Below are 72,089 nucleotides of genomic sequence, written 5' to 3'. Positions count from 1 at the left end.
TCTTCCACAATCCCCTCAGGGGTCATGGTGGAGCAGTTTGCTAACTGTACCATGGTTGTGGTCTTCCTCAAGGAACCTTGAAGGTTGAGTTTGAGTATTCTGTGATTTTTCATCACATTAATGGCCGCTCCCAGATCAATCAAAGTGTGTGGGATCGTAGTGCCATTGATGTGGACATCAACTACTGGGCTTCCAGGGTCTAGACACTTTTGACAGATTACCTGCCCAAACATCAGGTCAGACAGTTGTCCTATGACATTAATGGTTGGGGCATCACTCTTGCACCTTCCTAGATGCCCAAAGCACTTCTCTTTGATCAAACTATTGTAGGTAGGCACATCCTCTATGGCTTGGAGAAGTGGTATCTTCACACATAACTATTTCAATTCTCCCAGAAGCTCAGTTTATTTTGGGCTAGGTTGGACTGTCATGGATAGTCTCTCAGGAAACAATGGAATTGCTTTCGGTTCACTTACCTCTTTATCTTCCTCAACCTCCCTAGGTGGAGGCTAACTATTTGGGAGAACCTTCCTAGATCGTAGGTTAATCTCTTGAATCTCCACAACATAGTTTGGGCATGATGGTTCCCCACTATACATTTGCTGAGCTTGTCTCTTGTTCGGGTTTGGGTTCAACTGGGTAGCCATTTGGGGTTGCCTTGGTGGAGCAAAAGGTAATGGTTGATGTTGAGCAGGTGGTGGAGGCAAAAGAGTGGGAGGAGAGTTGTACTGTGGCCTCCACCGCTAATGAGATGCATTCCACTGAGGTTGTGGCTGAGCATGGGATTGAAATAAATGAGTGGATGGTTGGGAATGATATTGAGATGGAAAGGACAAAGGAGGAGGCGTGGACCAGGAAGGAGGAGCAAGAGGGCCCCAAGAAGGTATGGAAGTGACTTGGTTGGGGTGGTAGTATGCCTAAGATTTCCCTTGCATCCCTTGCTAGTATGGTCTAGGTCCATGCAGTCTCCTTTGGTTCATGAAATAGAGTGGTTCAGTGGCTCCTTCTGCCCCTTGGTGTACCACTTTAAGTCTAGGCAAGGAAGGACACTTATCTGTAGAATGAAATTCTTCATAGACTAAGCAAACCTCTATAGATTTCAATGGACATTCATTCTTGGGATGCCTCCTGGTACATCTAGGAAAAAAAATGGCCAAAGCCCTCTCTACTTCTTCTTGTTTCCTTTTGATATGTAAGATATGCACTTGCATGGAAAGAGTCTGCAGCATCTCATTCTTGAAGTCTTCCAACATGTTTCCAATTTCTCCTTTAATGGATGAGCTAGAGGAAGAGGTACTAGCTATGGGTTGACCCCCCCTATCTTTCTTTATGGCTACTCTAGTATGGTTTCTAAAAATAGTCTTTATTTCCTCATAGGATAGTTGGTAAATGTCTCCCCTAGCTAGCAGATGGAGGGTGTCTAGAATGTCTTCCGGAATTCCCCTAAGCATGACTAAATTTAAAGATTCAAGGTCAAGTGTACACCTATCCCTTTTGTAACTGAGCTGGAACCTATCTTCATAATCTTCCAAGGATTCATCACTTCCCATGGTCATTCAGAAGATTACTTCTTTGGTATCTTTTGACCTACAGTAGTCTCAATGCTTTTCATTAAATGCTTGATACATCTGAGCCCAAGTTGTGATGCTATTTCCAGGTAACCCCATGAACTAGCATAATGCTGCATCCTTGAGAGTAGAAGGGAATAGTTTCAAATTTTTCTTGTCTTTTGCATAGTCATAGGTTCGATAGATGAAAACAAACTCAAACAAGAAGGTTTCAGGATCTTCTGTAGTCAAACCATGGAAGAGAGGTAGGGCTGAAGGACTTATATTCTTCATTTTGGTGTCCCCATTAGTCTCCCAAATGGGAAAGGTTCCCTCTATTCTCTCTCCATTTCCACTGGCATTTATGTTTTCAGCCATTGGCTCAGGAGGTATGTTTTCTTCTTCTTCTTCCCCTGTAGGTTCTTCAAATATCTAAAATTTCTCAGCTAAAGGTTCTTCTTGATCACTGCCACTGAAGAAGAAGGAAGGTTGGTTGTGTGAGGTAGTGGGGGTATTGGGAAAATTATTTCCTAATTATCTATGTTCCTACGACACATAAAAGGAAATATTTTCGGCTGGTTTTTGTTTCTTTTTTCCCACACTGATACTACATGCACAAATGAAATTGATTGAACAAAAAAATTTGCAACTAACTAAAATGAACTTGCTGAAATGAAATTTGTAGAATTGAAGAGGAAAGCAAGGAAATGCAAATTTGAATGAAAGGAAGTGACTAATCTACTTTTGCTGAAATGGAAATTGTAGAATTGAAAAGGAAAGCAAAAGAAATGCAGAAATGAAAGAAAGGAAACTGACTAATCTACTTTTGCTGAAATAAACTATTAGCAGAATGTTGCAAGGAGAAAATAGAAGAAAGAAGTAATCACAGAATACTCTGACGCTTCTCCAGCAGTGGCCCCAGAAATATTGTGAGCACTAGTATTGCAACAATAATGATGTAACTCTTGGGCTACCTACTTTACTCTTATCAACCTGGTAGTTCGTAACAAACTTGGAAGCGATGGTGTTGTATGCACAAGTACTAGTTCTTACTGCAGGTTGTCACTTGGTCAGCTGGCGCAAGATCACTAGGAGCTCAAGCCAACTTCTATGGATTCTAGAAGAAGCTTTATATGTGAAGGAAGGAAAAAGATATTACTCTACTGATGCTATTCTACTTGCAGAGAGGAAGACTGAAATGTAAAGCAAACTAAGGAAATCCTAGTTAACCACTAATCCTACTTTTGCATAAAACACTATGAAAACCATGAAAAGAATGCCATTATCTACTCAAGGAAGTAAAAAACATCTACCTGAGCTATTTTTGAATGTAAATGAGCAAAGAGCATATTTTTGGATTTTTATGTATTTTTATGTGAATTTGTCATGCACGTAATTTATTTGTTTGTGGATATGGCAGGGAATAGATGGAGATGGAGGGCGGTTTTGGGACTTGAGAGGAGGTAAGATGTTTTGGATGGGTCCTAGGAGGTCTCATGTGGCCTTTTGGAGGCTTTTCCCAATTTCGGCCGTCAAAAGAAACCCTACAGAAAAATCTACAAGAGGACACAGTAAATCTACAAGAGGAAAAACAACGTTCTACAGGAGGCCTATAGGACGAGGCTGAGAGCATTTTTCACTATTTTGAAGGTGTGAGAGTGGATGGAGAAGGTCTATGAAGGTTGGAATGAAGTGTTATGGAACCTAGGGTCTACCAAGAATCATTAGGAGAGAGAAAGATGATTGTATTTGTTGAAGGAGAGAGAGGAAATTCTATGGAAAATGCAGGAATCTAAGGTAGAACTGAGGTAGACTTGGGTGACCTGTAGGGTATGGATTAGATGGAGGATGGAGTGGCTGATAGGTGGCACTACTTCTAGAAGATATTTGCTACATAAACAACTAACAGTCAACTAATCAGATTAAGCAAGCAAGGAAATAAGTGCATCTAAAAAGCAGAGTTTTTGCATCAAAGTAAACTATGATCTATGGAAGAAAATGTTGATAACCATTGCATGAAATAAAAGCATCAAAGAAGACTATTGCAAATAAGGAAATGAGCATGATGAAGAAGTTCTGAAGTAAAGAAAACTAAACGATGAACCAATTAGAAAGCTGCAAGCACTAGAAGTCCTATGAAGGAGGAAAATCTGTGTTTTTGGGGCAGCAAGAGGGTCTTTGCCTCAGATCATTGTCCCAAAGGGAGGAAGAGAGGCCAAGGCACTACTGCTAACCTTTTGGATCTTTTCTTTATCACTGCTTAGCCTACTACTGAAAACACAAATGGAAGCAAACTACTGAATCATCAAAAACAACCTATTCTTAACCATAATAACAACAACCTAATCTACAAACTGAAATGAAACATAAAAATACAAAAAGAGAAGAGCTTGGTTGCTTGGATTGGTCCCTAAACCAAGAGATTCAAACCTCTAAGGTAACTTAGTGCTAACCCAAAAAGGATTCCATCTTTATTCTAAAAAAAATAACAAGATTACATGAACTGTCAAGATAATTAGCTCGAAGTTGAGCAGAGTTACATAAGCAATATTGCAGAAAAAGTTCAACAAAAATTCAACCCTATTCAAGCCCTAGGCCTCTCTACATATACAAATGAAGCTCCCAACAGCTTCCTCAAAATCAGGGAGGCTTGGCTCCAAAAACTCGAGATAAACATCAGTTATCCTCCAGTTGCTCGGCTGCGTGCTAATGCATGACTTGGCTTCTTGTACTCCGAGCTGAATGAAGGGGAATACAAAGTGGGGAGTAATAAATGACGGGGGTCCCCTCCTGTAAGTCCTCTCCTTTGTCCACTTCGAGTTATTGCTACCATTTGTCCACTGTATTCTTGACTTTGACCACAAAAATCATCAATAATCTGCATTAAACACATATTAGACCTCATGGCATCATAACTAACTCAACTCACTCTATAAGCATAAATATAACCATAAAATCATGTAATAAGCTAAGAGAGTGGTTGATTTGACTAGGTTAGGAGGTAAAATGAGCCCATATAATTACCCATTTATGAGGCTCATCATTTATTATACCACAAATTCACGTGATATGTCAGAGGTTCATTGAGTGATGCCCCCGTGGATTTTTGTTTATAGGAAGTCCCACTAAGAAAAAGCAATAATGTTTGATTGATAATCATAAGCCTTATAGCTGAAAAAATATTAAATTTTACTTTCAATAACTTAGCAATAATTAAATTTCATAGAATGAAGACAAATTCTTTATACCCACTTACTATTAATTACCAATTACCCTTGAAAATAATTGTCGTTTTTACGAAATAATTTTAACTATATGTGGTTTCTCAATTTTTGCAAGCACTCTAACAGTGGTTTTAAAACCCAATAGTGAACATATAGGGTGGTTTCATATGCTTCATGGTAAGCATCTTTCAATGTATAATCAATAAATTCAACATAATCGCATTAATCACAACATTTCCAATCAAATGAAATACTCTTAACTACCATTTCTTCATGCAATTTCAGGTGATATTTTAACCATAATACTTCCATAAGTACTCAAAGAGCACCAATCTTCTAATCATCAAAACGATAAATCATTGCAGCACATGCACATTGTCTTATCTCCCGCTAAAGGCATCCACATAATACTTCTAAAAGTACTCAGAGAGTACCTAGCTCTCTAATCATCGAAATAATCAATAACCACATCAAGTGCAATATGTTTGCTAAATAAATTCACAAGATTGGTGATACAATAAAGGAACTACACTTAAAGTAATTCCTTTATAAACACTAGGAACCTTTCCTATCAAGATGTACATAAATTTACACAATCATATAGAAAATTGTTTTTAAAAGAAAACATAACTAATTATTTAACCTGATCTACTATGAGAACCATAGTGTTAAAAGAATGCTCCTCTCAACCAATGGAAGCTACTTTCCATGACTAGATTGAGTAATTTTCACATCTAGATAGTTCTCCAAAAGATCTCATACGAGGTCAAGTATGGAATTCCATTGGCCATTAAAATTAAGTCGACAGGAAATCATAACCGACATCACATGTCATATAGGTAATATTCATTTCAAAATAACCATCATGCAATTTAGAAAAACATTACCATATTTTGTATATCATAAGATTATACCTTCTAATTTGCAATTGCAATTACATTGCAACGTTTTATCTTTCACAGGTTCTTATGTTGCCACTAAGCTGCTCATGTTTAACCACATCAACAACATTAGCTACATTTTTTTTTTTTTTTTTAATTATACCTTCTATAAAACTCTATTATGCACAAAATATATGTCAAATGTATTCAAGATGCATTTATCTTTCATATGCATCAATGTTTTCAATTTTTCAACATAGTAGAAAGGTATTAATCTTGTTACTTTTCATTAACCACTTTGATGCATTACAGTAAGCATAACAAGCAAGGATATATCTTCCAAATCTTACATCCAAGAAACTTTAAATCAAATTTTTCCATATCTTTTTTTCCAAAATAGTAGTTAACGGAAAAATACTTTAATCATTAATATTCCCATAGTTTCTAGCTCATGTAACATGTCATTTCATTTATGCATATGAATCTAATCAACAATAATTAATGCATAGTAACTAACATCAAAATCTAATCATATGTTATTATAGTTTTGAAGTTTAGACAAACAAGGTAATCAACATCATTCGATTACTACTATCATTAATCTAGTAGAACCATCAAATCAACCACTTTGATGACACTACTGTATCACGATCCAAGGTCTTCGTAAATTTCAAGAACTTGTAGTCATAAATATGCATTGCTAACAAGTACCCAGTTCCGGGATCTTTTTATTTTCTTGCATATGCAAATATTATTCATATAAAATACCGATTTATCATTAATGTGTAAGTGTTGATAACCATTGTGCTAAGAATCCCAAAAAACTCAATTTCAAGAGTGTATTGTTACCAATAGACAAACTCATGGAGTAACTACCATAATCACTTGTTTACAACTTGCAATAAGCTTTAATCAAAATCATTTCATGCATATAAAATTTTAAGAGTTAATCATGCAATACTAACTAATCAATGCTAACAACCATCTTATATTAAATCATGATGACACTCAATTAGTTATTAGCTATTATAGTTAAGTTTTACTAATTGAATCATTGTTCTTTTTTAACATCTAAATGGGTTCTTTCAATGTCTTTATAAACATCCTATTGTCCTTCTTCAAGGACATTCCCCATTTTTTACATTCACACATTCATTCAATATAAGAAGTGTGTTGTAACTTTAGACATATATATTGAATGTATCATTAATATTTTCATATTTGCAAAAGTTGGTAGTCAACTATCACATTCCCTAGTGAGTGTTTAGGATTGTTCATAGGTGCAATAAATGTTTTATTTCCTTTTATCCTCATGGACATTAAAATTTCATGAGTACAATTTTGCAACAGACTTTATTACTTAATAATCTTTGATGCGGTTATAAACATGCATCATCCATCTCATGTCAAAAGTATTCTACTACATATATCGATATGTAGATTATTAGAATCATAACTGCGTTGATGCCCACTTCTATCATACCTCAATTCATTTTCCGCTTGCCAATTCTCAAAAGGCACTAGTGCCGAAACCTTCAGCTGCGATAACACTTGTAACATCCCCTGGAAACCCTCATGTAAAAAAATATAGGATTAGAAAATTTTACAACATTACCAACATGTAACTTTCCAAATTACTAATCCGTAATCTTTATTGTATATCAAGTCCAACATTTATCACCACATAGAGTGGATTTAGTAAAATAATAGTAACTTACATTAACATTAACAACCACTATTGTAGAACACCATCATAAACTTTCCATGTAACATTGCATCATATATGTGATTCTTTAACCATGTTAGTTAATCACATACTTGATAATATAAAGGTCACATCATACAAGGACTTAACATCGTAGAAATGGCACAATAAGAAACTACATCATTAGACACTAATATACCTTGGGTGAAAACCAACAAATGTTTAATTTCATTAATAAATTATCATGAGGGTGTTAACCCATCACTCAATGACTTGTAAGGGAGTTCATCCCTTAGCCATTTAAATGCAATATTACAAAGAAATATCATTTAAATATATCACATATAGCTAAATCTTTTTACAATCATCATGATTCCATTTCACCACAATTCCTAGATCATTGTGTCTTTGGGGCCTTGTTCTTCCCATAAGTGGACTATCCTACTAGTGACATTCCTTCAACCTACATAGACCACTAGTCTATTGCTTGCCATAATGTTAAACATGTGTCACAACCTTTGATATCATGACTAGACCAATTATTAATCAAAGTAGCAACAAACCTATACTAGCACTGCTTCAATATCTATTCATGTGCATACATGAAATATAACCAAAATATTGCAACATGCCTCCTCTAACAACATTTTTCATGCATTAATTATAAGCATATAAATATCAAAGCATGTCAAGATAAATACTGCATTAGTATGATTCTTCTCGCACAAGCAAGCATTCTTTTCCAAAGGAAAACAAGTGTAACCATCCATTTTAGTTTAAAGGATCCTACCATCTTAGCTTTTATTTCCATGCATGTAATTAAATAAACCTATTCACTGAAAGTTAGCCCCTTAGTTATTTCTTTCTGCATGCAACTAAGTAATCTTTTCAATACAATAGATATTATTATTATTCTAAAAATATGTCTCTTTCCAAGAGAAAGCTAAGATAAGAGATACTACTATCATGCATGAAAATGTAGATCCCTTTTCCAAAAACATCTTTTCCAAGAGAGAATTATTTACAATGTCTATTTTACATGCAAATACATCCTCTGTTTTGAAAGAAAACTATCATCATAGCTATTAATTATTGCGTGTGGATATATGTATTTTTTCAAAGAAAAACTAACGCATTTATTTCATGCAATTACTTGTTTCTTTACCAAGGTATAACATAATAATTATTTTTTCTACATGCAAATTCATGTTTCTCTTCAAAATGTCTAACACAATAATTATATTCTCCTCTGCACGCACGGACGCGCGCGCGCGCGCACACACACACACACATATATATATTCCTTCCCAAGAAATCTATCATAACGGCTCATGCTTTCATGCAAAACCAACATAAATAATTTATGACAAAACAACATGTTCCTTTCCAGGAACACTAACACATTAGCTATCTTTTCATATACATAACTGCATACTCTTTAAAAAATAACTGACATCGTGGCTATTGTTTCATGCACATGTTATTTTCCAAAATAAATTGTAAGAGTGATTATTTCTTGCATGCAAATACATATTTGTTTTTCCCAAATTTTAAACTAACATAGTAGGTATGTATGCAAAAGCATGATTTGTTCCAAGAATTCCAATGCATAGTATCTATTTTTCTTACATGTGAACTTATCTTTTCTCTTTCAAGAAATTTGACACAATATTAATCTATGGTTATTGTTTTTCCTTGTGAATGCAAATAACATATTTCTTTTCAAGAAATAACAAACCTAATAGCTCTATTTTTTTCATACAATTAACTTATTCCCTTTCAAGAAATATCAAAATTAATAGTTCAATTTCATTTGCAAGAAAGTTATATTTTGGTGTATACAAATAATTTATCTCCTTTCAAGAAATATCAAACTTAATGGTTATAATTTGTGCATGAAAGTAATTTATTTCTTTTCAATAAATATTAAACTTAATAGTTACTTTTTTTTCCATACATGCAATCAACATTTCCTTTCATGAAATTAAAAGTATATTAGATAAAATTTTCAAACACGCACACAAATGTTTCATTTCCAAGAAACTAAAGGCATCTCTTTTCAAGAAAGTCCAACAAAATAGTGGTATTTTTTTGTGCATGCAAAGGACATATTTATTTTAAAGAAAAATATAACTTAACCACTATTTCTATTGTATGCCTTCTCTTTTCAATAAATGCAATAAATGTTGTTTGAATATGTCTTGTTTTCAAGAAAAATAGTTATTTCCATGTAAAAAATAAACATATATGGTTTCAAGTACCAACACATAAACACCTACCTTTTCCAAGAAGTCATTCAAGAATTCTATCAAAAAATAAAAAGTAGAATATTTGTAGAGAATGATAAAGTTATTTATCTCTCTTGCACACAAAATTGACATGTAAAATTTTAAGAAAATGACAGGTTTACTTAGATTTTATGCAAAATAATCCCCTTTTTTTTTCCTCCACCTTGCATCCTTCGTATTGGAAATTTTATTCTTTTTCTTATTCAAACTGCGTATGTCCTCTACCTAGCCTTAGAGGACCATAAATAGTGGCAGTGAAAAAAAATCATTATACCATATCATGAGCATCTACAGCTATCAGAGAACTATCTAAAGAGAATATCCATTTGTATGTATCGAGAACTATCTACGAAGCTCTACAACTAAGAAAGTTTGGAAGCAACAATTGCTAGCATACGATTTACCCAAAATAAAAAGAAAGTGTTGTTAACTAAATGCTTACAAAATGTAGGTGGGCTGATAGCCAGCTATGAACATCAGACTCCAGAAGAACAAGTTTTCATTTGTAGTCCAAAATGGTAGCCAAAATTTGTCGGTGCCATGAAATCACTCTTCACATAGAACTAGACCTTTGATTGATAACCAAACAATTGACAAATGATGTCTGTGTCGAGGATTGAACACTTCGCTCCACCATTGAAATGAAAGTAGAAGTAGGCATAGGAATGTTGATTGCATTTTTCATAATTTTAAAAATGCTCAACCACCTAATCCCTCCACGATCTATCCTTAAGAATTTCATTTCCATCAAATAAAGAGTGAGAAGGGGGGTGGTCATCAGGGATCCATTTTACTTTAACTGATTCTTCATTATTGATTCTTGTTACACATAATATTTTTATCCTTTTATATATATATGAGCTTACAAATTTTTTATGGTAGGGATTCTAAAATTTATATATTCCATGGCAGTTTCTTCTTTGATTCTCTGTCAAAATCCTTAAATGGAACTTGTTATCTCTATATAATCAATGTACAAATTTTTATATTAATAGAAATCTTTTATGTCATAATGCATGAGTTTATGTCATACTGATAGGAGTCCTTTTGAATGAGAGTTCCTGCAGCAAAACATCTCTTGGAGCCACTTCTGCGTGAGGGCATTTTCCTTGTATGATAGTGACTTCACCTCTTATGAACATCATCACTATTGACAACACTTAATGCATCGCCCTACACCATATTGACATCGGGGCTCGAAGACGTAGCCTCTCATGGATGAGCTCCATTATCAATGGCTTATGTTTTCATGTGTTGATGAATGTCATGTTCCTCCTCTTTACAACATGTAGATGTATTCATTTATGTTCTTTTAAAAATGCAATTTAACATACCACGGAAGTAAAAGGTCTTCCAAGGGTCCTTTGTCACACCTAGACCCGAATCAAGTGGTACCAGAGTGGTCTTTGCGTGGATGTGAATTGCAAGCGAGAACAATGGAACGTGCAGCGACAGACAATGAAAAGGAGATGTACGAGACCATGCTCAAAATTTCCAAAAGGGTGGAAATAATGTATGAAGTTCTATGAAAAGAGACAGAGGAAAAGGAGTGATTGCAGCTTCAGTTGTGAACCATAGAAGAGGCCCTAGAAGAACTAAAGCACAATAACCAAAATCTTCAAACAAATAATGTTGAATTGAAGATGTGTCTACATGAAGAGAAAGAGGAGAAACATAGTTTGCTACAACGTTGCAAGCAAAGGACGACGCCTTGTAAAATCTGCAGTGTGACCTCTGTGAGGTAAAAAGTAATTCTCTAAATTCATGTATGTATCCTGATGATGATTTCACTATTTTTGAAAATCATACCATGGGAATTGGCTCCAAACTGTTGAAGAAAATGGGGTATGAAGGAAAAGGCTTGGGAATTAATGGACAAGGCATTGTTAACCCCATCAAAGTAGAAGAATTACCCTCGTCAAGCAGGACTTGGGTATGTCGGAAAGGAAGTTGGGGAATGTGCCAAGATAGCTAGTGAACCACCAACAACAGATGATGAGAAGCCCTCATCAGTTCTTTCCAAATCGACGGAGGAGGGAAAAGATGTTGATTTCATTTTGGTTTCATCTTCACATAGTATGATTTGTGTTCGAGATTTGGAGATCCCAATTACAGGGCAAACATGAGGCTTCTTACCAAGACCAGATACAAGGAAGGAGAAGAACTTGGTGTTAATAACCAAGGCATAACTCAACCATTGGAGGTTGTGCAGAGACCTTAATTTGCAAGCTTGAGATACACCAAGGGAGAATGCTTGAAGGTGTCAGATGCTTCTGAGACATTGTCGAAATCGTCGAGGAAAGAGAATGATGGGAACACATCCCCATCATCCCATGGAAGCACCCATGGCTACGAAAGAGCTGAGGAAATCTCTCATTGCCATACTTACACCAGAGACGAGAAGGAAAGGTATAACCACTCTCGAAATTCGAATGTTTATTTTTATTATAATCATGTTGTTAATGATGAAGGTAAATCATGGAATCGAAAAACATGTACATTTTGTTAATTACATGAACATATATTTTATAAGTGTCGGAAAGGAATGGAAACACAAAAAAGGATGAGGCATGAAACACCCTCTCAACAGCAAGTAAAGAAACATGTTAAGAAGATCTGGAGGAAGAAGACCTATTGCAGTCATTGCAACCGAAGTGGCCATCAAAGAGGCACTTGTTGGAGGCTCCATCAGGAGAAGCACCTTAAAGACAAAGTGTCAGTGCATGAACCAGGTGAAACAATTGTTCGAGAAGAAAAACCACCACAAGAGGGTGACCCATTCACATTGATAAGTGAAAAATGGTTTCTAGATATGTTAGCTTCTCATGGTCATGCTTTTGTAAATCATTTGTTTCATTTTAAAATGTAAAAGTGATGATGTGTTTTCCATCACTTTTTCAGCAACAATGATGTCTGGTCTTATTTTGAGTTGCATGATAAACTGTGAAAGTCATATCATGTTTCCATCACTTGTCAAAGAAAAAAATAGTGTTTGGCCTTATTGTTGTAAATCATGTGTTGCAGTGATGATGTGTTTTCCATCACTTGTTGAAGCAACAATGATATGTTTGCCTTGTTTTCGTAGCTGGGGCATCATGTCCATCTTAATGTAAAATTGACCACCGAGTATGTGTTATAAACTTGTGGCAAGTGTGGGATGCTTGGGTCATTATTTGGTCATGAAATTCAAGCATGTAATTTTCAAAACAATGTATTAGAGGTTGCAGGTTTCGGCTCGTCGCTTAAGGCTCTGAAGAACAAAGGTGAAGGAGATGTAAACGAGACCTTTCAAGATGCTTGTGATATAGGCAAGGTATAGAGAAATTGCAAAATATTTCTCATGCTTTTGGAGGACCAAAAGCTCCTCACTGGGGAGGATTGATCCAGGTGGCTCCAGAAACACACACAGGACAAAGAGGGCTGATGGAAGCTTGAAAATCAAAGTGATCTGAATGCTTTCAAACTAGGACCAAAGCATAGATCTTGTCATCCTAATCATGGCAGTGCAAACAGTTCGTCAATCCAAGCTCGTATGAGGGAGAACGAACCAGTAAAAGTTTTGGTCAAAGTTGGACTGTGGGCCAAGTTTAAGTGTCCTACAATTTGACCGATCCCAAATGCGGGCAGAATTGTTGCCTCTTTAATTTGTCTAATAACCTTTACATTAGACAAAACTGAAAAAATAACCCTATTGTAATAAAAAATAATATATATATATATATATACATATATGAGGTGGCGGGCCACCACCCCTACCACCCCCAAAATATATTACATAACAAAATTTTATTAAAGGGCCGATGGGCCATGACCTCCACCAACCCAACTGCAACCATAAACCAAAAATTTAATATTAAAATCGAGGTCAGTGACCATCACCCGACTGAACCCTCCAACCTCCATCGCATATGTTATAAATATAAACATGTATTTGGGAGGTGGGTGGGCCACCTCCATTGCACCGAGTGCACTCCCCCGTCCTTTAAAAAAACCATAATCATTGTAATGGGAGGCCAGTGGGTATCGAGCCTGCGCCAGCCACGTGGGCTGGCCTGCCACCATGCGGAGGCCCCATGTCACCCCATGTAACAAATGCAACGGGCCAATGAAGATTAATGTGTGCCAATTAAAACAACGACCCAATCTAGCATTAATACATGCGTTATGGAGGGTAAGGGGCGAGACTCCTAATCGGGAGTCGACCCGAAAATGACTACATCTACGGTTTTTCAAAATGAAAAAGGTTTTAACATGGAGGGGTCATGGTTTGACCACACGACCTCCTCCTTATTACCTGGGGATTTAAACCAATCCTCCTAAACCAATATTTTTGAAAAATCCGCTCACGAAAGTTTATATAAACCTTCATTTCATCAGTGCGCCTAGGGATGGAAGAGGCAGGAGCGCGCATGGAAATTGAGATGACAATTTTTAATTAATTTATTTGCAAGTGGAACCATGAGGCCAGAGAAAACGCAGGGGGAACCATGATTGGGCGAAATTTGTGCAATGTCCAAATTGGACAAATTTTATGTCGATCTTACACTTATCAGTGACACGAACCTAAGGGCGCAGTCAGAATTTCGATCTGAGCAGCAGATTTGTAGAAGACCCGGAGGAGGGAATATTTGAGGAATCTAGGGGGGATCTAAAAGGTTCCTTAAGCACTAGATTTCCACTTTCTCAAAATTAATAAATTTGACAGTCGATTTTGTACTATTCGACACCACAAATCTGATGGTGTGTTCAATTTTTCCATTTGATGATTTCATTTTTTGGCCACTTTTCAAAGTGGAGTGCAGGTGTCAGGATTCGACGTGCAAGATGTCGTTCCATGAGATTCGACACCGCAAGATTGATGGTATGACTAGCTTCAGCAGTGTAACATCCTTTTCTTCAGATGGCCCCTGGATGTGAGGTATATGCAGTGTGTTCATGTACTTCTTTTGCTATGCATTGTGCTGCACAGATCCCTATTTGATGTTTGATCAGGGATCTTGTTTCTTACTTATTTTCATGATTCCTGCTTGATGTGATGCAGAATCATTTGTGGGATGTACTTGTTGTCATGATTCATCATGTTTTGTTTGAGATCCCTTTCTCGTCATGTTTACGGGATACTCATGTTGTCGACATGTATGTTTTCATTGAGATTGCTTTTATGCCATGCTGGCGGGATGCTAATTCTCGGCATGCATGAGTTTATGTCATACTAATAGGAGTCCTTTTGAATGAGAGTTCCTGCAGCAGAACATCTCTTGGAGCCACTCCCGCGTGAGGGAATTTTCCTTGTATGATATCTACATCACCTCTTATGTACATCATCACTATTGATAGCACTTAATGCATCGGCCTACACCATCTTGACATTGGGGCTCAGAGACGTAGTCCCTCCTGGACGAACTTCATTATCAATGGCTTATGTTTTCATGTGTTGATGAATGTCATGTTCCTCTTCTTTATAGCATGCAGATGTATTCATTTATGTTCTTTTAAAAAAAAAATTAACACATCACAGAAGTAAAAGGTCTTGGAAGGGTTCTTTGATACACCTGGACTCGGATCAAGTGGTATTAGAGCGGTCTTTGTGTGGATGTGAATTGCAAGCATGAACAATGGAATGTGCAGTGACAGAGGATGAAAAAGTGATGTATGAGACCATGCTCAAAATTTCCAAAAGGGTGGAAATAATGTACGAAGCTCTACAAAAAGAGACAGAGGAAAAGGAGCAATTACAACTTCAGTTGCAAGCCACAGAAGAGGCCTTGGAAGAAATGAAGCACAATAACCAAAATATTCAAACAGATAATGCTGAATTGAAGATGCATCTACATGAAGAGAAAGAGGAGAAACATAGTTTGCTATGAGAACTGCAAGCAAAGGGCGAGGCCTTGGAAAAGTTGCAACATGACCTATGTGAGGTAAAAATTAATTCTCTGAATTCATGTATGTGTCTTGATGATGATTTTGTTGTGTTTAAAAATCATACCACGGGAATTGGCTCCAAACTGTTGAAGAAAATGGGGTATGAAGGAAAATGCTTGGGAATTAATGGCAAAGGCATTGTCAACCCCATAAAAGTAAAAGAACTACCTCGTCAGGAAGGACTTGGGTATGTCAGAAAGGAGGTTGCGGAATGCGCGGAGACAACTAGCAAACCACCAACAACAGATGATGAGAAGCCCTCATTAGTTCTTTCCAAATCAACAGAGGAGGTAAAATATGTTGATTTCCTTTTGGTTTCGTGTTAACATAGTATGATTTCTGTTGGAGATTTGGAGATCCCAATTACAGGGACAAACATGAGGCTCCTTGCCAGGATGAGATACAAGGAAGGAGAAGAACTTGGTGTTAATAACCAAGGCATAACTCAACCATTGGAGGTTGTGCAGAGACCTCAATTTGCATGCTTGAGATACAACAAGGGAGAATTCTCAAGGAAAGAGAATGATGGGAACACATCCCCATCATCCCATGGCAGGGAAAAAGCTGAGGCAAGCTCTCATCGCCATACTTACACCAGATATGAAAACGAAAGGCATAACCACTCTCAACATTTGAATGTTCATTTCGATTATAATCATGCCGTTAATGACGAACGTAAATCATGGAATAGAAAGACATGTGACTTTTGTGGATTACATAACCATACATTTTCTAAGTGGCAGAAAAGAATGGCAACACACAAAAGGATGAGGTGTGAAAGGACCTCTCAACAGCAAGTAAAGAAACATGTTAAGCAGATCTGGAGGAATAATACCTATTGCAGTCATTGCAACAGAAGTGGCCATCAAAGAGGCACTTGTTGGAGGCTCCATCTAGAGAAGCGCCTTAAAGACAAAGCATCAGTGCATGGTGAAACAATTGTTCAACAAGAAAAACCACCACAAGAGGGTGACCCATTCACATTGATAAGTGAAAAATGGTTTCTAGATATGTTAGCTTGTCATGGTTGTGCTTTTGTAAATCATTTTTTTCATTTTAAAATGTAAAAGTGATGATGTGTTTTCCATCACTTTTTTAACAACAATGATGTCTGGTCTTATTTTGAGTTGCATGATAAACTGTGAAAGTCATATCGTGTTTCCATCACTTGTCAAAGAAAAAAATAGTGTTTGGCCTTATTGTTGTAAATCATGTGTTGCAGTGATGATGTGTTTTCCATCACTTGTTGAAGCAACAATGATATGTTGGCCTTGTTTTCGTAGCTGGGGCATCATGTCCATATTAATGTAAACTTGTCCACCGAGTATGTGTTATAAACTTGTGGCACGTGTGGGATGCTTGGGTCACTAGTTGGTCATGAAAGTCAAGCATGTAAATTGGAAAACAATGTGTTAGAGGTCGCAGGTGTCGGCTCATCGCTTAAGGCTCTGAAGAACAAAGGTGAAGGAGATGGAAGTGAGACCTTTTAGGACTCTTGTGATACAAACAAGGTAAAAAGAAGTTGCAGATTATTTCTCATGCTTTTGGAAGACCAAAAGCTCCTCAATGGGGAGGATTGATCCAGGTGGCTCCACAGACCCACACAGGACAAAGAGGGCTTATGGAAGCTCAAAAATCAATGCGATTAGAATTCTTTCGAATTAGGACTAGAGCAAAGATCTTGTTGTCATGATCGTGGCAGTGTGAATGGTTCGTCAATCCGAGCTCGTATGAGGGAGAACGAGCTAGCCAAACTTTTGGTCATAGTTGGACTATGGGCCAAGTTTAAGTGTCCCACAATTTGACCGACCCTAGGGCATGAAACCTAGCTCTCGAAAGTGGGAAAAATTGTTGCCTCTTTAATTTGTCTAATAACCCTTATGTTAGACAAAATCGAAAAAATAATCCTATTGTAATAAAAAATAAGAAAAAATATATATGGGGTGGCGAGCCACCACCCCCGCCACCCCCAAAATATATTACATAACAAAATTTTATTAAAGGGTCGACAGGCCATGACCCTTCCAAACCCTCCAACCTCCACCACATATGTTATAAATATAAACATGTATTTGGATGGTGGGCGGGCCACCTTTGGTGGACCCAGCCATGCCCCCATCCTTTAAAAAAACCACAACCATTGTAATGGGAGGCCAGTGGGTATCGAGCCGATGCCAGCCACATGGGGTTTCCCACCACTGTGTGGTGGCCCCATGTCTCCCCATGTAACAAATTCAATCCATCAACGAATATTAACGTGCGCCAGTTAAAGCAACGACCCAATCTAGCATTAATACATACACTACAGAGGGTATGGGGCGGGATGCCCAATGTGGACCTGACCCCCAAAATGAATACATTTGTAGATTTTCAAAAAGAAAAAGGTTTTAACATGGAGGGGTTAGGGTTTGACAACCCAACCTCCCCCTTATTACTTGGGGATTTAAACAAATCCACCTAAACCAACCTTTTTGAAAAATATACCTACAAAAGTTTATATAAACCTTCATTTCATCAGTTTGCCTAGGAATGGAGGAGACAGGAGTGCGCACAGAGATTAAGATAGAAATTTTTAATCAATTTATTTGTAGGAGGAACCATGAGCCCAAACAAAAGGCAAGGGGAACCATGATTGGGCAAAAATTCCTAGGAGGGTGAAATTTTTGCAGTGTCCAAATTGGACAAATTTTACAGCGACACAAACCTGAGGGCACTATCATAATTTTGATCTGAGCAGTAGATTTATGGAGGACCCAGAGGAGGAAATCTTTGAGGAATCTAGGGGGGATCTAAAAGGTTCCTTAAGCCACAGATTTCCACTTTCTTAGAATTCATAACTTTGACAATCAATTTTGCACGATTCGACACAACAAATCTGATGATGCATTCAGATTTTCCATTTGATCATTTCATTTTTCGGCCACTTTTCAAAGTGGACTGCAGGTGTCAGCATTCGACATGCAAGCAGACACTCCATGAGTTTCAACGTTACGAGATTGATGGTATGAGTAACTTCAGCAATGTAACATCCTTTTCTTCAGATGGCCCCTGGATGTGAGGTATATGCAGTGTGTTCATGTACTTCTTTTGCTATGCATTGTGCTGCACAAATCCTTGTTTGATGTTTGATGAGGGATCTTTCTTCTTACTTATTTTGATGATTCATGCTTGATGTGATGCGGAATCATTTGTAGGATGTACTTGTTGTCATGATTCATCATGTTTTGTTTGAGATCCCTTTCTCATCATGTTGACGGGATACTCATGTTGTCACCATGTATGTTTGCATTGGATCCTTTTTATGCCATGTTGGCGGGATGCTCATTGTCATTATGCATGAGTTTATGTCATACAGATAGGAGTCATTTTGAATGAGAGTTCTTGCAGAGAAACATCTCTTGGAGCCACTCCTACGTGAGGGAATTTTCCTTGTATGATAGCAAAATACCTCTTATGTACATCATCACTATTTACAACACTTAATGCAGCGACCTACACCATATTGACATCGAGGTTCGGAGATGTAGTCCCTTGTGGACAAACTCCATTATCAATGGCTTATGTTTTCATGTGTTGATGAATGTCATGTTCATCTTCTTTAAAAATGCAGATGTATTCATTTATGTTCTTTTAAAAATGCAATTTGACACATCACGGAAGTAAAAGGTCTTGGAAGGGTCCTTCGTCACACCGAGACCTAGATCAATTATTTTTTTGTAGGGTCTGTGTCGATACTTATCTGGTAACTTGATGTCATTATGTTCTATTTGGTAGTTGTTTTTAAATTTTTCATTATAATGAGTTGAGTCCGCCCCACAATGTGTTAATTTCATTGTTGGTCTTTAATTTTTCATTACAATGGGTTGAGCTCACCTACACTGCGTGTCAATTTGATAGTTGATTTATTAAATTTCTTTTGCAATGTATCAGGTTCTCTTAGGCTAAGATTTTAAAATCGCTATACATTTAACATTTAAAAAAAAATTACTTTTGGTATAATAACTCTTTTATTCAGGTGTTCATTTTTAAAGTCTTTTTTGTCATAAAATTTTTCCATAATGTCATGCTTGAAATATTTTGAAAACTTAAGATTATTTTGTAATCATAATCTTTGGTTTTAATTCCATGTTTGAAAAATTGTCAACATATCAATTTTTTTCTAAGTCATAAAATTTTATCTTCAATGTTATGGTTGAAAATAGTTATAAGTGTTTCTTCTTAGCACCATGCTTGAAAATTGTTGGGATTTTAAGGTTTTTCAAAAAAGTGATATTTTAAATTTAGTGTCATGCTTAAAAATCATTGAAATTTTAAGGTTTTTTAAAGACGTGATATTTTATCTTTAATGTCATGATTGAAAATCGTTGGAAATTTAAAGTTTTTAGAGTCATGCTATTTTATTTTTAACATATTTATTAAAAAAAGTTGAAAATGTACCCTAAGAGAAAAAGATGTTATTTTCGCATCAACACTTTTGATTTCAAGGTGTTTTTTGCACAAAAAAAAAGAGTTTTATTGTTTTTTACTGTTATTTTTAAAAAATATTGAAAATTTACTCGGAAAAAAAATGGTAATGCAGAATTAACACTTTTTATTTTTGGCTTGTTTTTTCATGGTTTTTGTAGTTTTTGGGCTCAAGTACCTGTTTTGAGGTAACAGTTACCATTTGATCGATAACTATGTTATTAGTGAATATAATATTTTGACAAATTTTCAGGTAAAATAATGGTGTACTACAAAATTTAGGAAAATCATTTTAGAAAAGATAGAAATTGACGAATCTTTTTTCGAAAAAGCATCGAAAGTTAGCCCACCTGCGAATATTAGCCCCTAAAATTTTCCCTCCCTAGGGTGCCACGTGGTAATCCCTAGGCTTCCACGTGGAAGAAAAGTTAGCAGGCTTGGTGGGACCTACAAAGATGATGTGGCAGCCCAATTAGCAAACTAGGTGGACTCACAAGTAGGTGACATGTCAACACTACAAGTTGACACGTGGCAAGTATGTGGCATATGAGGTTGACCAATAAGAGCATATCAATTGGCCCAAACACATGGTGCTGCATGGCACCTCAAATTAGGCTTAAGTGGCCTTGGCATGGTCCAACCTCAATTTTTGTCTTATTCTCACAGTTTTGGGAGTCGTTACAATATCGACATACGATTTTGGTATCTTATATGGTTTGGAAACTATATTATAGACATACAATTTCCATATATTATATGGTTTGAAAACTATATTAAAACCAAAATGAGTATTTAAAACCATATTAAAGAAAATTGGGAGTGCATGGGTTTTGAATGCAAAACCACCCCAACAACAAGTAATTTATGCCAACCATTGTACCAATCATACATTGTCTTATTCACCCACACACTTTGTTATAAAATGACATTCAAATGGTTCAAAGGGGACCATGGAGAATACATGGGATATGAGGGTGCAATTAAGTCAATGAAGTCATGAATCTCAAGAATATTGTTAGAGCATATGTTAGCGAATATTTCAAAGAATATTATTTATGAAAAATCTTTGAGGAATCTTTAAGATTCCCTGGGGACCAAATTTTCAAAGTGTCAGATCTATGTTGAGTTGATACTCAAATTAACCAATTTTTTGTGACGAGTCTAATGGCATAGTCGATTTATTCATAAGAGCAACAAAAAAATTTCACATATCCAAGAAGAGAATCTTGTCAGGAATATTTAAGATTCAAAGGGAGCCTATATTTTATCGAGTTAGAAAGGGGTCGAGTTTATATTCATATTTCATGATTTGTTGCCAGGAATTCAACTATCATGTCCATTTCTTTAGTATAGTTGTGCATTTTCAGGGTGTCCCCATAAGTGGAGGTATAAGATGCGTTGATGCCATGTTTTCTTTTGATTTCTGCTAAGATGATGATTTGTTTTTGAAATACTTGTTTTCCATTTTTTATAGGATCCTTGTATACCACTTCATACGATAGTTTGATGTTTTGTCATGCTAAAGGAGAGATTATATGAGTGAGAGTTTTTATAGGATAACTTCTTGTGAAGATACATGCCACTATAGTTAAGGAAGTTCATCCTTGTATATGACAAAAAATGCATAATGTACTCATCATCATCTTGTAGCAATTAATGAAGTAGCCTCCCCACTCTTGACACCGAGCCCGAAGATGTAGGCCACAATGGGTGAACTTCATCATCAACTTGTGTGTGTTTTTTGATTTGATGGATGTACTTATATTTCATCTTCTTTAAAGTAAACACATATGGTTTTTAATACTTGTTCACATGCAATTTTGCTATCATCATAGAAGTAAAAGATCTTGGTTAATTTTGGTAGCTGAGAGAATCCGGATCAAGTTTGGTATCAGAACAATTTTTTACTGATGTGAATTGTGAGTGTGAATGATAACCAAAGATTGAATGTGCAAAAAGAAAAGAAAATGGAGGATCAAAAAGATATCTATGAAGCCTTCTATAGGATGACAAGGATGGTAGATATAGTTTATGCAGATTATCAAGAGAAAATGGAAAAGGAGGAACATAAGGAAGACAAAGCAGAGGATGATGCTCTATCTCCATCTTCGAGTGAATATACCTCTACTTCATCTTCTTCTCGTCATTCAATTGAAGAGATCAATGAGAGCCTTCAAGAAGAGAATGCTAGATTGAGGAGAATTCTACAAGAAGTAGAAGAGGGGAAGCCGATATTGCAGCTTCAATTACTAGCTATGGAAGACACCTTGGAAAAGATGAAGGGCAAAAAAGGCTTAGCGATGCCATCATCACCTGCTTCAGAATCAAAAACTGAGGTAAACAGTGTTGATAGTTCTTTAGTTCCATTGTCACATGATGTTGTTTTTGTTGGAAGCCTTGAGTTACCCATATCCAAATTAGGATACACTGAAGTAGAATGCTTGAAGGTAGCAAAAGCAAAGGGTTCTTTAGGCCCCTAATCCAATCCATTTCACAAACCATAAAGGAAAGAGAATGATGATAACGCATCAGAATCTTCCCATGATAGTGCATGTTGCATAGAAAGATCTAAGACAAGCTCTCATCGCATGAGGAACAACCAAGCAAGGTATAAAAAGTCTTGTTCTACTAATGTTCCTTTTTATTACAAGAAGATTCTTAATGATGAGTAGAAATCATGGCATAGCAAACCATCTAGCTTTTGTGGCTTGTATAACCAAATTGTTGCTGAGTGTTGGAAAAGAATGGTAGAAAGAAAGAGGACAAGATGTGAAAGGCCTTATCCACATCAGGGAAGGAAGAAGGTGAAGCAGGTCTAGAGGAAGAAGAATTTTTACAGTCATTGCAACATAGGTGGACATCAGAGAGCCGCATGTTGGGAGCTCCATCCATAGCAACATCTCAAGAAGGGAACAATGCATGTGCAAGAACCCATCAATGAAGATTTTTAACAAGAGATTCAACACCAGAATGATGACTCCATCACTTAAGTGGGATATGGTTTTATTAGAGGTAGTAGCTTGTCATGGCCACATTTTTGTAAATCACATGTTGTGAAACAATTGTAAAAGTGTTGAAGTGTTTTCCATCGCTTATGAAAACAACATAGTGATATTTTTTTGTCTTTCTAGTTGATAACTGGGTATTGGTTTATGTTATTATTTTGATGTAAACTTAACCAAATATTGTGTTATAAACTCTTGGCAAGTATGGGCTTTTCTTGGGTCATGATAGTTGTTTTAATTGAACACGTATTTTGCAAAGGATGTATTATAGGTTTGCATAAGATACAAGTGTCAGTTCATCACTTATGATTCTGAAGTACAAAGGTGAGGAGAAGGAAGTGTGGCCTGTTAGGGTCCTTGTTGTGCAGATGAGGGAGTACAACAAATTGGAGATAATGTTAATGTTTTTGGAGGATCAAAAGCTCCTTAGTGGGGATGAAAGATCAAGTAGCTCCATAAAACATAAAAAATCAAATTCCTTATATTGCAATAAAACCAACCACATATTTAATATCTCACCAAAATATTTCCAACAACGCAAACAACACCTCAATCCGAGTTCGTATGCAAACATTATGGCTAGTCAAAGTGAAAGTCAACCTAGGGTGCCACGTGGCAATCCATAGGTTGGCATGTGGAAGAAAAGTTAGGAGGCTTAGTAGGACCTATAAAGGTGGTCTTGTAGCCCAATCAACAAACCAGGTGGATGCACAAGTAGGTGACATGGCAGCACCACAAGCCAACACATGGCAAGTAGGTGGCAAATGATGTGGACCAATGAGAGCCTACCACATGGCCGAATGACATGGTGCCACATGGGACCTCAAATAAGGCCCAAGTGGCGTTGGCATGGTTCAACCTCTATTTTTGTTTTATTCTCATGGTTTTGGGAGTCATTACAATATGGACATATGATTTCCATATATTATATGGTTTGAAAACTATATTATGGACATAAGATTTTCATATGTTATATGGTTTGAAAACTATATTAAAACCAAAATTAGGCTTTAAAACCATATTAAAGAAAAATTGGGAGTCCATGGGTTTTGAACCCAAAACCACCCCAATAACAAGTAACTTAATATGACTATGTCAACCATTGTGCCAACCACACACTTTGTCTTATTCACCTCCACACTTTGTTTTAAAATATCATTCGAATGGCTCAAAGGGGACCATGGAGAATACATGAGAGATGAGGGTGCAAGTAGGCCAATGAAGTCATGAATCTCAAGAATATTCTAGAAATATTATTACAACATATGTCAGGGAAGATTTCAAAGAATATTCTTAATTAGGAATCTTTGTGGAATCTTTAAGATTCTCTAGGGGTAGAATTTTCAAAGTGTTAGAACTATGCTGAGTTTATACTCAAATGAACTTGTTTTTTTCTAGGATTCTAATGACATAGTCTGTTTCTTCATATATGCAACATAATTTTTTCCCATGTCCAAGAAGAAAATATTGTGAGGAATCTTTGAGATTCCTAGGGAGCCCAGATTTGATCGAGTTAGAAATGCGTCAAGTTTACAGTTACATTTCACGATCTTTCTCCAAGATGTCAACTGTGTTATCCATTCCTTGAGAAGAGTTATGCATTTTTAGGTTGTCCCCAAAAGTGGAGTTATAATATGCATTTATACCTATGTCTTATTTTGAATTTTGTTGAGATGGTGATTTTTTTTAGATCATTGTTTTCCATTTTGTTGGAGGATCATTGTATGCCACTTCATGTGAGAGTTTGATATTTTGTCGTGCTGATGGAGAGCTTATATGAGTGAGAGTTATTTTAGGAGAATGTTTCATGGAGAGAAATGCCACTCAAGTTAGGGAAAGGTCATGTCCAAAAAAATCATCTCTATTTATGAACCTATTGTACAAATATTAAGGATGGTTTATTATAATGCCACATGCATGGGTTTTCTTTAAGAGGGCATGGACAGAGTAAGATAACACATATCACTGATTTGCAATAATGGTAGTTCACTAATATAGGACATTGTAGCAAAATGGTGTATGTTTCATAATCCATTCCACGCTATCGGGATTTTCCTAAAACTTAATTAGTTTGAGGTTCTTAAGGATAGAGATATCATGGAGGGATTATATAATTTAATGGAAACAATATATCTTAATCTTAGATACAATCTGAGATACAAATACAATCAATATCATATGGGCAAGGCATTGGCCATGATTCACTACAACTAAGGTGATACAAGATATGAGCCATCCAATGGTCACCCCTGCTCAATGGTGGTTTCTGCATGTATATTAGACACCTCAACTGTAAACACTTTTAATCAAGTTGTTGAGTTAGGTATATAGGGCATCATAATTATTTATACTTATTATGTACATTTGTAAATTATTGCATGCAAATTTTTATACTAATCTAATATTATTTTCATGTGAAAATATATGTCACTAGCGCATCAAAATGTTAGAGGAGTTGCAGTACTCATAATTTCATCCATAGTGAGAAAAGAAACCACTTAGGAGCTATAAAATAGGAAAACATAGCTATTACTCATTGCAATTCTCACTTGTAGATGAAATATTTGGAGGGAAAGACAACCGCTTCAAATATAGTATGAGAGGTATGAGAGGTTCCCCATATTTTTAGTGCATCTAGTCCACCTTCGCAAGATCATATTCTACATCCACAAATCACATCAATGAGAATATTTTCCTTAAATATTTTAAATGAAAATGCTAATTGTGATAATGTATTTCTCATGACTGAATACACTGATGTTGATGATGACAATAGAGATAACATGACCTACACACCTTCAGATAGTTTTGGCCCTTTATTTATGATCATGATAAGATCAATTTCATTCTATCAACAATTTTGTATAAACACTTAACTCTTAAACTATTTCATAACTTTTGACATTTTATGATCGAATTATTCTTATTTGGAATATTGTTTTGCATGGTTTAAAAGTGCTTCCTTTATACATAACATGGTTTAACTATAATACAAAATGAGCATGAAGTAAAGGATTTACATTCGTAATTCAATCCTAAAAAGGATATGACTATTATTGGATTTCAAGAAGAGTCTCTAGAAAATTGTTGATATCTGCAAAAAGACCCTCTAGGAGTGGTCTTAATGTTTGTAGATTTCATTTACATGTTCCAATTTTGCATGACTTATTTAGAAATTCAAACATATATCTCAATTTAAACATTGGACCACAACTTTGAGTTTTGTGACTCATATTATTAGACTTTGATGTTACTTTTACATGTCTTTCCCATAATATTAATAACTTGGATGGTTCTTCACTATTTCTATATTATCTTAGATATGAAGGGTGTATAATATATTAGGGAGTAGAGATTAATGTTGAAGATAATTAAAGAAAATTATATAGGGAAAAGATTTAATAAACATTCTTTTAATTTTTAAATAAAATTAGTGTTTTTATAAATTTAAAAAACCTAATATGCTGAAGTAGTGGTAAGATATATATTATTGAATTTGTTTCTTAGTGAATTTTTTTTCCTAATTTGCTAAATAACATTCATTTTATTCGACTAAATTAAGATATGATATGACTAATCTTCGTAGATATTCATTTCATTCACCCATGTTACTGAAACATATGTTTAATTTCTCAAGCGTCGATTGGCTATTCACGGCAGTCTTAGAAATTCATATGAAACAAGATCCAGAATTCAAGAACGATTAAGAACTCCCAAATGAAGGTTGCATACAATATGTTGCGAGATCTATTTTCGTTCTTGTAGCTTCTTCTTTTTTCAAGTACGAAAAAAGCATAATTTTATATTGATATGAGAGTAATGAGATGTACATATGCCATCCAATGTTCATAACATAAGGCTCACTGACATTGTCGGTATATATAAATCACCCTTGTGATGATAATTTCTACAGTACAAGGGGAATGGTCCATATACAGCAAGAAGAACCTGATAGAAAAAAAAAATTGTTCAAGAAACATATCTGAATTGGTAGAGATAAGAGGGAAGTTGTAAATACAAGCGCCCCACATCAAAAAATAGTAATATAGTGCATATATGCAACAAAATCTGATATATGTGGGAGAAAACCTCATATGAGAATAGATAGTGTCGATGCCACATCCGACAACGTAAACGATAAAAAACGCCAGCATGAGGATTCTATAATAATAAAAATGGCAACACCATCTAACGAGGAGGAAGAGACAGAATGTTCAACATGGAATGGTCGAGTCCATCCTCGTAGAGGACATTGTTTATGCCTAGTGTCCAGGAATCCATGTACAATACAAAACAACAATTTTTCATTAATGCCGCAAAAAGCTATATTTCACGTTTAATAACCTGCAAAAACATCAAGAAAATCAAAATGTTAGGGGGGAGGAATGTATTTAACTGGGGAGGGGAATGTCTTCAATATTTATGTTCTTCTGGTCCATAGTAATTGTTAAGTGCAACTTGGCTAAAGACCCTGTTAAGCTCGTCTTTGATAGTTCATTTGTTTTCATATTTTGATCCCTATGGACATGTTTTATATTGGAGTTGTTTAGTAGGTTCCATAACTGTTCAATTATCGACAACCATCCAAGCACTCAGGGATTTGAGATTTTAGCATACCCCATTAAGTGTTGTATTATTACTTTAGAGTCACCATGGATGTGGATAAGGGGAATATCTAGAAAGTGTATGAACCATAGTAGTACCCAAAGATCCATTACCACAACTTTAGTGTTTGTGCCCCTACCGCCATGCCAAAAAACACTATATCTTTGTTCCTTAGAGGTGGCCAACCAAAAGCCACAACCACATACTCACTGTTGAGAAGCTCCATCAAAAAACGCCATCAGGAATATCTATTGTACTTTCATCTTGTTATGGCAAGAAACCATCTTGCAAGTTTTTTTAGAAGAATATGGAGTATGAGAGGTGAGAATGTTATCCATGACCCTGTGAAAACTCCTAGAGTAGTTTTGAAAAATGTAGTTATTTCTCCACTTCCAAATTTCCCAGAAAAGGATAGGTGGGAGGATTCTCCAGTCAACCTTTTGGGTTCTCCACCATTATAGACAGTCCTTAATGCAATCATGTTGATGAAATGGAAAACCAAGTAGAGAAGAGAGGTGTTTCTAGATATGAGTAGTGAGGGGGAATGTAAGGAAAATGTGGTTATTATTTTTAGATTCTGTCTTACAAATAGGACAGATGCTAGGACGATTCCATAATCGATTTTGTAGGTTTTCATAGGTTAGATTTTTCTTATGGAAAACCAGCCAAATGAAAAGTAAACTTTTATTGGGGATGTTAGTTTTACAAAATGCAAAAATATATGTTCCTCAGTTAGGTTAGAGAACCCGGAGTACAGAGAAAAGTATGCATCTGCCATGTTAATATTGTAATTCTGCATCTTCCTTATCTAGATTAACTTGTCCTGGTTTCCATCGTGGCATATCCCCAGCTGATTCATCCCAACCACAATGCACAACCATTCCAGATCCCACAGACGAGGCAAACCCAGATCCATAGCAAACCTCTAGATAGGATGTGGACCCCTCCATGAAGAAATGGCTTGACCCCAGAAAAAAATCCCTCTGCTATTAAGGGAAGAAATAAGTTGTTCTGGGATATTGTTCACATCACCATAACCTAGGATGCGATTAGTTCCAATGAGAATAACGTGTCCCGAGCCCAAATTCCAATCAAGATGTTGCAGAAAGATCTTGGAAACGTTATGGAAACTGAGCTAGATGGCAAATCCATTTTTGGCACCAATGGTTCCTTTGCGGAACTAGAAAGTGAAGTCATGGTTCTCGAGATATTTTTGTCTGATAAATAGACTCTAGTTAATAGTACCAAAGATGCCTCTCCAAAGGGATTTTATAAGTAAAGGAATTTTGGCAAGGAGATATTTTTTTTGAATATGACTGCCTCCCCAGGTGAAATTAGCCATGACTTAGTTTAGGGAGAGGATAATAGCAACAATAATATGAGAAAGGTGGGACCAGTAGACCAATAATTAGTTTAGGACATCTTGGGAGAGGATAACACGCCCACCCACAGAAATATTTCTGTATTCCAATCCAGAGATTTTTTTGAAGAATCTATCAACAAGCCAGATCTAGTCAACATTCCTATAATTTCAGGCTTTAATTTGGAAACCCAAATATTTTATGCCCTGAACCATCAATTTGGCCTCTATACCAAACAAATTCTTAATATAGACAATATTATCCAAGTCACAATTACAATCATATGAGATATATTTACGTGCATTCATATTAAGACCAGTAGCATTAGCAAATTTCCTGAAAATATGAAAAAGGCATAACTAGGAAAAGCAAAGCAACATACCCATAATCAATACGTCATCGACAAAGAAACCATGTGAGATGTTGATATTATTGTTAATCTTGAGAACCTAAAATTGATCTCATTCCACAGCCTTTGAGATCTGCAGGCTGAGACCGTCCATATCAAGAATGAATAACAAAGGCGACAGCGAGCATCCCTATTTGAGATCCCGCCCAACCAAGAAGAATTTTGAAGGATACCCATTTATGATCACTGAATAATCAACATTGATAATGCATGCCATAATCCAGTCCACACACTTTGATTGCAGGCCTATTTTAAAAAGGACAAGCCTGAGGCATCCCCAATCAAGACTGTCGAAAGCTTTGTTCAGATCAACTTGTAGAATAGCAACATTAGAGTTTTTTGTATGGATAGAATGCAGACATTCTTGTGCTTTTGCAACTGCATCATGAATTTGACAAACTTTCAAAAAACCATGTTTTTTTGGGGATATATGGTGAGAGAGAGTGTCCCTCAGATGGCCTGCTATGGTTTTGGAGATAATCTTATAGATAAGATTGCATAGCGAGATAGGCCTGTAGTCATCAAAATAGTTTAGAGGATTGTGCTTCAGGATGAGAGAAATGTAGGTCGACTTGATGTAATGATGTACATACCCAGTTATTCTAGATTCCTCCACCATATGAATTCGATCCTATTTGAAAAGATCAAAAATATGTTGGAACAACTCCACGGTCACCCCATCTAGTCCTATACTTTTGTCCCCTTTAGAAGATTTAAGGATGCAGAGAAGTTCATCTTCTGAGATGCATCTATAAAGGTCCTTATTTGAGTCCTAGTCAAACATAATCAGGTAATGTTCAATCCCCCAGATGACGTCTTCTGCCACAATGTTGTCATTTCATTCATAAGTTGTTTTGAAATGTAAGGTGGCAACTTTTGAGATATCAAATTGTGAGTGGATATATGTTCCCGCATCATCTGAAATTCCCCAAATAGAGTTTATATTGTGCCTATGGTTTGCAAATCGATGGAAAAATCTGGTGTATCTATCTCCCTCCTTGATCTAGATAGCCCGACTCTTTAGGCGCCAAGAGGCTTCTTCAATGTCTAAGATACAATCTATTTTAACCTATACTTCCTAAATGTGAATTCGGATGGAAACAAGAAGGTTGTCTGAGGCCATGAGCGTGAGAAGGGTACCGAGTTCACTTTGAATATCCCCGATTCCTCTTTTCATAGATATTTTTTTATTTTTCTGCCAATATTTCACCACCCCACCGAGAGACTGTAGTTTATCAAGGATATGATCCATGAGAGAGGAACTAGTAACACTCCCACAATTCCAGGATTCCCAAACCAAAGTGTTGAAATCCAAATCTTTTAACCAAATTCTGTTAAATTTGAAAGGAATTCCAAGGTGCACTAGCGGCTTCTTCCAAGCCAGAGTAATAGGCCTATGGTCGGATAAGAAATTACTGATGATGTTTGTCTGTACCTCCCCCAGTCGGTCAATCAAATGTTCATGAATTAAAAAACGATCCAGTCTCTTGGTGACAAACGCCGCACCTTCCCACCCATTGTCCCAAGAAGGGGCCATAACCTTCAGGCAAATGTCTACAAACTTGTGTGTAAGAAGGGTGTCCCTAAACATTCCCGCCAATGGATCAAGTCTTTTGGTTCGACCCCAAGTTTCCTCTAGGGTGATAATACAGTTCAAATCTCCCGTGATGATGAGGGAGGTAAGTTCCATTATCCAAAAGGAGAAAAGATGATCCCAGAAAATGGCCCGGTCCTTGTAAGGAGCATATGTATTTAGAATATGTATGCATCCTTCCAGGCCCCGGATGTGACCCTCAAGTAGAATGCCCGCGAAGCAACTGTAAGCTTTAAGACAGACCCATATAGGGTCCCAGATTTCCACCAAACCGTTAGAGAGTCCAACAACCACGGTGGCCGATATGTGCCAATTTGGGAACATTTTCCTGAAATATAATATAACCTGTGGGACAAAGTGCATAGATTCTTTTAGCAAAATGATAGAAGGATGAAGAGAGACAAAAAGACTCTTGAGGGCAGGAAATTTGGAGGCAACCCCCAATCCCCGTATGTTCAGGGAAAGGATGAATGTGCCTGGTGTTGATTCATTAGATGTTGGTATTCCATGCCAAGAGTTGATCCAACAGTCGATTCCCAATAACTTTTGATACCTAGTTGTACGTGTCCAGGAAGGAGTTATACATAACTTGTTCTCGCCCATGCCCAGGAGGTAGTGGTTCTTGGTGCGGGAACTTTAATAGATTTTCCACCATTAACAGTTAGATACATACACAGGAAGGAGTCGGTTCTTAGTGTGTTTCACCCTATTTCAATCCATGTCCCTGTAAGGTGTTTGTGCCACTTTCTATGTAAATGATTGTCAACACCCAGGGGTCCGCAGTACAATGGACGAAATACAACCTTTGCTGGGGTAGCAGGCTATGGCAACAAATACAGCCAATACAACAACTACGCCAGCTACTACGAATGACAACAGCTACGGCAGCTACAACATATACATATACAGCAACTACGGCAACTACAGATACAGCAACTACAGCTACAACGAATGGAAACAACGACGGATACGGAAACAGCGGCAGCTACAACGACAGATACAGCGGCTTATATGGAATATTGACACACCACACAGCGTAGATTTATATACGTTTGTTTTTATACAACATAGCGTGAATTTCTTCGGTACCGGCCAAAGCAAGAGGGTTGATCTCAATTCACATAGCACAGTGATTCCCATCATTATGTTGGATGCCGGGTGGACCCGTAGAGAGAAATAGAATGTGTCACTTTATGGTGGTTTCTTATGCTGCTTACCAGTTTCAGTCGAGGGTACTACAGATTATGTTGTCTGCAAGGTAGGCTGCTGGTGGGTGAAAAGCCTAAGTTCTAAAGAAAATGTGGCATATGGGAAGATCTAATTCGAGGTAGTGGCCCAAGAGATATGGTCTTGAGAAAGATAAGTTGCATATCCAGTAGATCCAAGTGAAGAATCTCTGACAAGATTAGTTAGGAAAAATAGGTATCTTTTCCTCTTTAGTAGAAGCTCCAACAATATTGAAAGGTATATATGAATCTTACTCAAATCCCGATAGAGATGGTTTCTAGATTTACTCATACTCCGACAAGCTTTAACTAAATATTTTTTCATACTTCGATGAGTGTTGATTTGTAATATTCCCATAACTACTCCAATAATGGGGATTATGTTTTACTAAAAGAAAGTGAGTTGTTGGTGCATGCTAGGATGGTGGTCGAGCCAGGGGTGTTGGGGATGGATGTCCAACTTAATCTTACTCTCTTCACTCCAATGGAGACTTTATTCAAGCTTTTTTATTCTCTGCTGACCAAGGCAAGACACCTATTGAGATGAATGGTAAATTGAGGAAGGAAAGATGGCCTGTATATCCAGATCACAAGCATTAGTCGTATATCCAAGTGGGAAATTTGCGAGAGAAAATGTGGCATGTCTATCTGGATCATGAGCATAAGAGCATGCCTAGTCCTCATTCATGGAAATTGGAAGTAAAGGTGGCCTATTGGGATGGTAAATTAAGAAACAAAAGGTGGCATATCCAATAGAGAGTATGAACTTGGCCTTCTGATAAGTCGTAAATTGAGGAAGGAAAGGTGGTGTCACAGAAACTCTAGACAAAGACTTAACACGAAACTAAGGCACTCAGAATGGTAGGCTAGGCTAAGGCAAGATTTGAAAGGTGGCAGTAAGTTGGTAGGGTTAAGACTAACTACTTGTTTCCCAAGACCAAGGCTAATACTAAAAGCAACAAGTGTCTATAGGGAGGCTCTAGGTGAGACTAACGGCACTAATAATAAGAAGCTTGTCTATTAAGGATTTCTTCGATGGAAATGGTACAAGACACCTTGATATGTGGGATGGTAAATTTACATAATGTAAAAGACAAAATTTGATCAATATCATCCTAAATTGTTGCTAGAAATTTATGTGCAATACAAATCATGACAAAGAATGTATTCTGGAAAGTTGCACTCTGTTCCATATTTATAACTACTTATTCAATGTCTCTAATGGTATAGTTTAATCAATCCAACGGTAACGGTCATTTTATTGTAGATATTGAAAAAACTCCAAATATTGATTTACAACAATGACTTCAAATAGTTGAATTCATTTTTATTAATCATTTTGATATACCATGATATACCAAAATGAATTCAAATATCTAATTTCACGTTTGTTAATCAAAATTTTAATTAATGATAAAAACATCTTTATTTAGATTGTAAATTTACCGCAATCAAATAGATATAGGTACAATCAAATAATTGGCTACACTTATTTTTGTCTAATTGCAAAATATTAGGCGAATCAGCAATCGAGAGCAATCAAGATAAGATCAAGATAATAAAAACCCAAAAAAACAAATTTGATCCCTACAAACATTATTGATTTTAAATGGTTACTCTATACAATGGAAAAGTTACCTTTCTCGAATTACATAGCAGCAAAATAATCTATTGACCTCCTTAAATGTTGATGTACAAAGCATTGGGTCCACTTTATTAGACCAACTACAAATTCCATCTTAGTTGCACACCGAAACTCTTGAGTAACTTGAATGCTGATATACAAGCGATTGGTTACGTTTTTTCTTCCAGAAAAAAATGCAGTATATATATATTGAGGTAATATAAGCAGAAAAACCTGATAAGGTACATATAGAGAGCGTTTGGTTACATTTACTATGACCGTTTCAGTGATTTTCTTTATTTCCGATTTTATTTTAACGAAATATATGGCACATGCAAGCATTGGATTCATTTGAGATGTGGTAATGAACACAGGTGGGATTTTTTAATGTTTTAAAAAAATAAACTTCAGCATCTCGGAGCTAAGCCGGAAGTCCAAAAGTTAGCATCATTTTATAAGTCTATTCGACGATTTAGTTGATTAATAAAATATCTTTTTTGGTTTTTGGATTTTTTCAAAAGTTTATTGCTGTTATTTTTATAAGTATTTATTTGAGTGATCAGTTAATTAATAAATTAATTTTGTTTGTTTTGTTAAAGTTTTTTGGATTTTTTCAAAAGTTTATTGGTGTTATTTTTATAAGTATTTATTTGATTGTTTAGTTAACTAGCATTTGCACCAGATGTTGCAAAGGAAACGCCGTAAGGCATAAATTGAAAAAAGCAAATAGAACAAAAAAATACTTTGATAAAGAATAAAAATATATTGAACACTGAAATCAATGCCCCATTAACTGAAACCACTTAGTAGACGTTCCATATGAAATGGGCATATGATCCAAGAGTCCCATCCCCAAACTGCTTCCTCTCTATGTAAAATTGTTTGGGTTATATTGTGATTCCATGGGATTGATGCCGACCTCGCAGGCAATGCCCATCCCTAGTGAGTATAGAGGTATTTTGGGTGGCATGATTGGAGGAACAATGCTGCAGACTCTAATTCTTATGTTTATCACGTATAGGACTCACTGGGATAGAGAGTTATTTACGTGTAATTCCAAATCTACTCTTTACTAACATTCTTCCCGGGCTTCGTAATTTTGTATATCGCTGGTTTTACCCATAAATTGTAGGCTTCACAAGCTAAAGATCGGATTAAACTTTGGGGAGGTTCAGTAGATTCAATCAAAGACAGTTTAAGGAAGGTAGATAAAGCAAACCCTTTATGATTTACTATGCGATATCTTGTATTATACATAGATGTTTACTGTTTAGAAGATTAATCCTCTCATGTTATATAGAGATGTTTATTCACAAGATTAATTTTGTGGCAGGATAGTGAAAGAGATGACAGGGAGTAGTTATCTTCTGAAGTATGAAATGAGGATTGCTACACTGTTACTCTGAAGTGATGCATGTACTCTAATCCATCCACATCACCAGTTTTAGCAGATAATAGACATTTTTAAGTGTATTTGAAGAGGACAGTGACTTCATGGTGAATTTGAGTATGGCGTCTTCTCCCACAATCAAGAACAAGGAAAGCCATTTTTTCAAGCTGCATTCAATTGTCTCAACAAATTTTTAATTCCCTCATTCGTTGTTTTCGTGGAGTCACCCTATTCTTTTATTCTAGGCTTTGACTTTTACAAATGTTGATTAATGGTATTCTATTTTCCATAACATCATGTGACTATCAGGTGATGTTGAAAAATATACAATCTTCTGCCACATTCAAGGGCAGGGAGAGTCATTTTGTCAAGCTGCACTGACTTGTCTAAACAATTGTTTAGTTCCCTCATTCATTATCTTCATGGAACCACCCTGTTCTTTTATTGCAGACTGACTTTTACAAATGTTGATTAATGGTTTTCTAATGCTGATTAATGGTTTTCTATTTTCCCTAGCATTACGTGACTATCAAGTGATGTTGAAAAATATACAAATAGAAGGAAAACTTCACCATGTCTATGTGAATTTAAAACACATGACATATTTAAATGTGAAAATTATTTTTGTTTGTTTGTAGGGTTTAATCTTTATCAAGCTCTAGGTTTAAATTTCTTGGTGAAGAGTTGAGGATTGAAACTCTCCTATGGAACATCCAGACTTGATCAAACATTAGATACTTTCAATGACAACATCACACAATTGAATAGATTATTCTTCCATCCAACATAAAGCTGAACCTGACATGAAACCAGCCCAACCTAGACTCAACCTTCAACTTATAAAAATATAAATAACAAAATTCAAATAGCTAAGAAGAAAAGGACTACTATAGAGTGTATAAATAAAAAGGTATTAAAACTCTATAAATTCTATTCAAATAGAAATAGCAAAGTAGCATAATTAATATGTTCACTTACCTTGGTATCATTTCTTGCCTCTTGGTTGATTCTTCGGATTTTACATTGTGTGGGGGCACATTCGTTGACATTGTTCACCACATCTACTCTCCTTTCTACTTGACTTGAACCTATGTCTGATGACATCTTTCTCTACTGGCGTTTTATCTTCTTGAAACATCTTAGTTATCTTGTTTTTCCCCTAGGGCTTGAATTGCTGGACAATTCTTTTCCAAACAAATCCAATCTCATATTTCTTCCCAAATTGTTGGACAAATCTTCTCCGGATATAATCAATGTCATGTTTTTTTTGCTAAATTGTATTCTAATATCATCTTCGAGCCTTCCAATATCATGTTCTTGATTAATGGAAACACCTTTGGCAAATGATTTCATGAATTTGCTTTTCATAAATCTCGGAATTTTATCTCTCTAAATCTTGTGAATAGTCATATGCTTGTCTGAAAGATTAAGCCATGCATATCTACATATTAACCAATTCAGACTTTCAAACTTTAAAACTGTGGATGGCTAATAAGATTGAGTCTGATCACAATGCTTTGAATCTAATCAGATTTTCATACAGACAAGCCACCTCTTCAGTCTTACATAAGTGTCGAAAATATCTTCTTTAGACAAATCCGATGTCATGTTTCTTCCTAGATTGCCTTACAGATATTTTCTAGACAATCCAATGTCATGTTTCTTCATATTTCTTACCACACACAAGGCACCTTTATATATTTAAATAGATTTAGTGGGTAGTTATAAGTCAAGGAATAGTTTGTTGAACTCAAGGTAAATAGTAATCAAACTGTCGTATTTTCTTGAGTAAATTTGGCCTTAAATCTAGTTTGAATTATGACGGAAGTCAGAGTTCCGTTTATTGGAGGTGAACTTTGCCTGTGGAATTTATTTTTGGAGTTTTAGTTGATTATATATTTTCAAATAAAGAATAAAAAAGAGTGGAACTTTTGACTCGTGGAAAAACAAAACTCACCAAAAATGAGGCCATATGAGCGTTGGATATCAAACATGGATCTCAATATAATTTCATTGCATCGACCTGGTTGTTAAGTTACCAATAATGTGATTCTGTACACGTTTCTCGTTTATTGGTAAATAATACATTTCTCCACCAACCTCTTTTTGTTGTCAATGAAACCATAATGTTTCTTAGAGAAATAATCTTTGTTACTTACGTGAGATAAAAAAAATTAAACCCAGATTTGGCCACTGCATCAAAGTAAGTCATTTTCCCTTAATGTAATTGTATTCTCTAATTATCATTTGTTTTTGGTTTAATTTCTTTTCAGGTTGTTGCATTTGTCAACTAGGTTCGTTTGTTGAGAGGATTAGAAATACATTATTTTTTTTCAGAGTATTGATTTAGACTTGTTTCTTCATTGAATTTTATTTATTTCTAAGCTAAATGGATCACTCACTACTTTTTTTTTAATGACGTTCAGATTTTCTTCCTCTGGAGTATACCTTCCCACCTAGATCTAGACTGGCACTCTCTCCTCAGCCTCCTATTTCAATTTTAAATTGATTTGGAACCCTTTTTTCGATAAAAAGACTTCAGCAGATCTAATCCATGGATCTTGGCATTCCCACTAAGATTTCGCTGAATTTCTTTCAGGTCAGTTAGTTTTGTATTAGTTCTATTTTTTTTACATTCATTTGTCTCTTACCTCACAACATTTTAGCTTTGTTATTCTCTTCCATTACTACCTTGCTTGAACCCAACATCCACTTTTCTCTACGATTTAGCCTATTACTGGCCACATTACACCCCTATCACTGCTCCTGCAGATCAAGATCTTATGCTTTTCACGGTATCTAAAAGTACAGGTCATGCAGGAAGTCGGATTGGGTAAGTAATGTTGATTCTTTTACAATTATATGCAATTTGCTGTGATACCTCTTCTTTCTCACTTGTAACTTGAATGTTGGCAGACCTTGTACTCTGTTTCTCTGGGTCTGTATGTGTATGCTTGTTTTTGTGTGCATGTGTGTACTCAATGGCTTGGAGTTTGATTGGTACTTATGCATGTCATGTAAGGTATGTACATTTCAAATGGGTCTATCTGTCTGTTGAAGTAGAGACATCAATGAATGGTGGAACTGAGTTGATGTCTCTACTTTAAATGGTTGAAATGAAAATACTTGGCAAAATGGACTAATTACTCTTACTCTGGCCGTCTGTATCAATGCAGCTCTTGCAGGGCTAAAATGTGAAGGAAAGGAGGATGAAGATTGTGATAAGTTATTAAAGAGCAATGGAATCGTCACACGCAGTGGGATGCATTTTGGTGCACCTCAAACTTATGTGAAGTTGAGTATTATTGACAGAATCCAGACCTTCAATCTTTTTCTTGACAGGCTTTCAACTATTCATGGATGATAAGTTGAATCGCTCAATCATTGATGTGAGATCAACTATATTCCTTTTCAATGCTTAGAACTACAAATACAGTAGTATCTTTAACTAGAAGGCCGAGCGACCATGGCAGGATGATACAAGGCTTTACAAAAGTTTATCCACTCTTCACAATTCTACAAGCAAATTCCCAAATCAGCGTTCTTTTCTCGGTTCTATTCCAAATAATCTTTATGTATGTTCACCACCTACTCATAAAAAATCATTCTCAAGATCGTGGAGGGCCTTCCACCTTTTTGCTGAACAAAGAATTAATTTCACTCACTATAGCAATTGAACTTGAAACTACTGCCAGAAAAATCATGGACAATGCGATAAATATGTCCTTCCTGGTTGAGATTCCATGGGTGTCTCTGCAATTAAAAAATAATTGAGGTTAGAAGTTACATGCAAGCAAGGTGAAAGACAAAACCAGAAATGAAAAATAACTTTTTTCTACCTGAAAGCAATGGAAGCTGGGAAGATGAACCCAATACAAACTGTTGCTGTGGCCCCTGTGAATTGAAATGCATCCCAAATACTTGGTATGAATGATGCCCCAAGGAAAATGATTCCAATTAACCCAGCAGTGATCAAAGTGAACCTCTTATTATCCAAAACAAGATGCTTTTTCGTTGGAAAGACAAGCCCATCGAGATTAAGTCTTAGGGGAAAAAAATGAGAGGAAAGACCAGAATCAGATGCACAACATAGGTCACACGAACAATGTCATTCAGCATAACACTGTAGGGAACTCACAAGTTGGTGTCAAAATTTTCCAGGACATCATCCATGGTCTGGTCTCCAAATAGAAGAAAGCCAAAAAAGCTTGTACTTGTGTATACAATTGAGCACAATGCCAATGATGTGCGAACAATGGACTGCATTTCTGAAGGGTCCTCAAGTTCATTGTATATGGAATGAACTGCATGGCACAAAGACATCACAATTCAGTATAACATAATTTTAAATGCAAATTCAACTAATGAACTTTAAGATACTACACTACAGGACTAGAGATGGAGGAAAATAATCCATACCATTGTAATGACAGATGTAAGCAATCACAATAACTGGTACCACAGTGAAAAGCTGCAAGAACGAAGTAAATTCCACAATATCTGGTAACAATCTTGGTGCTTTGACAGTGCCACTTAACAACTTTACAATCGCAATACTAGTCGTAATCACTACAAATATAACAGCAAGTGCAACTGATAATGCAGAAGTGAATTTCAAAGAATCTGCAAATTCATGGAAATGAACACATCAATATAGGCATCAAGATTTGAACATCACAACTCCTAAGGAATAACCCATGATCCACATCCTTGAATGTATATGCCATATGCCATTTCTAACATGGCAACATGAAAAGTCAGATAAATCGTTAAGCAGATGCCATAAGTATGTGACATTCCCAAGATATGTTGAATCCCCTCATATAATTACAACAGTTTCGAGACATTTAAATCCCTGATAGCTGTAAGGTTGTATATTTCAAATGGGTCTATCTATCTATTGAAGTAGAGACATCAATGAATGGTGGAACTGCGTTGATGTCTCTACTTTAAATGGTTGAAATGAAAATACTTGGCAAAATGGACTAATTACTCTTACTCTGGCCGTATGTATCAATGTAGCTTTTGCAGGGTTAAAATGTGAAGGAAAGGAGGATGAAGATTGTGATAAGTTATTGAAGAGAAATGGAATCATCACACACAGTCGAATGAATTTTGGTGCACCTCAAACTTATGTGAGGTTGAGTATTATTGACAGAAACCAGACCTTGAATCTTCTGCTTGACAGGCTCTCAACTATTCATGGATGATTAGTTGAATCGCTCAATCATTGATGCAACATCAACTATATTCCTTTTCAATGTTTACAACTACAAATACAGTAGTATCTTTAACTAGAAGGCCGAGCAACGATGGCAGGATGATACAAGGCTTTACACAAGTTTATCCACTCTTCACAATTCTACAAGAAAATTCCCAAATCAACATTCTTTTCTCAGTCCTATTCCAAATAATCTTTATATGTATGTGCACCACCTGCTCCTCATAAAAAATCATTCTCGAGATCGTGGAGGGCCTTCCTCCTTTTTGTTGAACAAAGAATTAATAGTACTCACTATAGCAATTGAACTTGAAACTACTGCCAGAAAAATCATGAACTATGCGATGAATATGTCCTTCCTGGTTGAGATTCCATGGGTGTCTCTGCAATTAAAAAATAATTGAGGTTAGAAGTTACATACAAGCAAGGTGAAAGACGAAACCAGAAATGAAAAACAACTTTTTTTCTACCTGAGAGCAATGGAAGCTCGGAAGATGAACCCAATACAAACTGTTGCTGTGGCCCCTGTGAATTGAAATGCATCCCAGATACTTGGTATGAATGATGCCCCAAGGAAAACAATTCCAATTAACCCAGAAGTGATCAAAATGAACCACTTATTATCCAAAACAAGATGCTTTTTACTAGAAAGACAAGCCCATCAAGATTAAGTATTAGGGAAAAAAAAAATGAGAGGAAAGACCGCCATCCGATGTACAACATAGGTCACACGAACAATGTCATTCAGCACAACACTGTAGGGAACTCCCAACTTGGTGTCAAAATTGGCCAGGACATCATCCATGGTCTCGTCTCCAAATAGAAGAAAGCCAAAAAAGCTTGTACTTGTGTATACAATTGAGCACAATGCCAATGATGTGCGAACAATGGGCTGCATTTCTGAAGGCTCCTCAAGTTCATTGTATATGGAATGAACTGCATGGCGCAAAGACATCACAATTCATTATAACATAATTTTAAATGCAAATTCAACTAATGAACTCTAAGATACTACACTGCAGGGCTAGAGATGGAGGAAAATAATCCATACCATTGTAATGACAGATGTAAGCAGTCACAATAACTGGTACCACAGTGAAAAGCTTCAAGAACGAAGTAAAATCTTCAATATCTGGTAACAATCTTGGTGCTTTGACGGTGCCACTGATCAACTTTACAATCACAATACCAGCCGTAATCACAACAAATACAACAGCAAGTGCAACTGATAATGCAGAAGTGAATCTCAAAGAATCTGCAAATTCATGGAAATGAACACATCAATATAGGCATCAAGATTTGAACATCACAACTCCTAAGGAATAACCCATGATCCACATCCTTGAATGTATATTCCATATGCCATTTCTAAGAGGGCAACATGAAAAGTCATACAAATCGTTAAGTAGATGCCATCAGTATGTGACATTCCCAAGATATGTTGAATCCCCTCATATAATTACAACAGTTTCTAGACATGTAAATCCCTAATAGCTGTAAGGTATGTATATTTCAAATGAGTCTATGTGTCTGTTGAAGTAGAGACATCAATGAATGGTGCAACTGAGCTGATGTCTCTACTTTAAATGGTTGAAATGAAAATACTTGGCAAAATGGACTAATTACTCTTACTCTGGGTGTCTGTATCAATGCAGCTTTTGCAGGGCTAAAATGTGAAGGAAGGGAGGATGAAGATTGTGATAAGTTATTGAAGAGCAATGGGATCATCACACGCAGTGGGATGCATTTTGGCACACCTCAAACTTATGTGCGGTTGAGTATTGTTGACAGAAACCAGACCTTCAATCTTCTGCTTGAGAGGCTCTCAACTATTCATGCATGATTAGTTGAATCGCTCAATCATTGATGCGAGATCAACTATATTCCCTTTCAATGTTTACAACTACAAATACAGTAGTATCTTTAACTAGAAGGCCGACCAACCATGGCAGGATGATACAAGGCTTTACACAAGTTTATCCACTCTTCACAATTCTACAAGCGAATTCCCAAATCAACGTTATTTTCTCTGTCCTGTTCCAAATAATCTTTATATGTATGTGCACCACCTGCTCCTCATAAAAAATAATTTTCAAGATCGTGGAGGGCCTTCCTCCTTTTTGTTGAACAAAGAATTAATGTCACTCACTATAGCAATTGAACTTGATACTACTGCCAGAAAAATCATGAACAATGCAATGAATATGTCCTTCCTTGTTCAGATTCCATGGGTGTCTCTGCAATTAAAAAATAATTGAGGTTAGAAGTTACATACAAGCAAGGTGAAAGACGAAACCAGAAATGAAAAACAACTTTTTTTCTACCTGAGAGCAATGGAAGCTGGGAAGATGAACCCAATACAAACTGTTGTTGTGGCCCCTGTGAATTGAAATGCATCCCAGATACCTGGTATGAATGATGCCCAAGGAAAACGATTCCAATTAACCCAGCAGTGATCAAAATGAACCACTTATTAGCCAAAACAAGATGCTTTTTCGCTGGAAAGACAAGCCCATCAAGATTAAGTCTTAGGGAAAAAAAAATGAGAGGAAAGAACGCCATCAGATGTATAACATAGGTCACACGAACAATGTCATTCAGCACAACACTGTAGGGAACTCACAAGTTGGTGTCAAAATTTGCCAGGACATCATCCATGGTCTGGTCTCCAAATAGAAGAAAGCCAAAAAAGCTTGTACTTGTGTATACAATTGAGCACAATGCCAATGATGTGCGAACAATGGACTGCATTTCTGAAGGGTCCTCAAGTTCATTGTATATGGAATGAACTGCATGGCACAAAGACATCACAATTCATTATAACATAATTTTAAATGCAAATTCAACTACTGAACTCTAAGATACTACACTGCAGGGCCAGAGATGGAGGAAAATAATCCATACCATTGTAATGACAGATGTAAGCAGTCACAATAACTGGTACCACAGTGAAAAGCTTCAAGAACGAAGTAAAATCCACAATATCTGGTAACAATCTTGGTGCTTTGACAGTGCCACTGAACAACTTTACAATCACAATACCAGCCGTAATCACAACAAATAAAACAGCAAGTGAAACCGATAATGCAGAAGTGAATCTCAAAGAATCTGAAAATTCATGGAAATGAACACATCAATTTGGTCTGCCCGCCTCGATTTCTCTCCGTTCTCAGCAGACAGCGCCTTGCTTCACGTCTCAAGCTATGAATTCAGACCGTTTCAATGTAAATAATATATTGTAACTTCCCTTTAAAACAAACAAATACATCTCTACACCATCAGAATAACAGGGGTTTGACGAATAGGTATCATACCATAGAGTGCAATACGGGGATTTTGTTTGCATGGGTTTCATGTTTATTGATCGTCTAAAGAAGCTATGGAGATTTGTGATTTCTAGCTAATGTTTTTATGGAGATACCCAGGTTTTTATATGTTGCGTGGCAGGAGATAATGACGACTGATTCAGAGAAACAAGAGCCATGCTCCTATAACGATGGAATACAGACTGTTTGCAAGCTTAAATGGGTTTCAAGGGCACCTCGGGTTCTCTTTATTCTTTTATTGACGTTGCTAGTTGTGCTGCTGGTTCAGACCAAGACTGGAATGGATCTTCCCTCGTGGGTCAATCAGCCTGAGGACTTGAGGGATCATGGATTTTTTGAAGCAGAAGAGCAGAGTTGTTCAGGGTTTCTTAGGATGAATGGCAGAAGGAAGAAGATTGTATCCATTGAAGACTTTGGAGGTGTGGGTGATGGGAAGACTATGGATACCAGAGCCTTTCAGAAGGCCATTGGTTATCTGAAATTATTTGCAGACAAGGGTGGGGCACAGCTTAATGTTACCTCAGGGAAGTGGGTCACAGGAAGTTTTGATCTCACAAGCAACATCACTCTGTACTTGGGAAAAGATGCACTCATTCTGGGATCTCAGGTAAGACATCATTGGATTCTAATGTATCTTTGAAAGAACTCTAACTATAAATGCAATAGTCTAACTTTTTTACGTTGTGAAGCTTTGCGAACTTATTTTCCGATCAGTTTTGCTCTAAATCTCATACAGATTGGTGAAAATTAAAAGTTTGACTCGAGAGCTCCGAGAGTTTTCATGATGTTGAATTTATTTATGTAATCAAATACACATGTTAGATAACTCCAGACCACAATCTAACTGACGATTATATAACTGAATTCCAACCAAAATACCAAAACATAAAATAGTTAAACAAAGCCAAAATAAATAATATAATTTAGATCATTACTTTAATCAAGCTTTGAAGGGACTAGATTACCTAAATAATATAATCTAGATCATTGCTTGAATCAAGCTGTTGAGGGGACTAAATCACCCTACAAATATATAGGGCCAGACTTCAACAAGCAGTTGAAGGGCCTAGTTCACAGAACGAGTCCATAGGACTGGACTACTTCCATTACAAACCCATCTAGATTCTAAACCCAGGCCTGTTATGCACATCCAGGTTGCAAATAGAATCTCAAGGTCCAAAATCTAAGAGGTTGTGAAGCAAATCTCAAGGTCCAATATCTCAGAGATTGTGAAGTGAAGATTAAGGTCCAATATCAACTATTGGAACCCTGAGACATGCAACCTCGAGATGAATACTAAACCTCGCTTTAGATGGGTTTGTGCCAGCGTCTATATTCAATGCACCCTTAGATTCAATGCATTATTACACACGCATGAGCACAAACACATGACGAGATCGCCCCAACCCCACCTTGGTTGTAGAATGTGCATTGCATCTCTTGGTGCAAATACGAGTTCATGAGGATTGGATAAGTGAGCCTATTGCTCAATCAAAAGAAATCCAAAGCCCTATTGTCAATTCAACTAGAACAAAAAACATCCAATAAAAGACGTGGTAATTTTAATACAGAGATAATGCCAGGCTTACATGAAGCTTGTCAACAGGCGTTTCTTTAATCTTACATGCATGCCTTCCTTTGCATGTATATTTAAAATTGGAGAACAGTATTTATCTCATTTGATTTAAAAGATCTTCTGAATGGTTTTCCTATTGCTGATTATAATTCTACATATTAAAATTTCAAGCCATGTTGATGCCTCTATACGGCAGGATCCAAAAGACTGGCCTCTTATAGAGCCACTCCCATCATATGGTCGCAGCCGAGAACGACCTGGAGGAAAGCATATCAGCCTTATTCATGGGGAAAATCTTGAAAATGTTGTGATTACAGGTGACCATCCATGACTTTAATATCTCTCAATGTGTTTGTGTGTGTTCTCAGAAAAGGATTCTGGATTGATTATGGCTCATGTTTCCAATATGATTGGCTTATATAGGTGAAAATGGGACTATTGATGGCCAAGGATCAATGTGGTGGGATATGTCGTTCAATAAGACCCTGCAAGACACAAGAGGTCACCTTGTTGAATTTGTTAATTCAGAAAATATAATAATCTCAAATGTTACATTCCTTAACCCCACCTTGGTTGTAGAATGTGCATTGCATCTCTTGGTGCAAATACGAGTTCATGAGGATTGGATAAGTGAGCCTATTTCTCAATCAAAAGAAATCCAAAGCCTTATTGTCAATTCAACTAGAACAAAAAACATCCAATAAAAGACGTGGTAATTTCAATACAGAGATAATGCCGGGCTTACATGAATCTTGTCAGTAGGCGTTTCTTTAATCTTACATGCATGCCTTCCTTTGCATGTATATTTAAAATTGGAGAACAATATTTATCTCATTTGATTTAAAAGATCTTCTGAATGGTTTTCCTTTTGCTGATTATAATTCTACATGTTAAAATTTCAAGCCATGTTGATCCCTCTATATGGCAGGATCCAAAAGACTGGCCTCTTATAGAGCCACTCCCATCATATGGTCGCAGCCGAGAACGACCTGGAGGAAAGCATATCAGCCTTATTCATGGGGAAAATCTTGAAAATGTTGTGATTACAGGTGACCAGCCATGACTTTAATCTCTCTCAATGTGTTTTTGTGTGTTCTCTGAAAAGGATTCTGGATTGATTAGGGCTCATGTTTCCAATACGATTGGCTCGTATAGGTGAAAATGGGACTATTGATGGCCAAGGATCAATGTGGTGGGATATGTGGTTCAATAAGACCCTGCAACACACAAGAGGTCACCTTGTTGAATTTGTTAATTCAGAAAATATAATAATCTCAAATGTTACATTCCTTAACTCGCCATTCTGGAACATACATCCAGTCTATTGCAGGTTGGTAATTACTATTTTTTTTTCGAGTGTGAGAGTTAAGCAAGTTTTGTGTTGATTTGTATTTGTTTGCAATAAGAATACATTGGAATAGATGTTGTTCTTATTCACAGCATTTCTCCTACATGCTGTCCTGCAGGAATGTGGTAATAAAACATGTGGCAATATTGGCTCTCCTTGATGCCCCTAACACAGATGGGATTGATCCAAGTAGTTTTCGCTACTAACAAAGTTTTATTAGTGGTTATGTTTTGTTAATTTTAGATATGTTCTATGCTTAAAGAAATTTATTTCATTTTTCACAGTTAGCTCAATATCTTTTCCAGATTAGCAATCACATCAGTGTTAAAGTAAACTGTAGATAGAAAGGGAGTGAAAATACTTATTATGATCGGCTGTTCTAACAACAAAGGGAGTGAGATTTTTTCAAAAACCTCAGAAGCAGAAAAAAATAACAGAGGAGAAAGAAATAATTTGTTCCCAGTATATGATTCTGTAATAAAATAAAAAGACTTTTATACGATATGTTGTATCCCCTCATCTAATTACAATAGTTTCTTGACATTTAAATCCCTGATAGCTATGAATAGGCCCAAATGAAATATGATATATCTCAAAATCAGTGCTAAAAAATTCTTATCAGGATGAGCAAAGCAGATTTACCCACTCTCTTGAAAGACTCTAGACATTTAAATCCCTGATAGTTGTGAAAAGGCCCAAATGAAATATGACATATCTGAAAATCAGCGCTAAAAAATGCTTATTAGGATGAGAAAAGCAGACTTACCCACTCTCTTGAAAGACACCAACGGAGCTCAAATAAGGAGTATGGTGAGAACTAGGATCGGAACACGTTCATTCCACAGTTGAAATCCAAACCATTCTTCAAGTATACCAGCATGATGCACGCCATTTGATGATGTTCCAGATAACACATCGCATGCCCAAATCAAGAAAACACCTCCATCATACCAACAGAGGCCATCACTGCTACATTCCTCCTGGCTGGCGAATTTTTCTTCTCTCCGTTTCTCAAGAAAGAAGTCCCCTGAGCACCCATAAACTTTCCAACAACGACAGCCATGATCTGTAACAAAAATAGGATGATACACAAACCTAGATTGAATCCCCAGTGCAAAACAATTCTATCTAAATGTACAGAATGGGTGTACCAAAATCCAGTAAAATACTCAGAGCAGATATTTGCAGATATTATTGCAAATGTGGGAAAGGTAAGGAAAGCCAATATCTCAAGTTTACCATCATTGGCTAAAAGGAATTCCAGGCGTCAGCCCGTAGGGCTCATACCAGGCATTACAGTGGAAGATTTGGTTTTCTTCTCGCTGGCGTTTGCCGCTATGTTTCTAAAAAAAAAAGAAATACAGAGAAAAGATCGAAGAATGGGAGCAAGATTTTTTTGGCCTCATAGATTCATTTACAAGGAAATCCGCATCGCCACCAGTGGATTTAGGCACGAAAATGTATTACGCCAGGGGATTTGGGAAGGTTTATATGGGCATAAACTAAGGAGTCAGTTCGGTCCAGATCCAACGGTGTAAAATGTTTTAATCGTCTAACAATTGATTATAGGGTGCAGATTGTGCCAGCGCAACAGCCAGGGGAGTTGTTTCCAGAGCGAAACGCCTTATGGCGTAATTAGTAAATTAGTTTTATTGGTTTTGTTAAATCTTTTGGATCTGGTGTTTTTGGATTTTTTTTTTAAATGTTCAAATATCCAGTTTAAGTTGTATAATTTGCAAAAAAAAAAAAATTGTAATATTATATTTACGTGGTTTATTAAAAATATACTTTAAATAAATTAAAATATATTTTAAGTAATGAAAATCACAATTCATTATATTACTTAAAAATGTAAACACACTAAAACAATTGAGTAAAAAATCTAAACCTTTATTAGATTACATTTTTATTTATTACTGCGAGATTATTTATTCACACATATAAATACAATTATTTTTCAGATAATACAATCTTTAACATCTTAAAAAACATTACATTTTTATTTATTACTGTGTCATTATTTATTCACACATATATATACAATATTTTTTTACATAATACATCTCTAACATTTAAAAAAACATATGTGAATAACCAAGATGATGGCCATTGAAAGCCAAGATGTTTGAACTTACCATTAACTTGTCCATGAATTTATGGGAATCAACTTTGACACGTATAAAAAAAAATATGATAAATTGAAATAAGATTGAAAGCTTCGCTCAAAAAAAGAATCGTATTGAGACCAGTGCTCAACACGTGTTCAAAGTTTGGAGGACACACTACGCCCACCCGATCTCCAACAGCAAAATCCCTCACTTCTGGTCCCACTTCGGGCACGGTCTCTCCGAATTCATGGTTGAAATTCCATCCAGTAAATGCAAATTGAAATTGACCATGAATGAATAGGGTACATTGGCTTTTAATCCTGGTGTTTACCGAATGCTTCATGTACTCGTAACACATTTACGTACTTGGGCTCTCATAAAGTGAGCAACACATTAAACTGGGGTTGTAAATCATCGATCGAAAGTACAAAACTGAGAGTAGAACTTGAGATCTCCTTTAAATTATTTTCTTATACTCTGTCTACTCCATAGACACTCCCTGCTATGCGGCTGACCATGGTTTCTTATATTGATCGCCAGATAGATTGAATAAACAAATAATATCGGCACATTAATAAATATACTGAATTAGAGTATTACGTCACTATATATATATATATATATATATATATATATATATATATATAATTTTTATTTAAAATGATATTTTTTAATTAATATTATTAATTTAAAATTCTTTTTTTTTTCCTTGGAAATATTTTAGTTTTATTGATAAGAGAAAATTACATGTTGTAGATGTTAAATTGCATATGCATATGAACTATACAAATAAAAATTAAAAAATTATAGTTGAGCCTATTCTTTTCTGCCTTTCTTCTTTTCCACTTTTCTCCAACCTCTAGTGTTGGGAGTGGATGTTACAATGGCTAACTATTTTTCATTGGAATTTGTGGGGTATTCTTTCTCTGAGTCTGAGCCTTATGATCTGTGTGCTCATTTGTTTCCACTTAATTCCATTTGGCTCTCTTGTTGCTGAGGGGGGTTGCCGAGATCCTCCTTTTGTGTGTTGTTTTGGCCTTTTTGTGCATCCGATTTTGCTTTGTTTTTTGTTGGTTCTTCTATTTCTGCTTCTTCTTCTAGGAGGTCTGTGTATTGCTAGCCTTTTAGCTTTTTCTATTGCTTCTTATTCCATTTGGGGTCTTTTTTGACCAGTGGATAGGCGCTATGTAGGTGGCCTGTTTATATACATCCACGACACCGAAAAGTTGTGTTTTCTTAGTCTAATAGTTGAGTCCATTGTGAGTTGTTGAAATTCAATGTGATGTTGTCTGGTAACCCTTGGTTGAGATCTATTTCCACGCATATCCTGACAAAAGTGAATATTCCCCTTGTAAGTCTATCCCCATCAATCTTTAGTAATTTTCTTAGGGAGTTTCAAATAGCAATTAATACATTATGATGCCAGAAGTGTAATGGGAGATTATGCAACCTAACCTAAACTGGTATTTTTGATACCACCATAGTGTTGACATCGAAATTTGAGAACCACAAGGTCATGAAGAGTCCAGCATTGCCCCAGAACTATGGTCCCTTATTGATGATATGTTCCTGTTCTTGTGCTGTGTTGAATCTAACCATGAAAAACCACTTGGGACATAGATAGATTTCAGAATTTGGTGACCACGCATCATTTATCCATTGGTGCAGAACATCAGATTTTGGCCAAAGGCCATTAAATCTACATATAACTGCATTGTTATAGAGATCTGAATATAAGCTATTTACCTCAAGCATTGAGGAGACTGTGAGAACAGGATTTTTAGGTTTTTGTTCCACGATGTAAGGCCCTGGTAGCTCAGCCATTGTTACTGGTTTGGTTTTTGCTTTTTCCTTTCCTTCGACTACATATTTAAAAGAGCCTGTGTTTTTTGTGCTGGTTCCAGAATATCTGCCCCGGAAACATAAGTTGATTACGATAGTCAAATCTTTTATGATGCCATAATCCGATAGCGTGTGATTATCGTGTAGACTGTGTCCTGAATATATCAGATTTTGATTTCTTGCTAGTATCCCATGGTATAGTTGTATTTATTGTTTTAAGTCTTGGATCCTCATCCCTTTCCAAAGCGTCCTGTAGAGATGACTGCCTTCCAATGTTTTGATGAAATTCTCTATTGAATTTTCCTCTGCCTCAGTAGCATACCTGGCATTGCCCTTTGTCCAATGTCCACATGCGTATTCCATGTTGCCTCTCGAGTAGGGCTCTGCCCATCCCTGTGCTATGTGTTGGAAAAAATAACCCCAACCACCACAATAAATAGCCTGACAGCAACGATACTTGTCAGACGTATTTTTGTAGGTTGCGTCTCTGTTTGAAGATGGAAGGACTGAACCCAGGAGTGAACCATTCTAAAACACAACAAGGAATTTAAAGCCATCAATGTAATTTGGTAAATAGATATGGGCAATCATTCATTCAGAGACTGTTGCCCACACTCTAGAAACACTTATGCGATTCTGATTACACTCAACAGCAACATCATATTAATTACTTTGCTCTAGCATGAATTAAATGTAAAATTGTATGTTGAGTTATATATGAATGTAAAAGTCATTTTGTAATAGTTTAGAGAGTACAAGGTAAGAGGGAAAAAGAGCACAAGTCTCTGGGGAGAAAATGGTGGAGAAAATTTTAATGGCCGCGTGAAAACAACAGTTATTGTGTTTTACTGTGTGTTATTCCGCATGAATGTAAACCAATATAAACCTTCATTTTTACTTGGTGAATGAGTCGTAGCCTCATGTGAATGTATTTTCATGTTTTAGAAATCAATATTAAGTTCTTATTGTGTTTGTCCAACCTTGTCTTGTTTATCTTTGAGTTTGTGTAATAGCTCCACGAAATCCATGTCCATGAAATCCAAGTCTGTGAAATAGCTCCGCGGTGCACAAAGGTAGCTACACAAAATCAACTATCTCGTGCACGAAGCTAGCTATGCAAAAGTAGCTTCGCGAAAACCATAACTCTCTGCCCTTCTGCAAAAATTAAATTTCCTAAAGTTTTCTAACATGATATCGGAGCGGGTTAATCTATGTTAATGTAAAAACAAGTGTTTTTACTAACAGTGAAAATTGTTTTGAGCACGGATTGTTTTTAACATATTTACCATCAGAGAGAAAGTCTTTTTTACGCTAAGAAATGGAGACATCAAGCCCAAGCTTGACTAATCCTCAAATACCTCACTTTAATGGAAAAAATTATGATTATTGGGCTATTAAAGTGAAGGCCCTATTTTTTTCTCAAGACATTTGGGATTTGGTGGAGAATGGTTTTCAAGAACCAGCAGATGTGGCAACATATAATGCCTTATCTCAACAAGAAAAAGAGTTGTTAAGAGACAACATGAAGAAACCTTGAAAAACCCTTCTTTATATTTTTGAAGCAGTTCATGAAAGTATTTTCCCAAGGGTTGCAGCAGCAAAAAGGTCCAAGATGGGACACCCTTGAGACAACCTACCAAGGCATGGCAAAAGTCGAAACAACAAAGCTGCAAATGTTGAGGAGAGATTTTGAAACACTTTGTATGAAAGGGTCTGAGAATATAGACTCGTTTTTTACACATGTAAGTGGGTTGGTTACTCAAATCATGTCTCATGGTGAGACACTTGAGGAAAGAAGAATAGTTGAGAAAGTTTTGAGAAGTTTGACAGCAAGGTTTGAGGCCATTGTTGTGGCCATAGAAGAGACAAAAGATCTCTCACAGTTCTTAGTGGATGAACTTAATGCATCATTGGTTTCTCATGAACATAGACTGAATAGAGCAGCAAGCTCCTCATTGGAGCATGCCTTCAAGAAAAAAGTATCTTTTGGTCAAATTTAAGACAGAGGAAGATCATATGCTAGAGAAAGAGGAAGAAGCTCATACAAAGGTGGAAGAAGTAGCCCTTCAAGATAAAGTGGAAGAGGCAGCAATGACAATCAGAGTTAAGGCCCAAGCCGAAATTAAGCACAGGGTCAGAGGTATGATAAATCTCAACTCCAATGTCATTACCGTCAGAAGTATGGTCATTATGAAAATGAATGTAGAAAGAAGCAATATGACATTACTAACAAACCAAGTGTGAATTTCACAAGAGAAAATCAAAACCATGATAGCATGTTTTTATCTTGTAATGTAGCACAAGAAAAATACAGTGATATATGGTATCTAGATTCAAGGTGTAGCAACCACATGTCAGGAAACATAGAAATGTTTTACGATCTAGATGAAAGTGTGAAATCTAAAGTGACATTAGGGAATGATAGCAAAGTCTCTATCATGGGAAATGAAGGATTATCCTAACAAATAAGGGGGAGAAGAAATACATCTCAGGTGTTTACTTTGTCCCCGGTCTGAAACATAATCTCATGAGCGTTGGACAACTCATGTAGAAAGGCTACAATGTCTTCTTTAAAAATGATGTGTGCACAATTTTGGATAGGCCTCCAAGTAGACAACTGATTGCAAAGTTTCAAATGACAAACAATAGAATGTTTGCCCTAAAAGTAATATTAGGTTTGCAGGAAGAAGGTGCACAAGCACAACTATCTATGAACTCACAAGGAGATGGAAGAAAAGAGGTAGCCGTCACACAAGTAAACTTTCAAGCATAAGTAAAAGATGAAAATTGGTTATGGCATTTGAGATTTGGACATTTCAACTTTGGAGGTTTGAATTTGTTGCATAGGAAAGGCATGGTGAAGGGACTGCCACTCATAGGAAAACCAGACAGCATATGTGAAAGATGTATCTTGGGCAAGCAACACAGAAAGACATTTCCAGCAGGAAAGTTAGTGAGGGAAAAGGCACCTTTGGAGATTTTCCACTCAGATTTATGTGGACCAATGCAAACACCACCAATTGGTGGCAGTCACTATGTATTGACCTTCATAGATGATTACAAAACGAAGACATGGGTCTTTCTCCTAAAACAGAAAAGTGAAGTGTTTGAGCACTTTCGGCAATACAACGCTCTTTTTGAAAAGCAGTGTGGACACTATATCAAAGAACTTAGGACTGATAGAGGTGGAGAATACATCTCAAATGACTTCCTTCAATTTGGCATGGAGCATGGAATTCACAAGAAATTTACAACTAGATATACACCGCAGCCAAATGGTGTGGCAGAAAAGAAGAATGGGACCATTATGGAGATGGCAAGAAGTATGTTAAAGTCAAAGCATTTGCCAAATGACTATTGGCCTGAAGTTGTCATTTGTGTAGCATATATCTTGAATAGATGTCTAACCAAAAGCATCTAGAACATTGTTCCTGAAGAGGCATTGAGTGGAAGAAAACAAGATGGCACTCACATGAGAGTTTTTGGATGTGTGGCATATGCACGTCCCTGAAGAGTTAAGGAAGAAGTTGGATAGCAAGGGGGAGAAATTTATATTTGTTGGATACAGTGATGAATCCAAGGCATACAAGTTCTACAATCCATCAACCAAGAAGGTCATAATCAGTAGAGATGTGCAGTTCATAGAAGAGGAAGCATTGGATGGAATTTAGAGAAGAAAATCAATGTTAAAGAATGTATACCACATGAGGACAGAGAGGAATTAATAGCAGCAAGTAATTCCTCAACAGTGACTCCCTCTACTCCTATACAAGCATAGCAAAGTAGGCCATAAGCAACGCCATCTAAAAATAATATGACAGTTTTGCGCAGCTAAGCAAGTGCTTCTACAAGCACACCGCGAAGCACAACACCAAGTGACATATCAAGCCCATCTTTAGTAAGCACAAAAAGACCAAAGTTCAGAAATTTAAATGAAATTTATGAGCAAGATGAAGCTGATACCAGCACAGGTCTGAATTCCTTATTTGCATTATTTTGTCATGTAGATGACCCAATCCACTTTGAAGATGCAGTCGAATAAGAAAAATGGGTTGCGGCAATTGAGGAAGAAATAAAAGCAATAGAAAGGAATGACACATGGGAGTTAGTGAGCCTTTCGAAAGAAAAACATGTTATTGGAGTGAAGTGGGTCTATAAGACCAAAAGCAACATTGAGGGAAAGATTGAAAGTTACAAAGCAAGGCTAGCTGTCAAAGTGTAGAAGAAGCAGCATGGAAGAGATTATGTGGAGATGTTCAGGCCAATCGTGCAGATGGAGATAGTGCGCACAGTTTTGGTAATTGCCACGCAACACAAATGGGGAGTGTATAAAATGGATGTAAAATCAACGTTCTTGAATGGAGTGCGGAAAGAGGAAGTGTATGTCACACAACCGCCTGGTTATGAGGTTGAAGGAGAAGAAGACAAAGTGTATCGGTTGAGGAAATCTCTTTATGGATTGAAGCAAGCACTGCGCATGGTATAGCAGGATAGATGCCTACTTGTTGGACAATGGTTTCGACAAATGTGACAGTGAGCCTACTCTCTACATCAAAGAGAGCAAATATACGATTCTCATTATCGTCTTATATGTAGAGAGTTCGATTTTTACAGGCAGTGATGATTTCCTCATCACTGATTTCAAACAAGTCATGAAGAGTGAACTTGAAATGAGTGACTTGGGATTGTTAAGATACTTTTTGGGCATAGAAATGAAGCAAACAGAAAATGAAATTTTTATTCTCAATAAAAGTATGTGGTAGAAATTTTGGAGAGGTTTAAAATGTAGAACAACAAGTCTACACCAACTCCAACTATCATAGAGTTGAAGTTGAGCAAAGAAAATTGCAACAGCAATGTCAATCCAACATTATATAAAAGCATGATTGACAACTTGATATACTTGACCGCCACTAGGCCGGATATAATGTATGCAGTAAGTTTGGTGTCAAGGTTCATGGAGACACCCAACGAGACACATTGGCAAGCAGCAAAAAGGATTTTGAGGTATGTCAATGAGACAAAACAGTATGACATTTTGTACACAGTAACAAGTGATTTTAGGCTAGTTGGTTACACTAACAGTGATTGGGCAGGTAGTGTTGATGACAGAAAGAGCACGTTAGGATATGTTTTTCATTTGGGTTCCAGAGCCATTTCATGGGCCTCCAAGAAGCAGCCAATAGTGTCATTGTCAATACCGGAAGCTGAATATGTCACAGCAACAACAACAATATGTCAGTCGGTCTCGATGAGAAGGATGTTGAGGGATCTTCGTCATGACCAAGAGGGCACGACAACTATTTATTGAGACAACGCCTCAGCAATTGCATTGTCAGAGAATTATGTCTTCCACAAGAGGACCAAACATATTGACGCTAAATATCATTTTATTAGAGAATTGATTAACAATGATGAAATTGTGTTGCAACACTGTAGGTCACAAGAAAAATTTGCTGATATCTTCACAGAGCCATTGGCATGTGAAATTTTTCTTTATCTCAAAAACTATTTGTGAATTGTAAATGGCGGAAATTGTGATTAAGGGGGAGTGTTGGAAATAATAATGAAACAACTGCAATAAACAGCCTGGCAGCAACGATACTTTTCAGACGTATTTTTGCAGGTTGCGTTTCTGTTTGAAGATGGAAGCACTGAACCCAATGTTGAAAAGTTTGCAACAAGAAATGCTTGTTGAGAATGCAACAAGATGATGGAGCTTAGTGGAAAGGAGTTGCCTTCAGTAAGTGGTCCCGCAGGCAAGTTTTGGCGCAAAGTCTAGTTTTAGACATATGGATCATGTCTATGAGTTGCACGATGTTGTTTATGGATGATTGGTCATGTTGGGAGAAATAGATGGACTTCTATTTTTGAATCACAGCAGGAGTGATCAGAGTCTATTTTTAGACTGGTAGTCAAAAATAGAAAAGTCAAATATTATTGTCTCATAATAATATTTAGACTATAAACTTTATCTTATCCTCTTGGAGCACTTCAGTTTGTGCTACAGATGTGGCACATGCGGCTGTCAGAAGGAAATACACTTTCTTTGTGGGTCAGTTGAGCTATTTCATGCTAGAAATCAGTTAGAACTCATGTGGTTGAGTTCTATGGAGTTGGATGAGCAGTTAATGGAGTTGTGTTCAGTTTGACTTAGTTGAACTAGTTGTATTTAGTCTAACTGGCCAATAGACTAAGTGATGAGTTGTGTGAATTAGTTATTAATTAAATCACTAATTATTAACTCATAATGCAACAGAAGAATACATCAGTTAACTCAGTGCATGTACAGTTCAGTGGAGACAGGTGTTAGAGGTTGAGATTGTTATCAGTTGTGACTATAGTTGTGCATGAGATTTTGCACAATCAAAGGATTGAGTATGCCCATGAGGATTGCACAACATATGCCCAGTAGAATAGCTTGTGATCATGTGATTTTCACAAGGTAAATAGGAGTTTGGATCAGCCATTCATCATTCATTCTCTTGCAAGATTGTGCAGTGGAGGCAGGCAAAGCAACGGGGGAGATTTGGAGATCAGATCTGAGTTGTATTGTCTGTAACAGGTGGAGATAGTCCTGGATACTTGTGAGGAGTATTGTACTATGTATTGTTACATGTTCTCAATCATTAATATATAGAGAGTGTGGGGTTTTCAACTGTATGCTTTCCCCGGGTTACATATTGTGTTAATGTGTGCATGTTATTGATGTCTCATTAATTTTAATGCTGCTAAATTGATGATCAACGTAGAGGAGGTTATGTATTATGCATGTATTCCGCAATAGTGTATAATCTGGATAATATCTATTGAATATGTGTTTATTATTCAAAATTTCTACATGGTATCAGAGTGAGCTGATTTGTTGAAGAAGTTCTACATGATATCAGTGTTGTTGATCATTAGATCTACTATTTCAAAAGTGTTAACATCTTATTTCTTCAGGAAGAGTCTGTAATCGAGCTAGGTAGCCTCTGGATTCATCATTCTTTTGGAAGGTCAGATATCTGGTGAATGCCCATATATTCAATCTTTGTACGAGAAATAATTTGTTCTCACGAATTCTAGATCGGAGGCGGTTGAGTTTGGAGTTGGTGGAATTCGAATTTGTAGCAGTGCTTTCTTGGTGTTAACGTCGCAATGTCTTTCAACGGATTGCGATTCGAGTATGCCCTTGAGGGCAGCTTGAACTATATTGCATGGAAGGACAGGATGGAGGTGGCGTTAGATGATAATGGGTTGAAGGAGTTCATAGATGCGGATGTCCCAAAACCTACTGATGCTGCTCAAGTCAGGGATTGGCAAAAGAAGACAACAAAGTGTCAAAGGATTCTGTTGGAGGGCGTGAGGGATCACATTGTGTCTAGCCTCCATGGAAAGGATTTTCCATATTTGATGTGGAAAACGTTGACAGAATTATTCCAAAGCAAGAAAGACCAGAGGAAGTTGGCGCTCAAGGATAAACTCAAAAAAATTAGGTGTGAGAATGGAGACAGTATGCCCCAGTATTTCACAAAGTTCACCCAATGGCGGGATGAGCTGGGAAGTGTGGTGGTAACTGTTGAGGATGAGGATATGGTGAGTCTAGCACTCGGTGAAAGGAAAGGAGAAATTGCCAGGATGGGAGAGACTTTGGTCGGATCTTGTGCAAGAGGAGATTAGACGGTGCACCAGAGATAGTTCTTCATCTATGCATGATGAGGAGAACTGTGCCTTATCAAGTAAGGCGAAGAAGGGGAAGGGGAAGGTTTCTCTTTCTAAATCTAGTTCTTCCAATGATGGAAAGAAGGTTGAAATGTCGAAGGTGCGATGCTTTCGTTGTTATGAGTTGGGCCATTATGCTACTAATTGCGCAAAGAAGAAGTCCAAGAAGGGATTCGGGGAAGGATCTGAAGGTGAGGCAGCCTCACTTGCTTCACAGTTTGAGTTGGACTTCACACTCTTCGCATGCATGGTTTCATCCATGGTGGGAAGTGGTTGGTTTCTTGATAGTGGAGCTTCTTTCCACATGACCGGTGACAAGAGTTTGTTTAGTACTTTAGAGGAGAAAGATCTCCAGATACTCATAGCGATGGGTAATGATGAGGGAGCATGGAGCTCGCCTTACCTTGACCGATGTCAAGTATGTACCAGGACTGAAGAGAAACTTGATGTCAATCACGATGCTGGAAGATAGAGGCTATGATGTAGTCTTCAGTAAGGGAAAGTTTTTCCTTAGACACATCATCACTAGACAGGTGTAGCAGATTGGTTCACGGGTCAAGAACCTGTATGCTCTTGAGGTTCAAGATGCATGCAAAGCCTTGAGTAGCAAGGCAACTGATGGAGACTTGGTGGTTGAGAGGGAGCGTATGTTACCTCTCAACATGTAGATCCAGAAGAAGTCTCAGACGATTGTGGAGGAGCCACGATCGGTGCAGCAGCTTCAGAAGGTTGTGGAGCAGCCACAGCAAGGGAAGCTGAGAGGAGATTGAGTAGAGACATCTACTCATGCAGAGACCTCCAGTAGGGGGAAACTTCAAGCTAGGTGGGCAGAGGGATCACATGCAGCCATACCTCTAGGTAGGAGGTGGGGTGATGTGGATTGATATTCCGAAGGAGGAGGGGCAGGATCCTTGAGGTACCCAACCTCTTGGATGAGACCTTGCTATGGGAGCCCCAATGTGTCGTAGCAAGAATTGACTGATTGGGTAGAGACAGATGGGGATGGAGCGACAGAGAGAGCGATAGTGTAGGGAATCCTAGGACAACGCATAGCATGCAGGCTACAACAATACGAGAGGCACAAGTGTTTTGCACAGTGCTAGGTGGCACAGATAGGTGTGCAATGGTGCGAGATGCATGGAGATGTTGCAGTAGTGGAGATGTCAGAGAGGGAGCACTTGTCAGCAACAGGTAGAGCTTTAGCATCAGAGTATGTTCCTAGCCCAACAGAGTGGTCAGTTGGGAGTGTTTTTGTTCCAAGTGTTGTTGGAGCAAAGTGGACCGGGTAGATGTGTTGCATGCAGAACGTTCCAGAGTTACAGTATCAGGTTTGAGAGGAAGCCTTTCTTGTTGAGAAGGAGTGTTGAAAAGTGTGCAACAAGAAATGCTTATTGAGAATGCAACAAGATGATGGAGCTTAGTGGAAAGGAGTCGCTTTCACTAAGTGGTCCCGCAGGCAAGTTTTGGCGCAAAGTCTATTTTTAGACATATGGATCATGTCTATGAGTTGCAGAATGCTGTTTATGGATGATTGGTCATGTTGGGAAAAATAGATGGACTTCTATTTTTGGATCACAGCAAGAGTAATCAGAGTCTATTTTTACACTGGTAGTAAAAAATAGAAAAGTCAAATATTATTATCTCATAATAATATTTAGACTATAAATTTTATATTATCCTCTTGGAGCACTTCAGTTTGAGCTACAAATGTGCCACATGTAGCTGTCAGAAGGAAATACGCTTTCTTTGTGGGTCAGTTGAGCTATTTCATGCAGGACATCAGTTAGAACTCATGTGATTGAGTTCTGTGGAGTTGGATGAGCAGTTAATGGAGTTGTGTTCAACTTGACTTAGTTGACCTAGTTGTATTTAGTCTAATTGGCCAATAGACTAAGTGATGAGTTGTGTGAATTAGTTATTAATTAATTCACTAATTATTAACTCATAATGCAACTGAAGGATACATCAGTTAACTCAGTGCATGTACAATTCAATGGAGGCAGGTGTTAGAGGTTGAGATTGCTATCAGTTGTGACTATAGTTGTGCATGAGATTTTGCATAATCAAAGGATTGAGTATGCCCATGAGGATTGCACAACATATGCCCAGTAGAATAGCCTGTGCTCATGTGATTTCTAGTGTGAGTGATTTTCACAAGGTAAATAGGAGTTTGGATCATCCATTCATCATTCATTCTCTTGCAAGATTGTGTAGTGGAGGAAGGCAAAGCAGTGGGGGAGATTTGGAGATCAAATCTGAGCTGTATTGTGTGTAACAGGTGGAGATAGTGCTGGATACTTGTGAGGAGTAATGTACTATGTATTGTTACATGTTCTCAATTATTAATATATAGAAAGTGTGGGGTTTTCAGCTGTATGTTTTCCCTGGGTTACATATTGTGTTAATATATGCGTGCAATTGATGTTTCATTGATTTTAATGCTGCTAAACTGATGATCAACGTAGAGGAGGTTATGTATTATGCATGTATTCCGCAATAGTGTATAATCGGGATAATCTCTGTTGAATATGTGTTTATTATTCAAAACTTCTACACCCAAGAGTGAACCATTCTGAAATGCAACAAGGAATTTAAAGCAATCAATGTACGTTGGTAAATAGATATGGAGAAGCATTCATTCAAAGACTATTGCCCACACTCCCAAAACACCTAAGCGATTCTGATTACACTCAACAACAACATCATATTAATTACTTTGCTCTGACATGAATTAAATGTAAAATCACATGTGTAGTTATATATGAATGTTAAAGTCATTTTGTAATAGGTTAGAGAGTAAGAGGTAAGGGGGAAAAAGCGTGCAAGTCTTTGGGGAGAAATGGTGGAGCAAATTTTAGTGGGCACGTGAAAACCACAGTTACTGTGTTTTACTGTGTGTTATTCCGCGTGAATGTAAATCAATATAAACCTTCGTTCTTACTTGGTGAATGAGTCGCAACCTCATGCGAATGTATTTTCATGTTATGGAAATCAATACTAAGTTTTTATCATTTTGCTCAAACCTTATCTTGTTTATCTTTGAGTCTGTGTAATAGCTTTGCGAAATCCAAGTCTGTGAAATAGCTTAGTAGTCTGCAAAGGTAGTTGCGTGAAATCAGCTTCGCGTTGGGCAAAGCTACCTACACGAAAGTAGCTTCACGAAAGTCATAACTCTCTGCCCCTTCGCAAAAATTAAATTTTCCTAAATTTTTCTAACACTGTGTCTGTGCAGCTCTTATGTTCATTGTGATCCTGTTTATGCGTTGGCAGCCAAACTAGCTCTCTTTTACATAGACGAAAATCCCAGGCACTCTTCTGTTGTGCCCAATCCACCAGAGAGAAGACATTTGTTGTAGATCCATCTCACCGGTAGAGGACAGGGAGAATGTAGTTGTGATTGACTGGATCTAACCAGTACATGGGCTGATCTATCGTCTGGTTGCCTAGTTTAGAGGTCCCCCGTTCAGATCTACGAGGAATGCCTTGTTTTAGACAGGGATAGGTCGTCCATGTCCCCTGTGGGTATCTTTCCGCCTCTGAGGGTTCATGATCTGGCTCACGGTACAACCTGCCGATTGCTTGCTTTGTGTAGTCGTCGTGTGCCTTTTCTGCCGTCTCTACTGAGGAAAACCAAACCCTTAAACCCTCGAAATGAAGCCCGTAGGTGACTGGAAGGGTTTCTTCTGGTTCAGAGCACGCCCAAAACAATCCATCATTTGCTAATCCATTCCTTCCGCCTTTCCTGAGTTCTTTTGGGGGTTCAATGTGGCCTTTCATGCATTTCCTAGAAGAGGTCCAAATGTACGCTCTTATTCCAGCCACCATAATGTACAAGACCGGGCTCTCGTTACATGCAAGGTTTTCGCGGGTTACTCTATCAAGATCGACTAGTGTGTCGACGCCCAACTCAGGTTCAAAGCTCTGATGAACCCTAGCTCCGCAAGCCATCCTCGTTCCTCCTTCCCAATGTGAGTGAAACTCGGGACCTTTGTGAGCGAAGTCGGTAGGACTGGCTACAGGGCCATTAACGGCAGCGTCGAAACTTCCTTCTTTGATTAAATCTGCTTTGAAGAGCCTGAGCTTCTCCCCACCTTCTGATATGTCCAGGAGATGCTTCACCTTTGCCTTGTACTCAGGATCACTCACTATACTATGGACAGTGTGGCCTTTTCTGAGCACGCACACAAATGTTGCAAGACAATCTTTACCATTCATAGTTGCGGTGGCTATCGTCCCCCTGCAAATTAAATAATGCCTCAAAATATTATATTAGCCTTTTGCGGTCAGATTTGATCACATATTATTAATTTAATTTCATATATATAGTAAGCTAATTTACAAATATAAAAAACAGACAGATTTTAAAAAAGAACTAAATTCTTAATTTTTAAGCATCAAACCTGGCGGGTCTTGAGTAAAACCATTTTATTTTTCCGAAACGCGAGTAATCCAAAACCTTAGTTACTCTATTCATTATTACATTCAATTCCCTAGTCCAACGTTGAGGGCGACAATCAAAATCAAATTTTCTCTCCAACACGAGTATTCCAACGCTCCACGAGTCTATTCATCACTACATTCAGATGTGGTCCCGGACGTCTTCTGCCTTGTTCGTTTCCATCAACCACAAACTTTTCGCTTGCGCGGTTATGTTTAGGGTTGTGGGTGCCATTGAATTATGAATCACATGTAAATATTTTAATTTCTCAAAGCAATATACTCATGCGCGTGCATGAATTGCTCAAATTTTCAAGTCCCTTTATTTTTCCTGACCTTTTGTATTCAATGCGTATTAGATTACCAGGAGAAATCGCGACCAGCACTTTGCAGATGTAGATATTTTATATTTGATTCCACTGCACATTCATAAGTGGACAGTATTTTGCATTCATTAATTTAATTTAATCATAAGCTGAACTAAATTCCAGAATTAGGAAAATAAGAGCATCATTTGAACGATTTATAAAGTAATATTTGCATGTCGATGATGGAAAAGAATCATACACCACGAAATAATGAGTAGAGTATTTTAATATAATTTATGTTTTGACATTACCATATCGATGCATATTAAATATAATATAAGTTTGACATTACCATATTAAATTCATATACAAACATTATGACATATTCTTTTAATTCTCCGTGAATCTCTCAAAAATTCAATGCAGTGATAATAATGAGCAATTGAAGGGAATCTTATATTATAAGAAATTGGAACAACACTAATATGAGTAACAATGGAGATAATGACGGAACATATTATATGGAAATTATTATAATTTTTTCTTAATTTTTTAGCTTAAAAGGACAAGTTTTATTATAATCTATGGAGCAACAGTATTATTAGTAATAATGGAGAAAATGATTGAAAATATTATATTGGTTAATTTATATTGATAATAACATAATTTTTAGGTCGTATAAGGTTATTAAATTAATTTTATTGTTTTAGATTTAAAAATACATAATATAAGTTTTTTCTTAAAATAAATATTGAATAAAAAGTTTTTCCTTAAGTAAAAGACTTGTATAATTTAAATATATTAAAATTAGTATCTTATATACATATACGCAAAAAGAGATGTTTTATAAAAAAGTTTATTTTTCTTTAAATTATGTATATATAATATATTTTGATTATTGTTATAATTTTTGATACCAATATTATTTTAATAGCAAAATTTTGAGTCTCTACATATTGAGATTTTTATGTAAATTTTAATTGAGCTATATTTATTTTTCTTTCTTGCCAACTTAGCTATATGTTATTTTACTAAAGTTTAAATGCTTGAAGTGATCTTAGGAAGTTTTGTTGGTAGTGTTTTATTTTTTTATATATTAATTATTTGATCATAGCTATGTTTTTAATTAGGAAATAAAAACTTATATAAAGATGATAAAATATAGCGTATTTCTTTATATTTTAAATTTATAAGGAAAATGCTAGAAAACACTCACAAAAATAATTCAATTATAAACATCAAAACACTTACTTTACTATACATCTAACATTGTTAACATTAAACAAATAATAAAAGTTAACTAAATTATAACTTTATTCTAGTATATAATTTAGTTATTTTTTATTATTTGTTTAATGTTAACAATGTTAGAAGTATAGTAAAGTAAGTGTTTTGATATTTATAATGGAGTTGTCTTTAGTGTGACTTTCTGGAAGCTTTTACGGTGGGTTGTTCCATTATATTTTTTCTAAAATCTGCCAGGAATTTATTGAAATCACAAGCTTTATGGGTAATCCTGTGCAATCAAAGTGCTAAAATCTGGCAGGAATTTATTGAAATCACACGCTTGATGGGAAATCTTGTGCAATCAATGTTCCCTAGGGGTTTTCCAGGGTGTTGGATCGATATATACAGTAAAAAAAACTAGTTTAAATAACACGAATCAAGATTTCACCTCAAATTTTTCACTTTGTTAATATTAAAAAAAAATAAAAGTTGGTTCGAAACGTGTCGACAAATGTCTCTCTCTATGTGATTTACGCGGAAGTCCTACTTATATAAAAAAAAGTTACCTAAATTATAATAATTATATTTAATATATATATAAAATAGAACTCATTTTATTATGGAGATTTTAGTTTGTATATAGATGTTGCAATATTACGACTTATCAATATCACATGCCAAAAAACCATAACTCATTTCATATAAATTTTCTAATTAATCAATTTAATTGATGATGATGATGATAAATATTGTTAACGGCCACTGAGACCAAACTTTGTTCTATTGAACCTAAAGAAACAAATTATTTAGTTTGATTTAAGATTTTATTCCTATGCTCAAAAAGCTTGGAGAGAAGCCTCCCTAGCTCACTATAATTTTGACATCATAAAAGGCTAGGAAGGTCAGTATTGTGATAGAGATTATGAAACTAAGATCTAATGTGGTTGTACATGGGGCACTCTAAGAGGAAGTGGTTTTCATCCTCGATGTTCCTATTCTCACAGAGATGGTAGATCCTTTCCATCCATGGTGTTTTAGGAACTACCCAATGACCTGTTTCACTATAGAGCTCATGAGAGTTCGTTCTAATCTTCGCTATATTCATTTTCTTCTTTGAGCTAGTTAAAATAGACAGATACTTTTGATCTTCTAGGGTGGGGTTGATGACCTTCTTATAATAACTTAATTTTCTTTTAGCTGCTAAATCTTTCTCACACCACATTTTTTATTTGAACTTATAAGTAACAATATTTTTAATGTTATTAATGTTTTGCAATGCATCATTCTGGTTCATCTCCCAATGGTTTATACCACCCCAACTTCAGCCTTAGGTGGTTTTCGCAGGAATTTAAAGCTAGCTTAGGAAGTCTATGGTCTCCTATGCTATTGAGTTTGTGCTTGTACACTAGAAGCCTAGTCATAGCTAGACTCTGGATAGGGGAAAGACCTACTTCTATAAGGAGAATAGGATAGGGTGTATTTCTTTTAATTTTCAGGTTATACATTATAAAATGCTTCTGGATTTGCTCAATGTTTCTCCAGGATTCTCTAGAGATGTTGTATCCCCAGACCTCACATCCATATAAGATAATAGGAGTTACTAAAGTTTCAAATAGGAACTTCTTTTTATCCCACATTATGAGGTTTGTTGTTTTACAATTATTTTGAAGACCAAAATAATATTTCCACTCCCATTAATCATTTTCTCAATGCTATAGTTCCAGTTGATCTTGTGATGAATATCAATTCCTAGGTAATAAAACAACATAATTAAGTTGGAGAAAAATGTCAACCTTTGATTTGTGAATAAAAGGTAATAAAAGAGCATAATTAAGTTGGAGAAAAATGTCAACCTTTGATTTGTGAATAAAAGGCAATAAAAGAGCATAATTAAGTTGGAGAAAAATGTCAACCTTTTATCTGTGAATACTACTAAGAATACTTAGTGTTCATTTGTTAGTACTACTTAAAATATTCCATAGAAGTTAAATCGCCCAATAAGTTTTTATGAGTAAATTAAGCCCTATTTCAAAATAAACATGTGTATTTGAATAATTACAATATATTTAATAATTTTAATACTTGAAATGAATAATTTTATATAATTAATCAAATTTTAAAGTTTAAGATTTAAGTAAACATGTTTTATTTTATTAATCTTTTTATGTTATAGTTGTGAATTTATTCATGAATTTTTTTCTTTGGTTAGTTTGACGCATCAAGATTTAAGCTTTGAATCTGATTCTTTACATAATACTTTATATCATGGTGATGGCCATGTTCAACTAAACTACCAAATAAAACTAATATTTTTATGCATTTAAAAAATAAAATTTAAATAACAAACAAATTATAACCTCAATAAAAACTAAATAAACAAATTTAAATGAAAAATAAAACAAATATTATAGTTTTTACGCATAATTTTTAATTGATTTTATTCCAACCATAATAAAATAATACATCTTCCTAAAAACTTTTTAAAATACTAAATTCCTTCCCACATTTAATACTATTATATATATATATATATTACAACTCGATAAATGATAAACCCTAGTCTTATAAAATAAAATAAAAAATAACTTTAAAAACCATTGAAAAAAATTGCATACTCTCACTTATAAAACATGATCCTTTGCATCTACGAATCAACCAAACAAAAAAGTGAATGAGAAAAAGTTCGCATACATTTATAAAACACGACAGAGTCCTTTAAAATGTGCGGATCGTTAACCCCATGCTACGACTGCGAAACATATAGTTTGAATGAATTTAGAGAGAATCGATATTCGAATCTTCACCCTTTTATTTATTTTATCTATATATAAAAGAGACCAATGTCTACCAAATATCATTAGCCAATTATAAAAAGAATTTAAAATTTAAACATCTCAATATCAAAACTTGTATAAATGACTCCTCATTTATATTCTAAAGCATTATCATGACCTTCTCTGGCCCTTCACAAATATGTTGGAAGTTTCTGATAAATTCCATAACAGACAGACAAAAAATTGCTCTATTTTTGCACTCTGTTTTTGCACAGAAAAACAGAAAATCGCTTGCTGGAAACGGTGTTTCAGCAACACAGTTTCGTGTTGCAGCAACTGAGTTTGGTGTTGCAGCAACGCAGAATAAAACTCTGTTTTAACACAGAAAAATACTCTGTTTTAAACTCAGAAAATAGAAAAATTCGTTCTCTGGAAATGGTGTTGCAGCAACGCATTTTTTTTTCAGTTGCTGTAACTGGTGTTGCAGCAACGCTGTTCGTGGTGTTGCAGCAACGTAAATTTTTGACGTCAAGTATTTTTTGAGTTACGGTGTAACAGCAACGGTGACGGTGTAACAGCAATAGGAAAAATTAACTTGTATTCATCAAAATAAACTAACTGTTACAGATTTGTCTTCCTCATACTGAGGGAATTTCACAACTTCTATTACAAAACAGATTTACCAAGGAACGCTTCTGTTCCACACAAATAAAATCTACCCTTTCTATCAGCAAACAACCAGAAAGCAAATTACATTCAAATTTCTGCACTGCTGTGCATTTCACTGTTCTGAAATTATTCTTCTTCCTCACGCTGCTGCGTGCTCTCCTCTGCTCTATGTGATTCTTCAGCTGCTGCTACTGCTAACGTTAAAACAGAACTACTGTGTGGTATTTATATGCTAAAACATATCTGATTAAAACAATAAAATATTACAAAATATCTTCTAATGTTTATCTCTGTATTTAATGCAGCAAGGCGGTGATGCTTCTATCAAAAAACAAGTCGGTTGTCTGCAGGGGAATTCAATTGAAACTTTAATGCATATTTATGTGCAAAAATATCGGGCTTGACTTTGATGCACCGATCAGCCTGGAGTATTTACTGCAGATCAGATTCTTGTCCAGCTATTCATTGTTGCAGTTGGAATTAAATTCCAACACTCCCCCTTAATTTCAACTGCTGCATACCCAGAGATTTTCTGAAATGATCAAAACCTTTCTTTGCTAATGGTTTTGTCAAGATGTCAGCAAGCTGATCCGTTGTTCTGCAGTGCTACAAAACAATCTCACCATTATTAACCAGTTCACGTATGAAGAGAAATTTGGTGTCTATGTGCTTTGTTCTTTTATGAAAAACATAGTTTTTGGACAATGCTATTGCTGAGCTATTGTCACAGTAAATGGTTATGCCCTTTTCTTGTTCATGACACAAATCTCTGAGAACTCTTCTCAGCCATACTGCTTGGCATGTTGCTGCTGTTGCTGCCACATACTCTGCCTCTGTTGTTGACAAAGCCACAACTGGTTGCTTCTGGGAAGCCCATGAGATGGCTCCCGATCCCATATGAAACACATATCCCGATGTGCTTTTCCTATCATCAACACTTCCAGCCCAATCACTGTCAGTGTAACCTGTCAACATGAAACTTTCAGAAGAGGAGTATAAAATACCAAACCCCTTCGTTCCATTCACATACCTTAGAATCCTCTTGGCTTCCTGCCAATGAGTCTCTTTCGGTCTTTCCATAAATCTGGAGATTAAACTCACAGCGTGCATAATGTCCGGCCTAGTTGCAGTCAAGTACATAAGGCTGCCAACTATGCACTTGTACAGTTTTGGATCAAAATATTTGTTGTTGTCTTCTTTGGTTAATTTCAGCCCCACTACTGTTGGAGTCATAGCAGCCTTGCTATTCTGCATGTTAAATCTCTTCAACACAGATTCTACATATTTATCTTGAGAAATGAAAACACCATTTTCACTTTGGTCTACCTCAATTCCAAGAAAATATCTTAAGAAGCCCAAGTCAGTCATTTCAAATTCACTTTTCATGACTGCTTTAAAATCAGCAATCAGAGAAGCATCATTGCTAGTAAAAATCAGATCATCTACATATAAAAAAACAATAATAATCTTACCGCCATTCTACTTTATGTAGAGTGTGGGTTCACCATCACACTTATCAAACCCATTCTCAATCAGATAAGCATCAATTCTGCTGTACCATGCTCTTGGAGCTTGCTTCAGCCCATAAAGAGCCTTCTTCAGCTTACAAACTTTATGCTCTTGGCCTTCAACTTCATAGCCCGAAGGTTGATCAACATAAACCTCTTCTTTTAACACTCCATTCAGGAATGCAGATTTAACATCCATCTGATAAATCTTCCATTTGTGTTGTGCTGCAATAGACAACACTGTTCTCACTGTTTCCATCCTTGCTACTGGTGCAAAGGTTTCATCATAGTCTCTGCCTTGTTGCTGCTTGTAGCCTTTCACAACAAGCCTTGCTTTGTGCCTGTCAATCTTACCTTCAGCATTGCTTTTGGTCTTATAGACCCACTTAACTCTAATGGCATCCTTGCCTTCAAGGAGGTCCACTAACTCCCATGTTTTACTCTTCTCAATTGCACCAATTTCTTCATTCATTGCTTCAATGCATTTATCTTCATTTACAACATCTTCAAAATGGATTGGGTCATCAATATGACAATACAAAGCGAATAATGAATTCAGACCGGTATTGTTACTTACCTCTCCTTGTTCATAAATCTCATTCAGATTTCTGAATCTTGGTCTTCTTGGTGTGCTTGGAGTTCCATCCGAACTTGAGGGTATTTCAGATCCCTGTGATGTTTCAACATCAGCTGTTTGTGGTGTAACAACATCTGTTCTTCCTTGACTTCTCAAGGCTGTTCGGATTCCAGCTTGTGGTGTGGTTTGTTGTACTTGCTTTAGTGTAGGAGGAGCCACCAAGGAAGGATTATTTGTTGTTGTCCCTTCCTCTTGTTCTTCAAGAGACACAATTGTCTTCACATTCACTGTTTTTTCCAAGCTTCCATCGCAAGCTTCATCTTCAATGAACTGCACATCTATGCTTACTATTAATTTCTTGGTGGATGGATTATAGAGTTTGTATGCTTTTGACTCATCACAATAGCCAACAAAGACACACTTCTCCCCCTTACTATCAAGCTTTTTCCTTAGCTGATCCGGTACATGTGCATATGCAACACAACCGAATACTCTCATGTGAGTGACAGTTTGCTTTTGACCACTCCATGCCTCTTCTGGTATTCCGTTCATGACAACTTTAGTTGGGCATCTATTCAAGATGTAAACTGCACAAGTAACAACTTCTGCCCAATACTCATACGACAAATGTTTTGCCTTCAGCATACTTCTGACCATGTCAAGAATGGTCCTATTCTTTCTTTCAACAACATCGTTTTGCTGAGGTGTATACCTTGTGGTAAACTGCTTTTGTATGCCATTCTCTCTGCAAAAACGTAGAAAGTCTTGGGAGATGTACTCTCCTCCTCTATCTGTTCTGAGCACTTTGATATAATGCCCACTCTGCTTTTCAACAAGAGTTTTGAAGTGGCGGAATTTCTCAAACACTTCACTTTTCTGTTTCAGCATATACACCCATGTCTTTCTGGTGTAATCATCAATAAAAGTTAAAACATATCTATTTCCAGCAAATGATGGTATTTGCATCGGTCCACACACATCAGAGTGAACAATTTCCAAGGGTGCTTTTGCCCTTATACTCTTTCCTGCTGGAAAGCTTTCTTTGTGTTGCTTGCCCAAGATGCAGCCTTCACAAAGGCTATCTGGTTTCTCAATCAACGACAATCCCTTTACCATTCCCTTTCTGTGCAACAGATTTAGGATTCCGAAATTGAGATATCCAAATCTCAAATGCCACAACCAATTCACATCCTTCACCTGTTCTTGAAAGACTTCTTGTGTTACAGGCGCAATAGTTCTGCCTTCCTTCAAATCTGCCCTGAGTTTGAGAGGAAACATTCTATTGCTGGTCATGTGCACCTGTGCAATGATCTTCTTACTTGGAGGTATGTCTCTGATTGTACACGTATCATCTTTGAAGAACACGTTGTAACCTTTGTCCATGAGCTGTCCAATGCTCAAAAGATTACATTTCAGACCAGGTACATAGTATACAGCTTGCACAATCATCTGTTCTCCATTTTTTGCTCGGATATTGACACTGCCCTTACCCTTGACAGTTATCTTATCATAAGTCCCTGTTGTTACCTCAGATTTCACATTTTCATCCAGATTGGCAAACATTGAAATATTTCCAGTCATGTGATTACTACAACCTGAGTCTAAGAACCAAAAATCTTCTTGTTTGTCTTATGTTATGTTACATGTTAACAGCACGTTCTTTGGGTTCTTATCTTCTTCATTTACAAAATTAGCATTCTGCCTATTATTCATGTCATTTTGTTTTTTCTTGCATTCATTGGCATAGTGCCAATTTTTTTACAATAACGACATTGGACTTGGGATTTGTCATACCTTTGTCCATGAGCTTGCTGTTTGCTTGAACCTTCAGCTTGGTTCTGATTGCAGCTCCTTTTGCTTGTGCTAGCAGGATAATTTTTGCCTCTGTTTTGGCTTCTTCCACGACCTCTGTTATTTGTTCTGCCTCGACCTCTTCTATGGCCAAAAGACATCTGAGTCTTGAATGCTTGCTCAAATGAGGAATATGTTCCTCTACTCAGTCTATGTTCATGAGACAAAAATGAAGCACTCAGCTCATCTACCGTAAACTGTGAGAGATCTTTTGTTTCTTCTATTGCTACCACAATAGATTCAAACCTTGAGGGTAAACATCTCAAGATTTTCTCTACAATCCTTCTATCTTCAAGAATCTCACCATGAGACCTTATCTGGGTTATCAAGCCAATAACCTGAGTGAAGAATGAATCTATTGTATC

The 72,089-nt window shown here is 36.5% G+C and overlaps 1 protein-coding gene and 3 pseudogenes across 1 annotated transcript; 1 reads left to right on the top strand and 3 right to left on the bottom strand.

Annotated features, from left to right (window-relative positions):
- Window positions 1-38,856: 38,856 nt before the first annotated feature.
- On the bottom strand, window positions 38,857-39,982 carry LOC149155243 (amino acid transporter AVT6A-like; annotated as a pseudogene).
- A 719-nt stretch (window positions 39,983-40,701) lies between these two features.
- LOC149155242 (amino acid transporter AVT6A pseudogene) lies at window positions 40,702-41,737 on the bottom strand (annotated as a pseudogene).
- Window positions 41,738-42,561: 824 nt separating this feature from the next.
- Window positions 42,562-48,013, bottom strand: LOC149155240 (amino acid transporter AVT6A-like; annotated as a pseudogene).
- LOC149155241 (putative polygalacturonase) lies at window positions 43,911-46,925 on the top strand. The gene is made up of 4 exons (XM_089439414.1): window positions 43,911-44,402; window positions 45,568-45,688; window positions 46,527-46,701; window positions 46,838-46,925. Exons 1-4 carry the CDS (start codon window positions 43,923-43,925, stop codon window positions 46,923-46,925), a joined length of 864 nt encoding a protein of 287 aa, XP_089295540.1. The 5' UTR covers window positions 43,911-43,922.
- Window positions 48,014-72,089: the final 24,076 nt, after the last annotated feature.

Source organism: Pinus tabuliformis, chromosome 9, assembly GCF_031772625.1.
Source record: "Pinus tabuliformis cultivar Carrire ecotype Pingquan chromosome 9, CPIR1, whole genome shotgun sequence".
In the NCBI taxonomy this organism is placed as follows: Eukaryota; Viridiplantae; Streptophyta; class Pinopsida; order Pinales; family Pinaceae; genus Pinus; species Pinus tabuliformis.
The sequence above is the reverse complement of the archived record's forward strand: the minus strand, read 5'-3'. Positions and strand labels throughout refer to the sequence as shown.

Excerpts from the sequence above, each read along its gene's own strand:
- LOC149155241 (XM_089439414.1), top strand. The coding sequence starts at position 43,923 with ATGACGACTGATTCAGAGAAACAAGAGCCATGCTCCTATAACGATGGA. Across the intron at positions 45,689-46,526 it reads TGAAAATGTTGTGATTACAG|GTGAAAATGGGACTATTGAT; the intron begins GTGACCATCCAT and ends TGGCTCGTATAG. Across the intron at positions 46,702-46,837 it reads ATACATCCAGTCTATTGCAG|GAATGTGGTAATAAAACATG; the intron begins GTTGGTAATTAC and ends GCTGTCCTGCAG.